Source organism: Protomyctophum parallelum, assembly GCF_964188405.1.
Source record: "Protomyctophum parallelum genome assembly, chromosome: 9".
NCBI lineage: Eukaryota > Metazoa > Chordata > Actinopteri > Myctophiformes > Myctophidae > Protomyctophum > Protomyctophum parallelum.
In genome coordinates this window covers 23661793-23733881 of record NC_139706.1, presented here as the reverse complement: position 1 = coordinate 23733881, position 72089 = coordinate 23661793, and the positions used below count along the sequence as shown (strand labels likewise).

Below are 72089 nucleotides of genomic sequence, written 5' to 3'. Positions count from 1 at the left end.
TTGGGTAAACCACAGGGAGGCGGGGTCAATTCTTAAGGACATCACCGCGAGTATGATGGCCTCAACTCTTATCACCGTTTTAGGTGATAAGCTATCACCTAAAACTGGAGTATGTATGGGCCTTTACAGTTTTGATTCTTCCTTCCTTCAACCATGGTATTTCTTAACATTCCTGGTATTCCCCTCTGCGATGTGGTGTTAAATAACTTATACGAATTTATTTGAGCCATTTTTAACTAACAATACAATATATTAAAAGCAGCCTTACCGTTTTATACAAAAACTCTTGGAGATTATTTTCTGTCACTAGTAAAAGCAGCTTCATCAAAATTCTTTGGGAAAACAAAATATATTAACCGTTATTTATATGGTAAAACCACTGATCAATACAAGGTTACAAAGTGTTACATGAATGGTTTTTATTCATGATTGGTTTATTTATGTATATTGTGAGTGTGTGTACAGGGTACACAAGTGAAATTGGAAGTGATAACGCAAAACGATGAGCAAACACACAATTGGGACTGGAACACTATAACATTTAAGCTTGAGGTATATGGTAATTAATTAGTTAAAAGGGCATTCCATAAATTAATTTGTAGATTTCTTAAAACATGTTTACATGTTTCAGAGGTAAAACAAGTCCTTAGGTGGAAAATAAATAAATAAATGATGATGATATATATATATATATATATATATATATATATATATATATATATATATATAGGGCTACCAAAAAAGGGGACTCCTGCACATCCAAAAAACCCAGTGGGAGGTGCAAGTCTAGTTAGGCATATACTAGCCTGAGCTAACGTGTTAGGTTTCTGGTCTAGAGGGGCGGGTCGCGGCTGAGATTTGCGCACGCCCTGATTGGATCTCATCGATCTGTCCGTCACCCCCGGCCCCTCCTCTCCCCCCTAGTGCAGCGCTACGTCACATCATTTGGAGCGACGCCCACCCGGAAGGGTTGACTCCCACTTTTAGACCAGAGTGGCCAATGCGTTCCTCCAGGCTTTCAATTTTTGCACCAACAAAAATGAAAGGCATATACTTGAGAGAAATAAACCTTCCAAGTAAGGGACTGCACACTCCAGGGAATAGAGACAGACAACTTACTGCATCGTCAACTTATATATTAGCACGACGCGTTTCGCCGTGAGCTTCGTCAGGTGCTATATAAATATATATATATATATAGCTAGGGCTGTTTGAAAAGTATTTTCCTTTTTTTTGCACTAAACCTTTATTATATATCATCGTCATTGAAAATAGAACACAGGTACCTAATAGATATAAATGAACTGGCCTCTCTTCACAGATGTCTAACCGTCTCCGGAAGACGTGGAAACCAAAGTTGTTTAGTAGAGAGCTCTACAGTGAGATCCTCAACCACAAGTTCACCATCAAAGTCACGGCACGAACCCTGGACCTAATCGATGCAGCCTATGGATTTGATTTCTACATCCTGAAAGTAAGAGACAGCTTTTTTGTACTGTGTAGGGCTGCAATTTAAGAATTATATAACAACGAATCAACCTGAAATTATTCTAAATTATTCAGTTTGATTTACTTTGGCGGACAACGGTGTCACGTTGTCAGCCTAACTACATGCTCACAAGTTCACAACGCATTACATTGTGAAGTGTTCTGAGCTTAGATTGGCTATTTTAGAGGTTTTTCAAACCGATATATATATAAACATCAATTATTTGTTATAATCGATTAAATGGATTAGTTTGTAACTGTTGAAATTCCTGATACCGTGTCTCAAAGAGCCATAAACCCCTGCAAGAATAGTTTATAATAGTACTTTCCAAAACACCCATGTTCCCTCTCTCATGTCCGTTCATTAGACACCAAAGGAAGACTTGAACTCAAAGCTGGCGATGGACCTGAGGCGGGCGATGCTGCTGCGCCTGGTTCGCAAAGACACAGAGCTGTACCCCGATGACGCTGTTAAGAGAGACAAGGTCTACATCAAGTATAAGGTACAGCAGGAAAGTTTCATTTGTCCGTAACCACTTAAAGCCTATATACTTTGTTAACTAGAGTACCACACAGGGAACTATTGTAGGCCTCCTCCTTTTCCCCCTCTATACATCAAATGAAATCTCTATACAAATAACAAAAAAGCCATAGCCCGCCTGCAACTAGTGCAAAGTTCTGCACCAAGACGTTTGACCAACACTAGGAGGTGTGAACACATTACTCCAGTACTGGCCTCCCTTCATTGGTTACCAGTACATTTTAGAATAGATTTGATTGATTACTTTTAAAGCCGTGCGAGGGCTGGCCCCAAGTTACATTTTAGCTATGTTACAGCCTTACGACCCCGCACGTACCCTCAGATCGGCAGGCAGGGGTCTACTGACTCCTTTTAAAACAAAACACGTTACCATGGGCAGCGACGTAGAGTCTGTGGGGGCCACGGGGCCATGGCCCCCATGAAGAATCCTAGGGCCCCTTTCGGCCCCCATGAAGATTTTCGTGGACATTTTACATTTACATTACATATTTTCTGGGAATTCCGAACATTTTGGACCTCTCCGCCGGCAATCTGAGAATCCCATCGTCAAATATTCGGGAAAACAGCGCCTCCCCTGTTGTTCCTCAGGCAACAGTCTGTCTTGAGAGACACCGGCCGTCCAAGAGGTGTTAAAAAGTGCTAATCGGGTTTCTTTTGTAGTTGTTCTTGAGGCGTGACATAAAGGGCGCGTTCGGAAATACCACACCGGAGCACACTCGCCTATTAGTTTGCATTGCACAGTGGGCTCAGTGCGCTATTTCCGAACGCGCCCACACTGATCAAGAATTCACCAAAGACTAGTGAGACTACACACTGACTCGAGAAAAGACCCATATCGTCCAAAATAGGCTGATCAGTCGCTGTCTGTGTATAGGCTAATTCATTGGTAAAAGTATGCTAAAGAACTCATTTTTAGACCATTTGGGAAATAAATAAATAAATAAATCCGCGGCGGCGGCCTCGCTTCGCTCGGCCGCGACAGTCCCCCCCAACGCAATTCTGTAGCCTACCAAAAGGTAAAACGCACCCGCCGCCAGCTATGATCTCTCTCTCTCTCTCTCCGTATCTCTCTATATCTCCCTCTCTCTCTCTCTCTCTCTCTCTCTCTCTCTCATAATAAAAATAATATAGTCCTGAAAGTCCTCACCTTGGCTTGGACATTGGCCTATAGAAGCTGCTTTAAAAGTACCAGTGAAAACAACTTATTTTTTTCCGCGCTGCGGCGGGGGGGGGGGGGGGGGGGGGGGTGGTGCGGGGAGGCGGGGCTGCGGGGGGGGGGGGGGGGACGGGCCCCCATGAGGATTGATCAAACTCTTCGGCTCTGACCATGGGTGATAGGACCTTCGCAGCCCGGGCACCGAAACTCTGGAACGCCCTACCCCAGAACCTGAGGGACGCACCCTCAGTGGCCGTCTTCAAAAGGCTTTAAAAAACTTTCCTTTTTACACAGGTTTTCCCATAGATAGCCTGTGTATTATGTGGTGTTATGTTATTTTATTTATTGTATGTTCAATGATTTAACGATGTTTTGTTGTTGTTGATTTATCACATCAATTACCTCTATTGTACTGTATTGTATATGCAATGTAAAGCACTTTGTGAATTTTGTTCTGAAAAGCGCTCTATAAATAAAGTTTATTATTATATTATTATACTGGAAAGTAGCCAGTTGCATACCGTTGTGAGCTTGTAGATCTGCTATTTTCACCAAATCTTCACCCCAGAATAAAGACGATAGGGTTCATGTGGTTAAGACTTTTATTTCAACATCGATAAATCTGTCAGTTCCTATAAGATTTAAGAATTAGCTATGACTTGACAGATTTATCGATGTTGAAATAAAAAATGTAGCTTTGCCTAAGCGTTTGCCTAAAGCTGTCATATAATTATTGCTCTGTAATATATGACAGCAAAATGTGTAAGATGAATCTCAGATCATGTTCTATCTCATTGGTTTGAACAGGAGTTTGAGATCCACGAGGAGGAGGCACAATGGGTCGGTCTGAGCCTGGAGGAGGCTGTGGAGAAACAGAGGCAGCTGGAACACAAGGTAAAGAAATCCTTTTACACACACTTGTATTGTATACATACATAACATACAGTACATGCCCAATACATGACGTGCGGTTCATTTATGTATTGCATAAATATTTTTCAGCTCTGAAATGCTTTATTTGTAAACCTGCCTCCTTTGTCTCTCAGGAGCCGGAGCCTTTGTTTAAGGGCTTAGTGGACAGCCTGGTGAAAGATCTAACCATCCAGAAGCTCTCTGAGCCCCAGCTGGTAGGGAAGAAATAACTGCAAGGACCATACAGACAAAACATTGGGCAACATTCAAAGGGAAATGAAAGTGGTTAAACCCTCTGTGACGTGGTTAGCCCCTCTCTGTTGAGCATCATCGATTTGAAGGCCTTGTGTTCCCTTCTGTTGTGAGAGAGATGAAATTAACATTGGACCGGACGTATTTATTTATTTTGGTTCAGTAGTTTCATAACTTGATTTTTGAAACACATTGCAATGTGGAACTATCTTCGTTATGTAAATATTGCCCGAATGACTGTGTTGTAATACCTGTGTTTAAATAAACATATTCTTATTTCTTAAACCCTTTCACAGTGATAAATAATGTAGATCTGTTGTTCAAAAGGACTTGGATGTTGACCTGTTGATGTTCTTTTTTTCCGCCTTTTTTTTGCAAACAAGGTAATGTTCTTTAAATAAAATAACCAGTACCATATTCCATAACAGTACAATTTCTTCGCCCAGCAGCAGGTGGAGGTGTTTACCACAAAATATTATCCCCCACATTATTTGTTTATTTTAGGACATAGTACTGTATAGTATAACTTGCATTAATTTTTTTAATTACATAGTATAGTGAGACTTTCTTCCAGTGACACTTGCGAACATCTTGCATATTTCTTTACACAATGAGCTGCAGCACTTTTAAATTTCTCCTATCCACTAATTAACATACTTTTAATATGCCTCCTTAAATCCAACAATACATTTTTTTTATTACATATTCTTCTTTTGAAATGTTTGAAAATGTATTTTGTAACAGACTACATGACTATAACTAGACTAAATTTCCATCTATAATGCCAAACCTCAATGAACAGAAACATTCGATTAATGATGAAATTACAAAAGGAGGTTACATATTCATATATGAAGAGAACATATAATGGAACAGATTATCACAGGTGAATATAATATTAGACTCAATCTTTGTTGGTTCATGTTTGATAGTATACTGTAGTTAACCTGTATCAGTCGTTGTGTGTGGCAGTGATGATGATGGGTTGGTGTGTTCCTTCCATCACCTCCAGAGAGTGGATTGTCACATACACTGAGGCCGAGGGGGATGTCATGTGACGCCGTGGCTGCTGCCTCCTGCTTACCGCAATCAGCAGGACCAGCACAGTGAGCACACACACTCATCCTTCCAGTTTATTATACTCATTGTCAAATCGGTACAGAGCGCCCCCTTGTGACGGTAGACAAATTATGTTCTATGATGCCAGGGGATCAAATTACAAATTAATGCATTTCTTATTTACCACTTGCTGTACAAGGGAGTGAGGGCAGATGTTTCCGTCGTTTTAGCCTGTATAGTTTGGTTGTTGTTAGGCATTTTATATAACATTTAACTTTAAACCTTGAACTTGAGTTCAAGTGTGAGAGATCCTTGGTTTGATTCCACTCTGTAACTAAGTGGTCCTCCGTTACTTATATTTGGCACATATATGCTTATTTTGCACACATATTGTACCAGTGTTTGATTGAAGTATTTATATTTGCACAGCATATGCACTTTAGTCAGTTGTATTTGCACACAAAGGAAAAGTCATGAGTTGAACTGGTTTATTATATGAACCTTTATTGAGAAAGGATAACCCCTTGAGATGCATCATCTCGTTTTCGAGGGGGTCCAGCAACATACAGCAGATACACAAGACAATACAAGTACATTCATTCATACATAATCGAGGACAAAACAAACAACAAAGCTCGCCCAAACTAGCCGCTCCCATCCCACCTATTCCCCGCAACATTGTATCAATAAGTCAATATAGTAATGATACAAGTAAACAAGATGAAGAACATACACCGGAAAAACAACAGGCCGAGCATCATGACAGACATTGCATTAACAACATTGTCAGTACATCATGACCAAGTACAAGCATGCACTTGAAAAAAGTAAATAAAATAGTAAGTAGTGAATGGTAAATAGTAAATAGTAGATAGTAAGTAGTAAATAGTAAATAGTAAGGAAAGAGAGAGCAATCAGAATCAGCATTTAGAAACAGGAGCATGGTGTTTGGAGATGAGTAATGATAGACACTTTAAAAATATTGAAGGAGTTAATGGATCTGAGGGAGCTGGGGAGATTGTTCCAGTCGACAGGAGCTTTAAATTTAAAAGCACGCCGACCAACTACTTTTCTGATGTTGGTGGGGACTGTGAGGTAAAGATGGTCTGTGTGCCTCAGGTTGTATGGTGAGCTGAAGGGACGTAGATATTGTTTTAGATATTCCGGGTAATTAAAGTATATGCATTTAAAGATAAATAATAGCCAGTTAGAATGTCTTCGAGCTTTTGGTGTTAGCCAGTTGAGGGACTCATACATGGTACAATGGTGGGTCATATAGGGACACCTCAATATAAATCTACAGAGATTGTTTTATGTTACGTTGAGGGGATAGAGGTGTGTATCGGAGGTATTTTGGTAAACAATGTCAGCATAGTCTAGGATAGGGAGAATTAGTTGCGAGATGATTCTTTTCCTGACCTGAAGGGTGAAACAGTTAATTGATCGATAGAGAACTTTCAGGCTGAAATTTACTTTCTGGATTACAGAGGTGATGTGAGGCTTGAATGTGAGTTGAGGGTCGAGCCAGAGGCCGAGGTATTTAAATTCATCAACCTTTTCGAGTTGTGAGCCGTCAGCAAATGTAATTTCTAGAGGCAAAGAAGTTGGTATTGTGGAAAAAAGCATGCTAAAAGATTTATTTTTATTTAATATCAGCTTGTTAAGATAGAACCATCTTTGAACTGCATCAAAGTCAGCCTGTAATGTATGCTGGATTTGGGCAATGTCAGAATTTGATGAGTAGATGACTGTGTCATCGGCATATAATTGAATTTGGCAATCGGAACAGATTGTGGGCAGGTCATTTATAAAAATGGAAAAAAGCAGAGGCCCCAGGGAAGAACCCTGGGGTACGCCTTTCTCCATAATTCTAAATTCAGATCGGTTCCCCTGATAAGAGACACACTGACGTCTAAGATGGAGATATGAGTTAAACCAGAGAACTGATTCTCGGGAGAGACCAATGGAGTGTAATTTGTCGAGGAGTAGGTAGTGGTCTACGAGATCGAATGCCTTGGTAAGGTCGATAAATATAGCACCTGTGAACATGCCGTTTTCAAATGATGAGAACGTATCATTTGTAAATTTTAGGAGTGTTGTAGGGGAGAGCGGGGTCAGTTGATGCGCATTTTACTAATCCCTCCCTACACAGAGATTAATTCATTTCAAGTAACCAAACTTTTTTGTGAACAAGATACACTTGTCCTCTCCCATTACCCCGAGTGTTTTTTAATTTTGGTGAAACGAGTCGGACGCAATCGGCAAGCAAAGTGATCTCGCGCTCAGGAGGACGAAAGGAGGACGCAAGGACGAAAGATGAGGAAGTGAGCGCGAGATCACTTTGCTTGCCGATTGCGTCCGACTCGTTTCACCAAAATTAAAAAACACTTGGGGTAATGTGAGAGGACAAGTGTATCTTGTTCACAAAAAAGTTTGGTTACTTGAAATGAATTAGTCTCTGTGCAGGGAGGGAATTAGTAAAATGCGCGCTGACCGCCCTGTCTCTCCCCCAGTCTCCGCTACTTAAAGCGTGCAAAAACACAAAAGGGTCTGTAGCTCGGTCAATCTTAGGCGGAAATGGATTTATTTTTGTCTGCGAGGCTTTCGGGCGCTGTGGAATCGAATGACGTCAACGGAAATATGCGACGAAAAGGTGTTGCATGGTATCCAGTGAAAGGTGAAACCGTCCTACCTACACAACTGACCCCGCTCTCCCCTAGTTGTGGAAAAATTGGGTCTGAAGCCAGATTGAAATGGAGATAAAATGTGAAAGTTATTGGCATACTTGGAGAGTTGATTAAAGCTTAACTTTTCAAATATCTTTACTGTGCTATTTATAATAGAAATTGGTCTATAGTTGTTGAGATCATGAGGATCCCCAGCTTTATGTAGGGTGATACTGACACATTTCCAGATTGACGGAATTTCGCATGTTGATAAAGAAAGAGATCAGAGAGTGGGAATGAGAAAATGTGAGGTGCAATTTTCAGGAATTTGATCTCTAAACAGGCATTGATCACGCCTCCAGGTCTTTAGTTTACTCAAGTTAGGTAATAAGACCTGGTACTTAAGACACGCAAAATACAGCCCTCAGTGTCTATGCTCATTTCCAGCTGCTTATTGGGCCAACCCTTTAATTTATATTTTTTGTCCCACGATTTTGTAACCCATTTTTCACCCCTGTGTCAATCATCCTGTGATGTGATCCTGGGCTCTACACACCCTCCGCCAACCTAGGGAGAGCAACGGACTTAACTCATGCTTCCTTCATGCTTGAGTGTCCAAGTTGCTCCTTTACACCTGACAGGGGGGAGTTTCCCTGGTTGGACGTAGCGCGTGGAAGGAGCATGTTATTCCAACCAGTTCCTTTCCCCTCCATCAGGCGTCCCGGCTGGCCAGGGGGAGGCAGTTTAGAGACCAGAATTACTGCATGTTTTTGTGAGGGTACCTACCCTAGGGGACACGGGGAGAACATGCAAACTCCACACAGAAAGGCCCTTTCGCCAACCCCGCCTTCGGGTATGGGCACTGATGACGCGGAGGAGGAAACACGCCGCCAGCACCCACAGCGCCCCGAGCGGGAATCGAACCCAGGACCTTCTAGCTGTGAGGTGACAGCACTACCAACTGTGCCACCGTGCCCCTCTAACCCTACACACTCAGTGGTGGAAAGATCAATACTGCAAAGTGCAAACACTGTTACAGGTGTAGGCTCGGCCGGGAGGCGAACCCCGGGCCATCGTGTCAACAACGCATCCGTGACTAGTAGCCTCGGAAACCCAGTTGTTTTAGTAGACTAGAGACCAGGCCTGGTCAGATTTCACAATAAAATGTTTAATATAAATGTTCTTTTTACATTTGACTTCTTTCATTTACCTATTGAACCAAGCAATCCTCATCAGCACAACCTGGGGACCATCATAGACCCACCTGACAGTGGTGTGGGTTCATGCACCATGCCATAGGGTTAAGATTAGGGTGACCATCCTGTCTATCAGTCCTGCATCCCGCACAGAACAATGTCCTGCAAATCAAATATATGGAGAAAAATATTCTCTGTATGGTTATTACTGTAGTTATTACTGGTTATTATGGTTATATGAAATGTGACATGTGAGCTTACCATAATCATTCACAGCAATCCTTAATCATATTCAATCAACATTAGGAGAGAAATGAGACAGGCTCCAGACTATAAGGCCCTTATTTATCAACACAGTGTACACCCAAGATAAATAAGGGCCTAAGAGGGCAGGTACTGCATGTGGTGTGTGTGTGTGTGTGTGTGTGTGTGTGTGTGTGTGTGTGTGTGTGTGTGTGTGTGTGTGTGTGTGTGTGTGTGTGTGTGTGTGTGTGTGTGTGTGTGTGTGTGTGTGAGTGTGAGTGTGAGTGTGAGTGTGTGTGAGAGAGAGTCACTAGAGTCCCTTGCTGTTGATCGCCACACCTTGAGCTCTACCTGTCACCAGGAAATCACTCATCTTCAGTAGTAGCTCACAGAGAGGAGAGTACAGCGGCGTGCACAGAGGTGCCAAAGGACCACCGACCACCACTGCTGCCTTCCCCTCCTGTGACAAAGTCTGAACAGCCACCTGGCAATGCACAGACGACAGACAGACACAACAATAATCATCTCATAAACTATATTTGGAGCAACGTCATCATCGACATCGATGGACTGCCATGAGCAAAGTAAGTGTGTGTGTGTGTGTGTGTGTGTACTTTGAAATGTTTTGTAGTTTCTGATTTATTTAACTTAAATGCCCAATGCATTCTCTATGGCAATAGCACAAACGTTGGCATGCTACTAGTCCTACATACTTACACCTAGAAACCCCATTCAAACCTATTTAGGTTCATCTTACGGTGGACATGTTTGCCTGAAAAGGAATCTTTGAAATGTTTCGGGGTGATTTTCGTCTTTTGTTATCCTAAAACATTATGAAAAACGGCATGCTATACATGCCGTACAACTGGACCAAGGACATGGGGTATGGGCTGAATTTGAACCCACGACTGTGGCTCACATACTGTAGACAGCAGCTTATCACAGAGTGCCACCAATATCCTCAGCTTTCCATCTCTTTCCTGTGTTCTTCTTGATGTTATTCTCCATAACATGCTGCAGAGTGAAAGTAGGAGGAACTCCGCAGGATTTGAACTCACAACCTTTGGCTCACGTCTTAACAAGGGTGCCACAGAACTCTCTGTGATTTTAAGTTCTAAATTGTTCCTCTTGGTGTCACCTTTCAAATGGGGCCATGGGATCATGTACAGAGCATTTGAATGGTGTTTGCTGTGCACCAAAGGTCTTTAGTGCATTTAAGGGTTATCATGGATGTTAATCAGATGATAGAGGAGAAATCATGACAGAACATGACAGAACACAGAGAGCCTGGTAGCTCAGTGTGTTAAGTGGCTGTCCACATGATCCAGATGTTGAAGGTTCAAATCCCACTCTGGTCTTTACTCTGAAATTTTACTTTGAAGAAAGAAGAAGCTAAAACTGCTGGGAAATCTCAGCCAGTCAGGCTAAGGTAGTGATTGATGATGCAGTTGGTAAAGAAAGGACCTCAAAGTTTATGCATCGTGATTCGTGGTGTGGCAAACCACTCGCAGGTTCAAGCCTAATGCCACTAATTAACATGTCCTGATCCCACTGGTTGACCATGATCCTTGCACAGTAGTAAGGATATGGGAGTGGGCGGTGGTGCCCCCTGGTCGCTTCGGACAATAAAATTAGGTGGATATGAAACTAAAATCCAGATCTGTCTGAAATATTAATATAAGGAGAGAGAGGAAGGGGTGTGGTGAGAGAGATGAGCGGGTGTCTCAACTCTATTCACACTTTTTATAATTCAGCTTACTGTGGAGACACGTGCTGGAACTTTTCACTTTGAAATGTTTTGCAGTTTCTGAGTTATTTAACTTAAACGCCCAATGCATTCTCAATGGCAATAGCACACATTTTGGCATGCTACATACTTACACCTAGAAACCCCATTCAAAGGTTCATCTTACGGTGGACAAAAGGAATCTTTGAAATGTTTCATAGTTTTAGAAATATAGTGCTTTCAAATTTGAGAAATGTATAATGGGGCTCAATGGTTCATATTGGCACATCAAAAAATCACTTTCACCTAGAAACTCCATTCACACTTTTTATAATTCAGCTTACTGTGAATACTTTTCCCCCCCACTACAGTCTCCGGGGAATATATACCAGAAGTCGTGCAGTGAACTGTGGACTGCACTGGTTAATACATAATGCTGCCTAGTACTCTAAATGTAGTGGAGTCAAAAGTACAATATTTATATTAAAAGGGAAGTAAAAAAACCCACTAATAATCAAGTATGGTACAGATAAATGGTGCATTTATATATCGCTTTTATCCAAAGTGCTTTACATATTGTGCATTACATTTACACACACATTCGCAGAGGAAACCATCCAAGGCACCAACCTGCACATCGAGAGCACACTTCGACACTAACTCTGGGGGAGCCCGGGATCTTTTCTTTCTTCAAATTATATATATATTTTTTCAACATATAATTAAAACAATCCCTTAGTACATGTCAAAGTAATAATATTAATAATGACAATAATAAACAACATACATAACAAAACAAAAACAGACAATCGAGCACTGCCATATTTAGCCCTAGAACGGCTCTTGTTGTTACATACAGTATGTACAGTATTTCACATACAAGAGCCATAGTACACCCTCCTTGATTTGTGGTAGAACTTTAACATGCGCGGCCTAAATGTGATAAATGCTCCGTTTGTACTCACCCATTAAATAATTCCAAAGACGTGGAGTGAAATATGGTCCTCTAGTTTTATATCCATGTGAAAGTTCTGGCACAAAACGTGTATTTAGTCAATTATCTCCACTTTTTCAAGAGATGCACACGGACATCTTTCTCTCCGGGCGAGGGGGGGCCGGAATGATCGATGAACTGATTTTACAAATACGTCCCGTTTACCGCAGACGTCATCACCAATTGACATGGGAAACACAAAAGTTTGCAGTCACACAATTGGCAGGTGGTGTGATTAATTACCCAGCACCTATCGCAAAGCACGTATATAAAATCAGTTCATCGATCATTCCGGCCCCCCCTCGCCCGGAGAGAAAGATGTCCGTGTGCATCTCTTGAAAAAGTGGAAATAATTGACTAAATACACGTTTTGTGCCAGAACTTTCACATGTATATAAAACTAGAGGACCATATTTCACTCCACGTCTTTGGAATTATTTAATGGGTGAGTACAAACCATAGACTGTAAAAAATATGGACAAAGCGTTCGCCGGGTCTAACATGGACGTAAAATGAAGCCTGTTATTCCTGCACTGTAAGTCGCCATCTTTCTAGATCCGTTTGGTACCAGCTGGCCATTGGCTGGCTCCGTTTTGGACCAGCTGGCCATTGGCTGCCCAGACAACGAGGCGGGACTTCCCCCCTTCTTCTCCGTTGGTTTTTATTTTGACTCGAGTGGGAGGGGAATCCCGATCATAGACTGTAACGGTAGCCACGCCCCTCAGAACATACGCGATGTTTTTTTTTTCTTTATGGTCATTTTTTTAATTAATGGGACCATAATTTTCCAAAAAGAATATTATGACATTAGAAATGAGACTTTAAACTAGTGACTGGAAGAAGAAAGTATTCATGACCATGTTTATTAAGGTAATACAGTCTAGGTGAAGTTGGGCCAAAATACATGGGCCTCTATGGAGCTATGGGGCTTTTTGGGTCCAGTCCAGCGCCACAACAGGCCATTATAATGAACTACCGATTTCAAATGAGGCTTCACGAAATATCTGGCTGACTGCCCCCCTGGTACAAACTGAGCATTTATCACATTTAGGCCGCCAATATGGAACCCGACCAGAAAGTAAGTGGGACCGTTCTATGCCTCTGATACATGAAAATGTAAGTATAATTAAATGATCACAGGCATTCTAGGTCTATGCCATATTGTGCATTTATTTCACCTTGTACATTCATGTGTTTGATCTTTGTTTTCACCTGTAACAGAGTGGTCCTCTGTTACTTATTCTGCACAGCATATTGGCACTTTATTAACTTGCACAGTTGTATTTTGCAGTCATGATTTTATTGTTGAATACTGTTTCCTGTTTAGCTGAGATGGCCACTCGGCCAACGAGTTCCACCTGGGGAAATGCTTGGTGATTAGCAAACATGAGGGGCAAGTGGGCTATAGCTGCAATATGTTTGGGAAGTGCAATAATGTGGAGTTCTATTGTTGAGGTTTGATTGAATGACTGTGATGTGTTTCAGTAAGGATTGGGCTGGACCATGTCAGGATAGCGGGGGGGTAAGATGTGCTGTTGTGATTGATTATTTATGTTGTAGTGTGAAGGACTTATTATATAACTTGTATAGTTCATGTAGTTCACAGAAACTTGTAACATTTGTATGGTTTAAGGTTATTTATTTATATGTATTTATTGTATGCTTATGTACCGTATGTATTTATGGTATGTTCTCATTTGAAGACACCCTGTAAATGGGATAGTCCATTCTCATTATCTCCAGCTGGGTATAAAAGGCTGCCATTTTGCCAGTGAACTGAAGTCTGTGCTGTGAGTAGAGAGCTTAATTCCTGTATTTATTTTGTATACACTTTAGAAAACCATTCAAAGATCTTTGACCAAAAACTGTGTAGCTGTGGACAGAGCCAAAATAGATGTGTTAGGCTGCCCCATGCTGTTTGAAATGATGCAAAGCGTTTCTCCAACATGTCCAACAGTGGAAAGCCCTGTAGTAGCCCAGTCAGTGAATACCCAGTGAATCTGATGGTGAAAATGATGGGTTTTTACAAATGGGGGTATAGATAGAGACAATGGGCTGTTTGAGGGTGGATTTTATCCTCAAAAAATCGATTTAATCTTCAATTAGTTTTTTACCATAAAATCCTCCCCAACCATTTTGCTTGGTGACTCTATTATTGGGAATATTTAGTTGATGCTGTTAGTTCTATATCAAGCCATTACATTTCTTCTGAGAGTCCCCATTGCCAGTAGGTCAGGGCCCTGGCATTACATGCCCAGTAATAGTGTCTGAACACTGGTAGGTTCAGTTCAGTCCACCCATTTCAGTGGGTTTTTGAAGATGAAGTTTTGATATGCGACTATAGCCTTGTATCCCCATACAAATGGTAAGATAATAGAGAACAATTTATTGAAGTATTTTGCAGTGAGAAAAATTAGCAGGTTTTGAAACAAATAAAGAAATCTCAGTAAAGCCACCATCTTAATAGCATTAATACGGCCCATCATGGAAGCTTGTTGGTTAAGCTTGATTCTGGTTGGGATTTGTTTCTCTCTCTCTCTATAGAGCACCGAAGTCCTGACGTCACTGTCGGTAGAGGGCGTCAGTCCCCAGGTTCATGTATTTTTTATTTGCATTATAATCCCCATAGGGGGATTTTAGATCTCTTCATATAAAAATGTGTTTGAAAAATAAACCGATCACTCATATGGATATGAAGCATCGACTGAAGGTGGAAATGTACAAATTTACCCAAAGAGTAACAAAATAAGCGTTAGAAACAAGTCAAATAACCCAGAGACTACATTTCCGGGTAGGCGGGTGGCTGCTTCTGCCTGTCGCACAACATAAACTGAATGTTAATTACGTTTATTTTTATTTTATTGATATTTAATGTTTCGTGGTTAGTACGAGTTGAGTCACCACCAGCTGAGCTTATGTCAACGAGGAATCTCAGGAACGCAATGTGTTGATAGCTGGGCATGACGTATATTAGCAGCGACATTGCCTTCATATGTAGTTTCAAGGCTTTTGCGGCCACATTAATTCCATTTTCTCCAGAAACTGGCTGTATCAAATATTAATGAACATCATTAACGACACACAGCCACTCCCCTGACAGAAAGGCCGGGGTGGTCGGTTTATTTTTCAAACATAGTTCTTATGTTAAGCGATCTAAAATCCCCCTATGGGGATTATAATGCAACTAAAACAATACATGAACCTGTGTACTGGCGCCCTCTACTGATAGTGACGTCAGACTTCGGTGCTCTATTGGCACTATGGATGAAATGTATGCGGAAGAGGTCTTTGTTTGCTGTTCACCGTGGGGAGAGCTGAAGTAGTGCTTGTGTCTGCCTGTGTCTGCCTGTTACCTTTTTAACAATAGATACAATATTCTCAATCTCAACTCTCAATTCCTATACCAATAGATCAACTCCAGATCAACTCCAAAGCAAAGCTAGCGAAAACATTCTGTGCGTGGGTTTTTTTGTGCAGCCAGATTCTGGTGTGTTGCCAGATTCTGTGAGTGAAAGACTCACAGAATTGTGAAAGCAAGCCCAAATAAGCTACTACACTTCAGAAAAAAAGCCCAAACTAATAAAGTAGAGGTAGTAGCAAATGCAGTCCAGGCGCTTTTCAAGCACCTGGCGAAAATCTTTTGAAAACAGGCAACAGCAGATCCACAGTCACATCGCGATGCATTGCGTGAGCTTGTAGATCGGCCGAAATGTATATTGGGCTGAAGGTTAATGTATGCTTTGTAAATTGTAATACTAATCAAACTCTACAAAGTAACTATAGTAACTAAAGTTTTCAAATATATGTAGTGGAGTTAAAAGTACAATGTTTGGATCTGAGATGTAGTGGAGTAGAATTAAAGTATTGAAAAAAATTGTACTTCAGCACAGTACTTAAGTAAATTTACTTAGTTACTTTCCACCGAGGAGCTCCGGCTGACAGCCTGGGTCAATGGAGGTGAAGAATAGGGGAGGTGGAGGAAGAGGATGCACTTTGGGGTGAGAACATTAGAGCTGGAACACCACGTTCCACCACTGACAGGTCCCACACAGAACACAGTGAAAACCCTCTCCTACACAACTTTGAGCAAGCATTATATGGTGCCATGATGCATCCTCTCAGTTGAGCAGAGCTTGAACTAGGATGCACATGAACTATAGTGGTAGAAGCTTAGAGCTAGAATTGCGATTAATAGTGTTTTGTTAGTAATCAAACTAATAAAATAAAATACAAATCAAATAAAATAAAAATACCCACATGACACTGTTTTATTTGCAGTCGTCTGCCTGACAGTCATTACTTTGCAATTGCAATGCTCATTACAGGTGTGATTCATTGTGACATCTCTTGACTGTAGACAACACCCTTTCCAAGTGGGAGAGTCTGAGAAATGTGTGACTCTCTTTCTCTCTCTCTCTCTCTCTCTCTCTCTCTAATAAACAAAACACTTGTCTTGTGACTTAACATTGTTTAGACATCACTGTGTACGTGACATATTTGTTGGTGCATATTATTAGATGGAGAATTCAGAGTGACTCAGGTTCCATTTGACCTCATTCATCAATACAAACGTGATTTCTTGAACAAAGTCAAAGGAAACTAACTGCAAAGCAACTAAGCTATGTCATAGAACTGTTATTCTAATCTAAAATGTAAAATATGAATGCTATTTGAAATCTTAATTTCTTTAAAATGTATTGGTTGAGTTATGATTGTGACATAGGCTGACACATTCCTTGTATGTGCACTCTCAAAACAATTTAGGATTGGAGCAGCTTTCTGGACGTGGTATTGTTGATCTTTAACCAGGCCCTATCATTAAAACAAAGCTGTGGCAGACTTACTGTTGTGCTGAAATAAAGAAAACGAACTTTAAACTCTCCAGTCAGATGACTGGAGATAAAACTCTCTCTCTCGCACACACACACAACACACACACACACACTCTCTCTCTCTCTCTCTCTCTCTCTCTCTCTCTCTCTCTCTCTCTCTCTCTCTCTCTCTCTCTCTCTTATCTTGGACACAGTTCCTTTTGTGGGGAGGACAAACTTCCCCACTCACATAGCCTGTGTTTTCCTGGCCAAATCGTCTTGATGTCACCACCACAAAGTGCACTGGAGAAGCAAGATCGACAAAACTGTAGAGAATTAGGGGATCTACAAAAATATATAATATTGAAATAAAAGTAAAAATGGACCTGACTTGGAGGATACATGAGAGCAGCCTGGAGCAGGTGAGCAGGTGGCTTTTCAGGTTCTACAGTGGAGTGGAGCGGAGCAGAGAGGCGGGCTGGCAGGTAAAGCCAGGCTGAGTTCAGGAATGTAGGCCTATGTTCTGCCTGGAACAGTACAGTGTGACGCGCCTGTGCGTGTGTGTGTGCACGCGCGCGTGTGTGTGTGTGTGTGTGTGTGTGTGTTGGGGGAGTTGGGGGAGTTGGAGTAAAGGAGGGAGCAAAGAGAGACAGCTAGAGGCTGGGCAGCAGAGTTAGAGAGAGAGGGGGGGGGGGGGGAGAGAGGGAAAGTCATACGGTAAATGCAATAATTACAGCAGAGAGAGAGAGAAAGAGAGAGAGAGAGGAGGGGACAGACACAGAGAGAAAGCGAGACAGAGAGAGACAGGGGGTTGACTGTTGCTGGCTCTGAAGGCTGTGTAACTAACAACACTCCTGCCCCTGCAGGGAAGCAGAGTGACAGAAATAAATAGAAACAGGAAAAGAAACTTTAGTTTAGTTTTGTTTTGTTAGGCACAGTTGAGTTGACTGTATCGCGAGTTGTGTGTGTGTTTGTGTGTGTGTTTTCTGAGGTTTACTTATTAACCTACACCTGGGAATGATTCTTACCAGGACCTCTTGTTGACAGGGATGGATTTTCTCTTGGATTCAGGATAATATTTGATGGACTCTTTCCTCCCCACATTCCCTCGGAGTTGTCAGCAGGGCAAGGAATTCTCTTCCTCTCATCTAAGAGGGGAGGGAGGGTGCATGGGAAGTAGAGCTGCCCGTTGTCATGGCAATGACGGCCCTGTTCAGGGGCAAGTGGGGGCAGAAGGCGCAGGAGCCCCCCGAGAAGCGGCCGGCAGCCGTGGTAGCCCCCAGTTACGACGAGGAGGACGAGGACGATCTAAAAAATGGCTTTAGCAGAGACTCCAACCGCAGGAACTCACGCTTCTACCGGTCCATGAGGAAGAAGAGGGTAGCTTCATCATGTGAACACACAGAAAGTAAGAAACTCAATTAAACTAGTTTGGCAGCACAAACATAATATTGTACAGTGGTTCTCAAAGGTTGTAATGTCACGGACCTGCAAAACTCCCAGAGCTATACAGACCTGTAAGGGTCCTTTTTGGAACCCCCTCAAGCAAACCTGAGGGTCCCTGGACGGTTGGACCCCACTTTGAGAACCACTCATATGGTACGAAAATCACACTTGTGTGATTTACCAGGGGGTACCTGGTAATGTTGAAATTAAGCATCATTTTGACTTTTAGAAGCCTGCACATATATGGCAGTGTCACTTTCATTTATTTCAGATTCACTGCCAGACATGAATGTGTATACAATTACAAATATACATTTTCTCGTTTCATTGTCAATATGGCCAATATTGAGACATGTGGGGACAAAAGCTGTATAAATAAATCAGTCACAAGGTGTATTTATATTGGCCACACGTCACGTTAGTGCCATTAACAAACATTAAAAGTCCATAGACTTGGCTGCCATATGACGGAATTTCAAAAGCCAGGCATAAGTAGTTAAGGATTGCTTTGATCATGTGATCTCTAAACCACATGGAGTGGATACATGTATGTTTTCTGTAGTTAACTTGCATTACTTTGAACATAAATATGCAATATACTGTAGTGTAAACATACCGTTTGTTTATATGTGTTATACATTACACTATATACCTACAGTACTTTGCAATAGTTTTGAGAGTAAGCAACTACAATTTCAAAAGCTATGCGTACATCACACAGAACTGCAAATAGCATATAGCCTACTACTACTCCTACAACTACTACTACTAATAATAATAATAATATTAATAATATTAATAATATTAATAATAGGCGTAATCATAATAATAATAATAATTTGACTGCCATTAAAATATTGAACAAATATTGCATTTGTCACAAAGTAACAACTTAACATAAATAAAGGCATGTTATTGCTTAGTGCTTACAGTGACTTTTCACTGGGGACTTCAAACTGCTCAACTGTGTTGTCTGTCCAACTATCCAAAGAATGTCAAATTATAAATGGCCACATGGCATTTCTGTTGGGGTTCAAAGAAGAATGCAGTGCACTTTTGTGGTACTCAAATTTGTGAGTTTCTTTTTCTTTTCCAACCCAAATTACCTTTTGGATTGGAAGTGGAAGCATGAGAATAACTGCAAAGAGTGTAGGCTACACTAAGGGATTTATGGTGTAGCTGTAGCTTTTATAACGGATACCATTTTTATCGGTACCTACTACCTACGCAAGTACTGATAAGGTTAGCACAGTCTCTACGGGGCATGTCCCACAAACATTCCGATGCTTCTACCTGTATAAGTAAGTGGCAAATTAACCCTTAATGATTCTCGATTCACACTATGTCTTGAGATGTGCTGTTCACAAATAGTCGGACAGACAACCCGGGGTGAAAACATAGCCTGCTGAATGGAGGGTAACCTAATCGTCAGAGGTAAAGATAAGTACGCAGGTGTCACTTTAGCTCATAATTACTGTCACCTGTTGTTTCAATTGTTTCTCTAGCCTCTACTCAACAACCCTGAAGCAGATTGTAGACTGGTTTCCTCTTGTTTGTGCTTAAACATTGTTGTATGGTAAACATCTTCACACCAGCATCTAATTGGTTTAGATATTTATCTACTGGGTTAAATAGTGTCTCTATGGCTCCTATTGATGGTGTGGGACACCAACAACCTCTGGCCTCGTTCCTTCCATCACCTTGTCTCGCGTAATTGTGACTGTTCTATAGTGTGCCCATTGACGGGCTAGCGCTGTTGTTCCAAAGGAACACACACACAGGCACGCTTGGCGGTCCTTCTGTGCTATAAAACAAGTGAATGAAACCTGAGAAACAGGTTCAATTGTTTGAGGTTTGTGAGGGAATTGTGTACGGAGGCGTCAACCTCTGACCTCGTGATTTCACCCAGTAGCCTGAAAGTTAGAGCAGATACTGGACATGAAAGTTCCTCCAACTGTGACTTTCTGGTTAGGCAGTTGGTTTGCATTATTGCCCTTCTCCTTTCACAATATATAGTATACACTACAGTACCCAGAGGCTACTTCTATGGTAGAGAATGATAGCAGTATTGTCTGGAGTGCTTATTCACCTGCCAGTTCCGGTTACAGAGCTTCTATCTTGCATCAATATGTATTCCACATATGGCTATATTAGTTGGGCCTTGGAAAGGAATGTGGCATATTTATATGGCCAAGAGAAGTATGCAATAAAGGTGTTAGATGTTAGACTTTGTTCAGCCTCTGCAAGGATAGGCCTTTATGGGTGTGATCAGAGTCATGCTTTTTATTTGACTAAGCAGACATACACTAGCCACCCTTGTTAAACAGGAAGATATTAAGAAATGCAATCATAAAACCCACAGAGCTATTATATCTGATCTGATATGATTACAAGCAAAATCAATCAATCAATCAAATATATTTTTATTAAGAACAATGTCGTCATATTGATGTGAACTGAAAAAGAGAGACAGCTATTCATGTGTGTTTTCTCAGGGAGAGATCCAGGCAGAGAATATGACACAAGAGTGTAAAGAAGGATTCAAGTAATAAATTATGACTTTTCACGATGATAACCCTTATCTCAATGTGGTTCCAAAGCTATATTGCTCAAACATTGATGTTTGACTTTCTCTTTTAGATCTGATCCCTTTTAGATCTGAGGGCGTATCTTGCCTATAGCTCTATGAAACTGACAGATCATCACCACACGCCACAGTGCAGCAGGTGATCTCATTATTCTCAGACATAAGAAGTCTGTTTTACAGACAGTAGAGGCATGACAGGGTGAGGCTGTCACAAGAGGCAGCCATATTAATGTAGTAGTGGGAAAAGTAAAGTAAGCGGTCAAATATGGGTGTAAAAAGTGCAATATGTCTATATAAAGAATTTAATTACTCAAGTAAAACCTACTTAAATTGTATTTAAGTCCATACTTACATAAATGTACTTTCCACCACTGTGTTTATGCATATCATCTATTGTTGGAACAGTTTAATCACGTTGTAAACCCTTTATTCCTAGTCAAACGGACCTTGGACCTCTACACCAAAATGTTGTGAGATTGTAAATCTGCCATTTTTGCAGAATGTTCCATCCAGAATATGGATGGATGCTGGTGTTCAAATGGTTAAAGCCCCACTAAACCATGGTAGAGGTTTGTGCTGTGTAGTTACCTTGCCATGATGCAACTCCAAACATGAGAGAGATGCTAGCAAACTGGATTCATGCCAATTATAACATTACAAAACCCAACAAGGCTTTGTGTCCCCTGTCTATTTATGATGGATAAATGTGCTATTGCAGTGTCTTATTTGTGCAATAACAAATGCCACGATTCTGTTGCTGGCCTACTTCTTTTCCCTAATTCCAATAGTAACATCAACATAAATTGTGTAGCCTATGTATTTTTTAAATTGTGCCAGATTGTGTATGACATTGGGGAGGTGCACTTTGTGTTCGTCTGAGCGCTAATTAGTGAGACTTTCCCACAGTGCAGTGTGGAGACTATTTTAGATTGTACATTTTTATTCAACAGAACAACTATTCAAGATATCTTGCCAATATTTGGAGTTACATCATAGCAAGATAATTCAAACCTGGTTCCTTGCCGTGTGTAATTAGTAAGGCTTTTGAATAGATGCTCCATTTTGCAAAATATAATCTTCTGGTAGAAGTGGGACAGCAATTAGGGCTGCAAGAATGTGCGGACATGTGGGGGCTGCAACATTAAATAGGCCTCTTTTGTCCAAGCAAGGGGTTGCATAACATCTTATTAACAGCTTCAACGCATTGAGTTGTTACACGCAACACTTTTAGGCAGTCTGCAGGTACAAAGTCTGTTTCCTGCTAGACAAACATGTACTTGCACACTTGTCTTGAAGACACATAGATCTTCTCCAAGGGTCACAGAACACCATGAGCTTTGGATCTACAGTCAGCAGAAAGTGACAATCTGTGCTGATGCTGCATGCGTGTCATTAGACAGCTGTCAATGCTCGGCCTCAGACAGAGAAAGTGTGCTTAGGGCCGTGAGAGTGTTTTCCTTAGCTAAGGGTGACATTATACACACTACACAGTGGTCGACAAAGTACTCAACGCCGATACACACGGTCAATTGTTACTCGATTCCAAGTGAAAGTTGCTCAGTCAAATTTGCACTTGAGTTTAATGATTAATAGCCTACTTAAGTATTCAAAAGTACAAATGAGACAGTACCTTTTTGGTCTTTTGCAATGTGCAAAACGCAATGTGAGTATATATTTCTGCTATTTTTACTATTTTGAAATAAAGTGGATAATTCATATTAATTCATGTAAATCTTTTCCCTTTCTAGAAATGTAGTGGAGTCAGAAGTACAATATTTGTATTTGAAATGTTGTAGAGTGAAAGTTACAAGTGTAACTTTACAAACAAATGATAGTCAGAAAATGTAGCCTACTTAAGTACAATACAGTAGTAAATATACTTATTGTCCACCAGTGCATTATATAAAGAAAGTCAAAATAAGAAGAAATATAAGCCTCTGCCTTAATCCTGTTCTTTATGCCCTACTTAAAGGCTTTGTTTTTCTGCTCTTAAAATGAATTGTACTGGTTTAACCATCCACCTCCAAACAGAAACTGCAGGAACAATGTACAATGTTATTTAGTCAGCCACTGTGGATGCGTCTGACGGGCAGGATCTGTCCTACATTTTATATAAGCATCTAGAAAGTTCTCACACAGTCGGTCGGGCTGTGGTTGAAGAATTCCTTTGTTCACGGTGGTGGCCGACCCACTGCAATTCAGCCACCAGGAACAGAAATGTAATTATAATCATATCTGTATTCTGTAAGGTCATGCATGCTTGCCCATCCTCTTATTAACCTTTCACCATGCTACAGTATGTATGTATGCTATCACAGGCCACAAAATGCTTACACTAACCATCACACTTAACCGCTTAAACCCAGTGGTGGAAAAAGTACTCAAATGTTGTAGTATCAATACTGCAATGTTAAAAGTAAAAGTCCGGAATTCAAAATGTACTTCATTAAAAGTATAAACGTGTTGGCATCGAAATGTACTTATTACATAAAGTACTGAAAGTAACTCATTGTACTCAAAGTACTCATTGTGCAGAATCTCTCATTTGTTTCAATTAAATCTTTTGAAAATAGCAGATCTACAAGCTCTGAAGCTCACAATGCGATGCGATGCATTGTGTATGCGTATATTTAATTTTGTATTTCTATTTAATTTTGTATTTGATCTTTTCAAGATTTTGTAACCCATTTTTCACCCGGTGACAATTGCCTAAACTGTAATCTTGGGCGCCGCTCTCCCTTTGCCAACCTGGAGAGAGCCCTGAACTGAGCTCATGCTTCCTCCAACACACGAGGAGTGAGCAGGCTGCTTCTTATCAGCAGGGGGGAGTTTTCCCAGCAGGATGTAACGCATGGAAGGAACGCGTTATTCCAACCAGTAATTGACCAGGGGGAGGCAGTATACAATCAAATTGATGGATCACTAAAATAAACATGCTCTGAATATGCATGCAGCTCAGCTATCTGACCACTTGACAGTTGAGTGGTCAGATGGGTGGCGGGTTGTGAGTGCTTTCACGATTTTCCAAGTGGACTCTGAACCAGAAAAGGTCGAGAGCCACCAATCTACAGACAGGGAACACAAGCTGCCGGCCCCATGATGATGGCTCACCACTCGCCGGCACTCGGTTGGCACATTCTTCTAAAAGTCATTACTACCTGCCAATCTACCCCCTGTGCTCAAAGAAGGCTCTGTCTGTAATGTGTGTGTGTGTGTGTGTGTGTGTGTGTGTGTGTGTGTGTGTGTGTGTGTCCGTGCGTGCGTCCGTGCGTGCGTGAATGCGTGTGTGCGTGTGTCCGTGTGTGAATGCGTGCGTGCGTGAATGCGTGCGTGCATGAATGCGTGCGTGTGTCCGTGCGTAAATGCCAGTGTTTCTGTACATAAACTGTACATTGTGTGTGGGTTACATTTAGTTCTACAGCAGTGGTTCCCACAAATGTTTTAGCTTGAGACCAAAAAGAGAAATTCTATGTTTCCCTGTGACCCCAAACTAGTGGAAACAGCCGATCTACAAGGTCAAAACGTGTTGCCGTATACAGTGCGTTGTGAAGTTGAAGATCGGCTATTTTCACTATACTTCTTAAAAGGTTTTCAAATTCGTATAGATTTTCTTTATGTCTTGAAAATGTCGTAATATTTCTTTTTAATTTTGGAAACACTGTTGTACAGACTACAGAGAGAGGAAATTGTATGTTTCCTCAGGGCCCAAACAGTGAAAATAGCTGATCAATAAAGCTTTGGACCATATTGTGAGCTTGTAGATCGGTTATTTTAATATTTTCACTACTTCTTAATTATTTAATTTAGTTTTTACTCGAGTCATGACCCAAATTGGTCCATGACCCACATATGGGTCCCGACCCACTGTTTGGAAGCCACTGTTTAGACCATTAGAGGACTATACTTAGTACCACACTTTTCATTTCCTTGTGCTTTGCGGCTTGCCTTGGCCCCTCATTCCTTGTACAGTGCACTAATCCCCCCCCCCCTCCCCTCCCTCTCTCTCAGACTCCCCCACTAGCAAAACAAGGGGGTCCATGCTGGGATCTCCTGAACCCCAGAAAACACCTCGGGCAACGAGACGGTAAGCCCAACCCTGCCATGCTGCCAGTGAACAAACACACACCCAATGCACACACACAGATACATGTCCGTAGGCTACGGGGAGAGCTTTTCAATTTTGTCCATGGACTCTCACGCTGGGAGGGAGGGTTATTCAACCTCAATATACAGCAGGTGAATGCCAGGAATGGGCCTCAAAAGCAGGGGGATCAAACTTTTTAAATGTATTTTGAAGATACTGCGACAAACAGGAGAAGGGTGCACACCTGTATTGATGAGGTGCTGCTGACCTTGGTAAATACGTCTAAAGGTAAAGAAAAGGCTGCACAATCATAGCCATGATGCAGGATACTATTTTTTCTCTCTAGAAAATGGATTTGCAATTTTGTTTTGTGGAGGCTCATTCCAAAGCATACATGGATTCGATTCCCGCAGGGTTGGCAAAAGGGCCTTTCTGTGTGGAGTTGTTGGAGTTACATGTTCTCCCCGTGTCCCCTATAGAAGCCGTGAACGGAGCTGACAGGCCCTTCTTGATGTCAATCAGGCAGATATTTTGTGATTTGTTTACAGATATATCTTTTAAATATATTACCGGTATTTAGTATTTATAGGGGCATGTCATGTGGTCTACTGGCTGCACAGCCTTTGCGATCTACTGGTAGATTGCAAACTATGTTTTGGGCACACTTGCTTTACAGTTACTATTTAATTTACATTTTGAAAACCTCAGCATCCATCCAGCATACTGTAGTAATGTACATACATGAAACATCTGTACACACACACACACACACACACACACACACACACACACACACACACACACACACACACACACACACACACACACACACACACACACACACACACACACACACACACACACACACAAATTTTAAATGTAATTTTTGCTTGTATCAAGTATCAAAGGCATTCTGTGCTGTAGACTAGAGCACATCACATCAAGGACACTTGCCCTTTCAGCCTCTGTTTGAAGGTTTAACCGGATCCTCAGCTCAGCTGACTCAACCAATAGCAGCTCTATTGTGGTAGTGATGAAAGCTGGAGATGTGACAGCTAATTTCTTATATATGTGTGTTCAAAATGAAAAGAAAAAGACAGATTTCGAGAGCACTTTCCCACAAATTCCCACAAGGAGAGACAGCTCCTGCAGCTGGTGATGACAACTGTTCTGAAGTCTGGCGTTTGATTTTTCGTTTGTTTTGCTTTCTCTCTCTGCATATTCAGCCCGCCAGCCTCGCCACGACTTCATTCTGGACCTGTGTTGCCAAGCAACGGGAAAATGGGGAGCCCACGTTCACCTCACGGAGGACGGATGGATGCGAACACATCTCCTGCCTCTACCGCTGGCTGCAGTGCTGAGGGGCTCGTCGTCTACAGGACACATTTGTTACCCAACCGAGACATGGAGAGCCTCTCGGAGCGCACGGCCACCGCCTGCAGCGTGCAGGAGGTCGCAGGGGACCGTCGGAGCACCGAGGTGGCTGACCCGGACGGCATCAAGCTCAGGTGAGGACAGAGTTATACAGGGGGTGGGTTGTATTACTGTGTATATATATTATATAACGACAATCTATCACCAGTGAGTGATTGGCTAAATGCATGAATATTGATTCATGAATGATCTTACTGTACTTGTATTGTAGCCTATACATTGACAATAAATCTCATCTCATCTCATCTCATCTCATCTCATCTCATTTCATCTCATCTCATCTCATATCATGTATCACAACAGTGAATATGACACTAGCTGGGCAATTACGGAAATTAAACCAATATTTAGAGAACCATGCAATAACCGATTTAATTTTGCTAATTGAATAATTGAGAAGCTGTAAAAAAAAAAGTAAAAAAAAGTAAATATCAACAAATTGACACAAATACATTACATACATACAGACTTTTTTATAATCAAATATATTGATTAGTTTGATTAATCCTCTTACTGTAAAATCTAGTGAATATACAATATTTTATCAACATAGAATGAGTGGATAAGACAGTTATACTGGTTCAACTGTAGGCTACATGCCACTAGTCCATGTGCATGTGTGCAGGCGTCGGTAATCCAATAAAGAACAGAACACAAAGTGGTCCTCTCAGGCTTGGTATAGTGGAGCCTGCTGGCTACTGGCACATGGCTCATATAGCGCACTCTGTTGTGGTGTCCCAGGGGAAAGCTGAGCTTGATAATTTGATGCAACGAGGATGAATAGAGGCACCAAATCTTGGAATTCTTGCTCATGGTTCATGCACCAACGTCAGGAGACATAATAAAGAACGTTAATTGTACGCTAATGAGTTGACATTTTCTTACAACAGGCCTCTACTAGAGACACGGGCCAGGGCCCACGGGTCACGGGCCAGGCCAGCCCGTGCCCTATAGACACAATGGTCGAAAGAGTTTAAAATGTTTATTTGTATTTATTGATACTGAAGTTGCATTGGTACTGTTTGTCACCTGCCTCTCCTAGTGCTGGCACTCCTCTCTAGATTGGAGGGTGCCAAGTACTGTAGAGGAGGTGGGGTGACTGTTCCTGTGTGTATTATGTTTGGTCTTTATGTTAGGCCCTGTGAATGAATTGGGCCTTTGAAATAAGTTTGAGTGTATATTCCTCTAAAGTATAGTAGTGTGGAAGATTACTCGTAGGCCTTAGTTGGCCGTGTGGTTGAGTCAATTGATTGCCACTTGCTGATTAGGGGATGGTTTGCCCCACCTGTATAAAAGCAGGATTGCCGCAGGTGGAGGCAGTTGAGTATTACCTGAGGCTAGGAGAGACATCAGGGAGAGCTGCAAGCCAGGACCTCATCGAAGGTTAAATAGCCTCTCAAGATCTGTTGTGTTTTCTTAAAGTTTAGCCAGCAGGTGTATTTTGTTTCCTATTTTTGGAATGTTATTTTGGCCAGTATTTATTACTTTTTGTATTGTCACTGCACTTTGGAGGTAAATAAAACGCCTTAAATATGCTTGTGGGCCCAGGCCGTAGCGTAACGGTCTGGGCACCGGATTGGTAATCCAGTCGCAGTGTGCCGCGGGTTCGACTCCCGGACCCGACACGGCCTTTACTGCATGTCATCCCCCCATCTCTCTCCCGTTTCCTGTCAGCCTACTGTCTGTCCCTTCAAAAATCAATAAAAGGCGTAAGCCGCAAAAAAAATATCTTAAAAAAAAAAAAAATGCTTGTGGACCTGTCTACTCCCTGGAACCTCCGGCCAACGGCCAGCATTATCACACAGTGAATGAGGATTGCAGCATTGCAGAAAGAAATATTTGACCACTTACAGCTGCTGAAAGTTGGGGTACCATTAACCCTCTAACACACAGCGTTGCTTTTTAGCAACAATTTTACTTTATTTAATTATGCAAGTTGAAATTTGCAAGTAGAAATTAATGCGGGTGTTAGAGGGTTAACAACCAATATAAGGCAAATAATTCAAAATGTCATTATACTTTAAGTAGCATGTGACATGTCAAATTAGGGGGTTTTCATGATGCTGAATCCATTCCAAGCATGAGTTTTGCACGAAAATACTCCTTGGGCTAAATTCGGCCATAGCCACTTGCCCAAATGTGCCCAAATGTGCTGACCTCATCACATTTGTGATGACGGCTATGGGCATTTTTAGGCAAAGGAGTGTTTTTTGTGAAACTAATGCTTGCAATAGATTCAGAATCTTGAAAACCCCCTAGTTTGACATGTCACATGCTACTTAAAGTATAATGAAATTTGGAAATGATCAGCATTACACGTGACACAATGCCAGAACATACATATTTCACTGCCAGTCATGGTGGTATAGCTGGTAGTATACCTGCAGCACGTACAGTTTAATTAGGCTACAGTTAGTTCTTGGAGTGTTCCCAAACAAGGACCCCCAAATAGCCATATCCTGCCACTGTGAAATGGCTTAAAAATAAATGAATAAATAGCCAATCTAAGCTCACAGCGCATCAGCATGGAGTGACGCATTGTGAGCTCGATAGATCTGCTTTTTCTGATTTTTTTAAATTAATATAAATATCAACATTCCCACAATAGGGCCTTTTCAACTGGCCTCACTGAGGACACTTAGGACTGTGGACAACCTCTGACTGAGTTAATGCAGTCAGTGGGAGCTAATAGCAGTGAGATGTCATTTCTAACATAAACTATCTATCCGTCTCTTTCAGGATGGTGAGCAACGGTGAGGAGAGGCCTCCTCCGATGCAAATAGAGACGATCTGCCACACTCTCAACATCGTGAAAAATATTGGTAAGCAAATAATAGTCAGCCAATAGGAACGCAGCGTTACGGTAACATATGAATTCCACCTACACCACCTCCAGAGCTGCTGCTGTAATATCGCCAGCTCTCAATAGAATGCTGGAAAACACTCTAATGCATGCACGCACGCACGCACGTCGCGCGCGCACACACACACACACACACACACACACACACACACACACACACACACACACACACACACACACACACACACACACACACACACACACACACACACACACACACACACACACACACAAATGTAGAACAAACATGGGAGCGTTCTCCGTCTACTGCTTTGCCACCAAAATGTGGAATGCCCTGATGCATTACTGTAAGTGATGTGTATCACTAGTTTCTTTCAAAATTGTCCAGGAATTTATTTTTATTAATAAATTAATAATAATAAGGGTAATAATAATAATAATAGATTTACATTTATCAGGACACCAAAAGAGCAGGTAAATTAATATAAATCAGGCACAAGTCCAACCTAACTTCACTCCCTGAAGAAGACCTCCTACAGGTCAAAACGTTGGATTCTTGTCAATAAATATACAGCATCGTGGCTACGTGTGTGCAGCCTTTTTCTCATTTTTACAAGTCCAACCTAAACCTTGCTAACGGTTTGGGCCTCCATTTCGAGAGGACGGCCATTTGAAGGCCTTTCAAAACTAACTTGTGCACGTGCCTAGGCTACCAAAGATAGTTTATGCATGCATGCACGCACGCACGCACGCACTCACACCCACACACACACACACACACACACACACACACACACACACACACACTTATAAAAACAACTTATCATCAAGGTTCGTGCAACACAATGAACTGCGTTGATAAGGCTTACAGCAGCTCCAGTGAGTCGTGTCGATCACTGACACTCACTGCCTCTGTTTGTCAAGGTCGACTGCTTCTATGTGCTGATAGTACATTTGGTTTGGCATGGTCCGGCATGGCATTCCTATGCTAACCATACAGTGTGTACATAATAAAAGTGGTTTATTATGTACAACAGGTTCCAATTCACAAGCTGCTGCAACACACCTGTTTAACGAGTGGAAATAAACGGATGTGTCTTGACAAATATACGCATTCACAGAATAACTCCTTGAAAAGTGCTCATCAAAAACACGCTTGCTCGGTTACAAATATCTTTCGCTCTAGCCGCTGTGTGTGTGTGTGTGTGTGTGTGTGTGTGTGTGTGTGTGTGTGTGTGTGTGTGTGTGTGTGTGTGTGTGTGTGAATCTGTCTCTCTTATGTAATTCTGAGTCCAGCTTTATACGCCCACCCATGAGGCAATCTGCAGAATATGACTGAGGGAGCTTATGCAATTGCAATTGTTCAAAGTCAATTTGCCTCTCCTTTGCAAAAGAACACACACACACACACACACACACACACACACACACACACACACACACACACACACACACACACACACACACACACACACACACACACACACACACACACACACACACACACACACACACACACACACACACACACACACACACACACACAGAGTTAGTGTCCGCCCTGCAAGCAGAGTCCTTATCAGTTTGCAAACACTCAGCCAACTTTCGACTGAAACTTGGCTAAGGAGAGGCTTGACTGTAAAAAAAATGTATGTGCTTCTAGCCCTATCATCTCCTCACAGTGTAGCACAACTTGGCTGTGTGTTGGTCGCGCGTGAATCTCGTTTGTGTCCGAGCATAGGCATGGTAACGCCCCGTCTGCCTGTGATTGGCCTACCGACACTGCCCGTATTGACTGTCCTCAAGACGGGTGGTGGATGCGAGGTTACTCCGTGGTGGGAAATAATACAAGTAGAGTAGTACGGCATGATACAAGAGAACTATAACTTGTAACTTTTATTTTTGTAGAAGAGGCAAACTAATAGTGCTTATGCCGTTTGCTTTGATTGAATAATTGATTGAACATGCACTCAGTAATTAGTAATATGATTTGATTTGGGGATGTTCTAGTAGTTATCTAATACTATTTGTCACGGGGCAGACCGTGCCCTATATATATATTGTAGAAATGACATTGTTATTATTCCACACAATGATTGCAAGAGGTTTAAATACGTATGTTTATATTTGTATTGTCTGATACTGAAGTTGCATTGGTACTGTATGTTTGTCACCTGCCTCTCCTCTGCAGTGCTGGCACTCCTCTCTAGATTGGAGGGTGCCAAGTACTGTAGAGTGGGTGATCGTTCCTGTCTGTATTATGTTTGGTCTTTAGGTCCTGTGAATGAATTGGGCCTGTGAAATATGTTTGAGTATATATTCCTCTATAGTATAGTAGTGTGGAAGATTACTCGTAGGCCTTAGTTGGCCGTGTGGTTGATTAATTGCCACTTGCTGATTAGGGGATGGTTTGCCCCAACTGTATAAAAGCAGGATTGCTGCAGGTGTAGGCAGTTCAGTCGTGAAAGAGCAACAGGTTAGAACTGTGAGCCAGGGCCTCATCGCAGGAGGCATTTAAGCCTGTAACAGTTACTGTTTGTTATTTTCTTAAGTGTTCATTTTGTTTCCTATGTGTGGAACGTTATTTTGACCAGTAGTTATTATTTATTTTTGTATTTGTACTGTCTAAAGACACTTTTGGAGGTAAATAAAATGCCTGAAATGTGTTTGTGGACCTGTCGACTCCTTGGAGGCTCCGACCATTGGCTGGCATTATCACACTAAAAAGGATAAATATGAAGGGAAAATAGACCTTTTTATAGTACAATAATGTTTCAAGTTTACACATACAAACAAATTACACAATAATCAACACAAACACTTTATTTTAGGGTTATAGGCCAATCACAGGCAGGGAGGGCGTTACCATGCCTCAGCCATGCCTATGCTCGGACGCAAGCGAGATTCACGAGTTGGTCGCGGAGTGGATGGCAGATAGTCAGATACTGGACACACTAAACAACCCTCTGTATCTAATAAATTTATTCCAAGGCAGCACGCGTTGCTCTTCCATAAAGCAAGATCCAGGGCATAATGGATTATGGATAATCTTAAAGGAAATGGCACCTGGCACACTGATTGGTTTAAATTGCGTAACGCCCAAACCACACCTACAGTATGCATACGTATGTAATGGGAAGCAGAGGTGTTAAGGATTTAGGTGGTGGCATAAGATAGCCAGTTTAAAGTGGGAACGCCTCTCACACAATACGTAATCCCCAAATTAAGGAAAAAGGGCCCCTGTCACAAGATAGAGCCAAAATCTCTTTGCAGAAGGTCTACAAGTTCACACATGTTCATAACATGCCCAGAGTAGGGATGCCAGGGCTCATGTGACTGGTTGTGAGAAAAGTTATCCTCCTAACTTCAGTCAGCACTAAATCCTTCTGCCCAAATGTCATTGGGTCAACCCTTAGCGGTAAATTTAGCCGAATGTGAAACAAAATCCCATTGTTCTGATGTGAGCAGATGATTAGATTATTATTAGAGTGGAGGCTGTGTATTTCTCTGACAGCGTCAATGACGTTGTCCCACGTCACGCTTGACGATTACATCATTTATGGTTCCGTGTCTAACAAAATATCCCTTAAGGCAAAGTGACCGCCCTGTGTGGAACAACGACCATGACTTACGCTCTCACCTTCATCCCCGTAGCGTTCTTCTACCAGGAGTACCGGGACACCTCCAAACAGCAGGAGATTGAACAGCGGCGACAGCGAGATGGCCTGACTCCAGGGGACTCCAACGAGGATGTGACAGACTCGGCGCTGACGGGCTCCGGGTCCATGTCTCCTCCGGCCCTGCAGCTACAGCTGAGGAACAGCGCGCAGTCGCTGAGCCTGTGGCAAAACCTGGAGGCCGTGCAGGACAGCGGCCTGCTCACCCAGCTGCCGCAGAGAGAGATCATCATGCAGGAGGTGAGGAGGCGGTGGTTTTACCTGTTGCAAAAGAGTGAATGTTCAGCTGTCGGACGGGCATTGGTAAAAGAAAGCACTGTCGATCCATTGGACGCTCTATAGAAAGCCAGAACAGTCCTCAGAGCGGCCCAGATCTTATATACCCTACACTCATTGCGACAAATCTACAAATCAAAGGGTGGCCGGCTACATTTCTTGCCGTTAAAGTAGGAATTGTTGGGAGAGATAGAGAAGGGGAGTGGAAATGGCGAAACAAAAACATGTGATTGATTGACGCTTCACTGCGTCTTTGGAGCGCTGACAAAAGGTTGAAGCCAGCACAATTGTTGTTTGTAGTGCGTCACGCCTGTCACACAGCAATACATTTCGGGCATGAATGTGTAGCTTCATGTTGTTGGCTTCCACTGAAAATGACTTGGCCAGAATAAACCATCGAACCTGGGTCCTTGTGCTCGCACTAACAGGGACCCCATCCAGGTGTTTCTAACCATATACTGTAATCTAACCATGCTGCAAGGAAGCTATAACCATAGAACGTGTTAAACTACAACGGCAGTGAATATCCAAAGTATGAATTATCCTTAAAAGTCAGAAATAGTTACAGTAGTTGTCTACTAGTGTCTCTTGGGGATACAGCATGATGTTTTGAGTATAAACACCTGACGTGACTCACCCATTTCATTTAAAAGTCTTGCTTGCGACACATGAATTCCACAAATGCTGTTTCATTCTATTTAGTTTCAAACGCTATGGCTCAGGTAGGCCTATGTGTGCGGCGTGCGCACACATACAGGCCATTGTTTTGTCTTAATGTAATGAAATAAAATGTTTGCAATCGATTGAGACTGGGAGCACCAACACTGTTGTGTGTCTTGTCAACTAAACGGACTTCTTAGACACAGGACTTCTTTCGGTTACCACAAAAATATGCAGAGAAAATTGGCATATTTCGGGCACAATTACGGATGGTGATTAATCATGATCAATTAAAGTTGGGGTGCCGTGATCCCCCTAAAGCATATCACCAGCTATTATTATTAAGGAGGAGGAATTTACTCATAAAAGTGTATAGCAATTGTTAAAATTATGTTTTTATGTAGACACGCACACCAGTTCATTAATTATACCTGGATTTCATCTTAGCACCACCAGCCACCTGATCCAGTCCCTCCACCTCCTCCTATGACGACCCACCTGTCCCTCCCTCTTCCTTGTGAAAGGACTGCCCATGGCTCTGCCCAGTTGTTTACTAAATATATGGTCTATGGACAGCAATCAAATCTTTACAGATTTGGCTACATTTGTATACTCTCATAGTTACAGATATGTAGGCTATGCACGGGTACATTTGGTTCAATAATTTTGTACTGCATTGTGCAATTAAATGCATTAATTAATTGATTTATTGAGAACGGAATGGATTAGTTTTGTTTTTTCTTTGCCAACTGTGAATAAGAGAAAGAAAGGAACTTACCAGTATGAACTTAAAAATAAAACTATATTGAGTAACCAATACCATAGTACACGGCTGTATAGTCTTCATGAAATCTGATAGTAGTTACTTGCTACTTCGGTGCTAGGGGAAACCAAAGCTATGCTGCTGAATGAATGGATTACATTTTAGGATCGCTCATATTTAACCTTTTAAGGAACGTGAACACTATACAATTTGGAAACTGTAAACTGGAACTGGAACTGGAACCTCACCCTCCGCTGTATCTCCGAGAAGAGAGCATAGGTTGAAATGGGTAGAACCGGTCCAAAAGCAGTGGCAAAATCCTTTTTGCAGTTTGGTTTCCAAAAAGTAAAGGTATTTCTGACGAGCTACAGATGATACACTTAAGGACAGGAAATTACTACAGGAAACTACTTGGCCTCACTCCCCGAACCCACCTCACCCCTGCCCACTTTGACAGGCTGGAATGGCTTAGGGTTGACGACAGAGTACAGCATCTTGCAATGGGTCTGGTCCACAAGATTCGCTACAGCACCTAGATACCCATGTACCTGTCTAAATACTTCCTTAATGTCACCGAAGTCCACACCCACAACACCAGAGGGAGTTCAACAAACCATGTGCAACCCAGATTCGACACAAAACAGGGACTAAATTCATTTTGCTCTTGTGTGGAACGCCCTACCAACAGTCATTAAGACATGCAATTCCCGTGACTCCTTCAAAACTGCTCTCAAAGGTCACCTACGGACGGCTGCAATTCGAAACTGGCCCCCGTAAAATCTGAATCCCCACCCACCCCTTTTCACCCTCACTGTATATGTTCTTTTCCCTTTTTACCTCCTCTATGATGATTTCCTGTTTTGACTATATAGTTGTGTATCCGTACGTCTAAATGTTTTGATGAATTGAAAATGGTGGGCCCTATTGTAAACAAGTGTATTAAATGCTTTATGGTGTTTGGGCAGCGGTGGCCGAACGGTTTGCGGAGTGGTCTTGATATCGGAAGGTCGCTAGTTCGTATCCCCGGACCGGCACGTTAACATTACCACCCTTGATGTGCCCTTGAGCAAGGCATTGAACCCCTACCATGAAATGTTCTATGAGCAGGACCTGGCTGTAAACAAGTTATTGAGCTTAGTCCAGTTACCCTTGGTAAACATGGTAACTTTGCTTTGCTTTGCTTCATCCACTCACAGTTAACTTTTTTTTATTGAGTTGTACTTGAAATGTACTGTAATTCTGCAAACTGTTAATCAATCAATAAATCAATCAATCAATCAATCAATCAATCAATCAAAAGTACATGTTTTAGACCAGGGTGAAACCATAGACATACAGTATATAAAGGCTAGATGGCTCAAGGCGGAGTCTCTGACGTAGTTCACCTGGCAGCCATCTTGCTGAGGGGCTACAGTACAGTATGTTCTATGGCAGCTCAAACAAAAATAATCTTGACGGATTTACAAATGGGTTGGTTTACAAACGTTTACAAACGTTGTCAATATGGCTATGATTCAGGATGCTTATCTGCTTAATGTTGTTTTTTTATATGAACGTTGTATAAAAGTATGACGTTTATAACAAACCAAACCGTTAGAAAATCGGTTGAAAATTGAGCAAGTTGTTGTTTTTGTATTTAAAAAGTACATGCCCCATAGGCCGCCACGTAGCAACGCCGCTCTCCATTGACCAGAGCCATCTAGCCTTTCTTATATCTATGGGTGAAACAACCGCTTACATAGCTTATGAAGTCAGCCAGTAGTTTCTTATATATCTATGGGTGAAACAACCGCTTACATACAGTACGTAGCTTATGAAGTCAGCCAGTAGTTTTTGTCAGAAGTTGCAGCCGGAGAGGCAGCATTAGCGCCTCCCCTGGTGAGAATGTCGAATGAAGTCAGTTGGAAAATCTAATTCATAAGAAATACCATAACTTTTTGGAAACCAAAAAACACACATTAACCACTTAAACTATATATATATATAGTTTAAGTGGTTAATGTTTGATATATATATATATATATATATATCACACTTTGCCTATTTGAAAACAGCCAATCTACAAGCTCACAGCGTGTCGCATAGCTACACACTACGAGCTTGTAGATCTGCTATTTTCTAATATAATACATTCAAAAACCTGTGAAATGGGACATTCTGCAATGAATACTTTACGTATAAAATAAGTTTGGTACTTCAACTAGATTTTGAATAGGCATACTTTTGTACTTTTACGCAAGTAGCCTACATGCCGGTATTTAAAATTAACAGTGTATTTCTACAGTGTGGTATTACTACTTTTACTTAAACGTATGAGTGCTTTTTCCACCACTGATGGCCCTCCCAACTCCGCCTACCAGGCACCTGTAACAGAAACCAAAGATAGAAGGCAAGCAGTGGGAGTGGGACAGAGTGGGAGGAGTGTCACTGTCACAGCCTCACTAAATAAGCATTTGTCTGTATTAATAATACCTTTTCTGACTGCCTTGTCTGAATACTGGCATTCCACAGGGGTGTATTTTATCTCCTCTTCTATTCTCTCTAATACACAAATTAGTTACAATACGACAACAAAGAGTTCTCTCTCATAAAGTATGCTGATAACATTGCCTTTGTGTTGCCTGTAGGATGTTTCCAGAGCCTCCTACTCCCAGCACATCAAACATATCACAAAGACCACAGAGTTGTGTTTGGGAGGTATAGAACAGGAGCAGAGGGCACGGCGTCCATCTTTAGGCCTGTTATAATGAGTGGGGAGGAAGTGGAGCAGGTCACTGATTACTGCTTTCCAGTAAACAAATGACGTTTCCTACCATTCTCTCTTTCAGGCCATGTTTGAGCTGGTGAGCTCCGAGGCGTCCTACTACAAGAGCCTGGAGGTTCTGGAGACCCACTTCCTGCGTAACCCTGTTTTGGTCAACACCCTCAACCAATCAGACATGCACTTCCTGTTCTCCAACATTGAGGATGTAATGAAGGCCAGTGAAAGGTAGGAACCTTGCGCTTTACCTTTCATCTGACTCTTATTCACCACTTGAACCACTTGTGAGCTTGTATATCAGCTATTTTATGCGAAGAGATTTAGTGTTGAGATAAATACTAGAGCATCGACTATAGAGCCCTGGGGGACCCCGGGAAGAATAAGACTGTGGCCAGGGGCCCATTGGTGGGAAGCACTGTTTGGGGTTAAAGTGGTTAAAATACTGTGCCAGTTCAATCTTGTTTCCAGTGCGGTGTAAAGTAACTAAGTACATTTACTAAAGTACTGTACTTACAGTACTTTAGTAAATGTACAGTGTATACAGTACTCCACTACATCTCAGAGGCAAATATTATATCATGTACACCCTATATACATTTTGGCCATTTGAAAATAGCCAAAGGACAAGCTCCCCCGAAATCCCAGATTAAATGATGCTGTCTGCTGTTGTATTAGGTTCCTGATGGATCTGGAGAACAGGATAGAGCAGTCCATCCAGATTTCGGACGTGTGTGACATCGTCCAATACCATGCCAACAATCACTTCAACGTCTTCATCGCTTATGTCATCAACCAGGGATACCAGGAGAAGACATACCGGCGAATATTGTGGGTATCCCTTTCACGGAGTACGCACACGCACACGCAGTCACACGCACACACGCACGCAGTCACACGCACACGCACACACACACACACACACACACACACACACACACACACACACACACACACGCCGTGCAACTATACATACTACTGTATATTACTGTACTGTACTGTACTGTACTGTACGGTTGTGTGTGTGTGTGTGTGTGTGTCAGTGTCCCAATCAGGAGTCAAGCACATTTGTTGACTTAAGCAGGAGGGTGTGGCGTGTGTGTGCATGCGTGCGTCCTGACCGACCCCAATCTCTGTTTGTGTGTGTGTGTGTGTGTATATGCGTGTCAATACAGTAGGTCATGCTACAAACAGACATTCCATGCTCCAAATGGATGAACGGACAGACATACAGACACGCCTCGTCTTTGGAGCGGCTGGTACCATTCAAAAATAGTTCATTGTAACATTTCCACAAACATATAGTGTGACATTCGTCATTTATTTTAGCATCAGAATCTAGTTTTTGTATGGTATGTGTGTTTGGAGACTGGTATATGTTTGCATTGATCTAATGCCAGATTGGGTTGTGTACTTGATATATATAATATACAATCATTTTGTTCATTTTGTTCATTACTGACACCCAAGTAGATTATATTTCTACACAAATCAGCTACCTGTCACCTTGTAGCGCTATTCCTAAATGCAAATGTGGAAAGTAATTTACTTAAGTACTGTACTTAGATAGATAGATGATAGAATACTTTATTGGCAGTTTAAGAAAATTACAGAAAATTTTAAAATCATTTTAAAAAACGCCAAATGGACTTAGACACAAAAAAGCCTTCGCTTGTTTCCATTGTGGTCCACTTTGTAACATGAAACTATACACATACATACTGTACAGACAAAACAACCATGGAACATATAATAAATAATCCTTATATATAAGGCTGGGAGCTATATACATAGGACAAGAGGTACCCTGAGAGAATAGTCCTGAGCATGGGAGATGGGCTATCCAGGGTCGGAAGCTAAATATGACCAGTTAATGTGTAGAAGGAGCCATGATTTCAGGTCTTTCCTAAATATTGCAACTTAAGTAACATTTTGATATATTTGTAGTTTATTTCCAAATTCCAATACTTTTGCTTCTACTCCACTGCATCTTGGATCCAAATATTGTACTACTACTCTACTATATTTATTTGAAAACCTTAGTTACTAGTTTAGGTAAAACATTCTTTGAATGTACAAATGCTATGTTCTTTATACATTGGACACACAAAGTACAACAAATAATAGTACAAAAATAGACTAATGCATTGCAACTTTGAAGGATATAACCTCATTATCAGCTCTGTAGCAGTGGCCAGCAAACTGTGTTCTTCTGGATCGGACTAGTGAAGAAACACAGGCAAGGTTTCCGTATATTAGATTAGTCGATGGGTGGCTCTTCCAAGAGATATTTTGCGCTCTCATTAGAAAGCGGGTGTAAGTGCCATCCAGCCGTTTCTCCATTTTCTTTGATAGTGTCCATGTCTCGGAGCCATAGAGTAGAATAGGCTCGACGGTTGCCCTAAATATATTTTACTTTGAACCTCTTACTAAGCTGGGACGACCAGATCTTATGCATGTCCTTGCAGGCTGACCAGGCCATACCCTTCCTAGTTTGAAAGTCCTTTTGGGAAGAAGATATATATATATGAACCCAAATACTTGTAGTCCTCAACCTGTTTCAAAGGAGTGTTGTTAAGTGTTTTGATAACGTGGTTATTGTTGGATTTGCATATATTTACGTATTCAGTTTTTGTCTCGTTGAGATAAAGACCAACACAGTTGGAGGCCTGCTCAAGAGACTGAAGGAGAGCCTGAGCGTAAACTCCAATGATTGACTGATGTATTTGCATATAGAACTTTTATGGCATCATTTTGTCGGGGATACCATATAATTTAAGAATTATCACAAAGTCTGCCTGTTAATTCATTGTCACAATCATGTGTCACAAACTCACAATTTACAAAACAGCTTGCAAATGTTTGCTTTTGCATTGCAACCAGCTAATGTAATTATGATTACAATTAGACGTGCTATACTATACCGCCTCATCAGGTGTTCCTGACATGAACAACTCACAGGATTGTGTGAGAGTCAGCTAGCGAGAGCATTTTGACATCAGTTTCCATCAACACTGCCTATTAAACTTTTACCAACTTTTGTCCATCAATGTTAGTCTGTACTTTCAGCACAGAACAGGTTTGCGGTTTATTTTGATTATATATTTTGGCTGTAAGGCTAAGGGAGTGGTTGGCTTGGCCCAGGCCGTAGCGTAACGGTCTGGGCACCGGACTGGTAATCCAGTCGCAGTGTGCCGCGGGTTCGACTCCCGGACCCGACACGGCCTTTACTGCATGTCATCCCCCCATCTCTCTCCCGTTTCCTGTCAGCCTACTGTCTGTCCCTTCAAAAATCAATAAAAGGCGTAAGCCGCAAAAAAATATCTTAAAAAAAAAGAAAGAAAGGGAGTGGTTGGCGATGTGGTTTCTGTTTTCTCCTTTCTATACTTTTGACATCATGCTTCTGTTGTCATGTGAACCTGTGCCTATGCCTATCCATGCACTGGTAGCGTCACACGAAGGGTCTTGTGCCTGGGGATTCCATCTTCTTTGTATGGTTAGGTCTTGGTTTAAGCGCACCGTATGACTCTAAATCCGGTATGGCTGCAGCTTTGGCTCATTAGTGCCTGGAGAGTTCAGTCGGTAGAGTCACCCAAGCTGTGATACACAGCTTGGGTGATACACAGCTTGGGTGGCCAAGCTGATGGTAGGTGTGACACAGCTCCACCTACCAAGTAAAGGGAGGTAGATATCCTCGTTTCTTGGCTGATGCTGACAATAAGCAAGTCTGACCTATACTAACTTGGCTCATTAGCACAGGGCCAGGGGGCTTCAGCAGAACCCAAAGTGGCTGTCCATCAACTGAGAGGGAAGCTTTTACTCGCTACACTGAATACACTGGGTGCAACAATGTCACAACTTTCCTTTGAATAACAATCCGGTGATCTTCAGCTGTCTAAATGCTTATGACAACTCTATGTTCTCCATAAACAGAGAGAGAGAGAGAGAGAGAGAGAGAGAGCAGAATAGGGAGAGACAGAAAATGTGACATAATAGTGATGATCTTTCATCCCCTCATTTGTCGCTCTGTGTGAGTGTTTATTCTTTTTAGCCCGCCAATGTTTTTGTAAATCTGTATTTTGAGCACAGAACAGGTTAGCTGTTGATTTGGATGGCTGTGATGTGCAAGGTGTGGTTGGTGATGAATGTAGCCTGAGTCCGTCGTCATCACTACCACATACCTGAGTGACACACAGTGACATTCCCACGGACTAATATAAGGGACAGACGCAAAGGAAAAATTTAATGGCAACCCCGCCCGTAAGCTCTGGAAAATATGACAAAAAGCAGCAATGGGTGTACGTATATGGTATTGGATATGCGTGTGTGAGCAATAACATTTTAAGGTGTGTGTGTGTGTGTGTGTGTGTGTGTACACTTACAGTATGTGCACAGGGTAATCCAGGGTAAAACCACTACTGTTCTCTGCACCGTTGATTTATTCTCCATCCTATGATGTGTTGCACGTTCGCATTGTGAGCTTGTAGATTATTTTTAGTATGCAACACTGTCATACGATAAATCCAAGCCCCCAGAAGGGCTGGCCAACGTTGAAGCTGCCACTACATGTAAGTGACGTCATGTGCGTAACATGCGTCAACCCTGACTTCAAATTTAAGACCGCTCTCAACTTCCGCTCGCTCGAGCCAATGAGTTATAATGGTACTTCCGGCAGTCTTCTGGGTGCTTCGCCACTGAGCAACTTCCATTGAAATGCATAGCAGACTGTCGCTCCGGTCCTCCCTCTATCCTTCATAACTCTATGGATAAATCAGGCTTGTAGTTAGCTAATTAATTACTGCTTTGGTGTAGCAGTGGCAAAGCCAGAAATCAGTGGTGGAAAGTATATCCACAACTCAGAGGCTGTACATTATGTACTATACTATTTACTATACTGTACATTCATTTGTAACTTTAGTTACAAGTTACTTTGCAGATTTAGATCATTACCAGTAAGACGCCTGAGGGCGATAAGCGTGTACACGCATCTGCCTGGGTGACAGCACTGGCGCTTTGGCATGTTTTGGCACTTTATTAACTTGCACAGTCATGATTTTATTGTTGAATACCGTTTCCTGTTTAGCTGAGATGGCCACTCAGCCAATGAGTTCCACCTGGGGAAATGCTTGGTGATTAACAAACATGAGGGGCAAGTGCAATGTGGGTTATAGATTCAATATGTTTGGAAAGTGCAATAATGTGGAGTTCTATTGTTGAGGTTTGATTGAATGCCTAACAATTGCCTGTGATGTGTTTCAGTAAGGATTGGGCTGGACGATATCAGGATAGCAGTGGGGGTTAAGATGTGCTGTTGGGATTGCTTATTGTCTCCACCAGGCCGAAGGCATGTGGGGAGAGTATGTTTTGCACTCCGTCCGTCCGTGTGTCCGTCCGTCCGTCCGTCCGTGTGTCCGTGAACAGCTAATCTCGGCCACCGTTAACCCGGTCGATGCCATATTTTGCACACACACTCCCTGGATGCCAACGATGAACCTCTGCCCCAAACTTTCCAGAACAGCCTGTTATAGCGCCACCAGGAGGCCGCTTTGTGCAAAACAAGATTTTGCACAGTACACCTACAGATTTTGTCCAAACATCACGCAAATTGGTACACAGTCTCTCTAGAGCCATTCAACGAAACGGGTCTTTCAGATTTATCAGACTCCATCCTGATTGGTTAAGATTGGCTTCCAAAGTTCACAGGAGTGCTCAGTTTCAAACAAAATGCTGTAAATCATGAACACATCGCGTGATTTCCGTGAAATTGTGCACCCACATTCCCACTAGGCCGAGGACGAAATGCCACATGAACAATTTCAACTCAGCCTCAAGGTGGCGCTATAACTGGCCGAAAAGTGTTTTTACCTCTAACTGCACGGATCTGTGGATAACCTGGTGGAGACCTGTGCCCAGAAGGGCACTTTTTCTAGTTTATGTTGTTATGCCAGTTGGTGCTCCTTTGGTGAAAAAACATACCATTGGTTAACCTTTACCAATGCCTCTTTACTGATTCTCCAGCCACTAACGGTCATTCCTACACCTTTAGAATTTTGCTATTCTAAATAGTTGTTCTACAAGCTCACAACACATCACAATGCGACATGTTGTGCATGAGCTTGTAGATCGACTGCTTTTGATGCCAATACATTTGTAATTTGACTCGAGTAAACTTTTGAATACAGGCCTTTGACTTAGGTACCTGCCTCGACAGTCGACACCTGCCAGAAACACAATCATAATGTCATAAAATCAACATCACTGCAGGTCCACGGTCCACTCTGATCATGTGAGATGCTGCAAGGTGTTACAGGGCTTTGTGTCCCCTACATCACAGGAGAGGAAACTCCATGACCTCCATGTGTATACCGTCATCAGATACTCCAAGTCTGAAACTGGCTGATATCACATTCTGACCTAGAACGTTGTGTCACACCCCTTCACATATAAAGTCATGTCAGGATTGTCAGCTCTGCATGGATATCAATGAGGCACGCGCGCGCACACACACACACACACACACACACACACACACACACACACACACACACACACACACACACACACACACACACACACACACACACACACACACACACACACACACACACACACACACACACACACACACACACACACACACACACACACCTAGTGACTTGACTACAGTAGTTGTAGCCTTGTGTTTGTCTCGGAAGCAGCTGCTTTCATTGGCTGCTGCTGCTGTATTGTTGTGGTATTTTCTCACCCATGAAGGCTTCTTAAGAGGTTTTCAGTGCTGCTCATTCCACTGCAGATTATTTACAGACTGCACGTCACAAAGCAAAAGGCGATTGCCCCCCCCCCCCCCCCCCCCCCTCTCTCCCAAGCAACATTGCAGACAGTAAAACCCAGAGGGAGTACTCTCATGATAAACTTTCATGGTGGGCTTGGTGGCTCTTGTAGCATTTGTGGAGGTGTCCCCCTTGTGGTCAGACAAATACATTGCAAAGCAGTGGTTGTGGGGATTTTGTGTGTTTTTGCTCTGTGCTAAACGATCCAACGTGTTTCTTTGTGTGCCCCCGGCCGTGACGTTTATGTCTTCCAAGTCAATGGCAAAATGTATTTATTCTGTATAAACTTTTTATTCCGTATAGAATAATACGATGACGTTCTCATCATCATACATCATCATCATGATAAAGGGCACCGCTCACTTCACACAAGGGTGATTTTTGAGGGGCCGTCACGTCTCATATTTGCCATTGATAATGAAAGAAATTAGGTCAATTAGGTCGGATCGCTTTTGGAACACGCATGCACACACACGCGCGTGCGCGCACACACACACACACACACACACACACACACACACACACACACACACACACACAGCACTCCTACTACTCCAGTCTCAGTCTCTACCCTATAACCTTCACAAAAGAGTAGAAATAGAGGGACACCTGAGAAGACACGTCTGCTTTCTGCTGTTAAACAACCGAGCATCTCCACTGATCATTCCTGTGTTTTGTCCAGACAGGGAAACCAGGCATTTCGTGAGGCCATGGCTGCGCTGGAGAACCAGCCTAGAGTCCGAGGTCTGTCCTTCACCTCCTTCCTCATCCTCCCCTTCCAGAGGATCACCAGGCTCAAGCTACTCGTACAGGTGAGTACAGTAGGCTACTGAAGCCTTTCAATGTGATGCGTGGGGAATTTGACAAACATCATATAATATGACAGGAGGCAGTAGCCGAGTGGCTAAGTGGCGACTCTGGCGAGTCGCTCCAGTGAACAGAAAATAATTTTTCAGGTTGGGATACTTCATCCAATTAGAAGCCCACAAAGAGGCAGTTCATATCATGTTCACATGTGTGGCGCACGTGCAACCTGTGAACATGATACTTCTTTGCAGGGACGGATTAACCGCAACGAGGGCCCCTGGGCCGCTAATTTATTTGGGGCCCCCATAGCGCTCATGCGCAAAGTCTTCGTGTTTGTATCAACTTTTTGACCTAAATTGACCCAATTTCCCCCGAAGGGCCCCTGAGAGCCAAGGGCCCCTGGGCCACAGCCCTAATGGTCCAATTTTGCCCTGCTTCTTCGTGGAGCGATTTAACACTTTTTTTTCTTTTATATAAAAAGTATAAAATATTTCCACTTTGAAAATGTTCATGTTATGTTATGTTTTTAAATGTGTGTTTTCTTTGTACAGAACATCCTAAAAAAGGTAGAGGTGAACTCTGAGAGGGAGCACAACGCAATCAAAGCACATCAGCTATTGGAGAAGGTAAATAGCCATCAAGCAGTGTTGGAAAGTAACTAAGTACTGTACATGTACTCAAGTGCTGTACTTACAGTAAGTGCAATTTTGAGTGTATGATTAATCTAAATCTTTCCTAATGGTGTGAATTTCTGTCCACAACAGATTGTGTATGAGTGTAATGAGGGGGTGAGGAAGATGAGTCGCACAGAGGAGCTCATCACAATCGACAAAACACTTGAATTTAAATCCAAGGTATTCATGTCAAAACACATTTCATACGGTCACAATCATAGGGACAAAGTGGATTTTGCTTGCAACTATAATTACATAAGTATAATGTCCTCAGCCAAGAGAGATCAAAGTCATCTTATCTGAATAAAACGTTCTAGATGTAACCTTTAAACATTGGGCTTGATCTGCAGTATATGGTTTAAGTATATGCACCTGCTCAAAAAAGACTGTAATACAATTTGCCAAATATCTATCTATCTATAATTATCTATATAATTATTTCTTTCCTATTAACTTCATGAAGACATTTTAGAAGACAAATGTTGAACAACTAGTGAAAATAGCTGATCTACAAGTGACGCGTTGTGAGCTCGTATCTGCTATTTTCAGTCTACTTCATTTTTTGGGGTCTTGAGCTAAAACGTTTTGGAACCACTGCTGTACTGTAATAGACTGATATTTTATTAATCTGGGTATGTATCTGTGAACATTATTAAATTATCCTATAGCAAACCTTTTCTTTTAACACTGAACTTATATGGTCTGTTATTCACCATTGCAGTCCGTGGCTATCATCTCTCACTCCCGCTGGCTCCTGAGGAAGGGTGAAGTGCAGCAGATGAATGGACCCAAGAGCACTCGAACCATGCGTAGCCGCAAGCTCTACCACCCAGTCTACCTGTTCCTGTTCAACAACCTGCTGCTCATCACCAAGCGCCTCTCCAGGTTGGCAGGGTAACCAAATGTGCCGCCAATTCATTTGCAAAGAGGAAACGTTAATCAAGCCTGTTAAAAAAAAAGTTGGATGCACCTGGGACGTATCCTCAGTGATGTATCTCAAGGTCATCAGGGTTTCGGGTCTCTCGATTATCATACCCCTCACTCAGGTGACCCAGCTGGGGTGATCAAGTCCCGACTTACGTCCCAGTAGCTACCCTCAATCAGTCCCATTAGGGAAAAACCAGGGCCACACAAACCAGACTCCCAGCACCTGCAGGCACTTCATTCAGGATTGGTGGATTATAATGGCCCTCCTCACCGAGGGTTTCTTGGGCTCCCTCCTCACGGAGGACACAGGCTGGGGCGCTAACCCATACTGCTCACCCGGGTGCCATCTACATTCCGGCTGTCACCCGTCTCTCCGGTGGTCACCAGACTATACCTGGTTGTCACATACCGGTAGTCTATTCCTATGAGTCACTATAAATAGAATAACTTAAACTATAACTAAAAAACATCGCATGGATGCACCTGGGACGTATCCTCAGTGATGTATCCCAATAAAACAATAAATATGTTTTTTTAATATTTAAAAAAAGGTGTTTGAACAGCTACATCTGCCCGCGCCAACATTCATTCAGTCGAGCGGTTCTGTGTAGAGGTGTGAAGGAGGTCCACCCCCAAACCCTCATAAACTCTGTATATAGAAATAGAAATCCAAGGATACTTATAATTAGACTAGAGGATCTCTAGGACTATGGTTTGCTTCCTGCCTAGGGTCCTCGTGTCGTACATCTCACCAGACTGTTTGTCTGTGCGGTGTGCATGCGTCCGTGCCTTGTCCACACTTGGCCTTATACTCTGGTGTATTTGAGTCAAGCTAGGTGGTTCACTGGTTTGTTTGAGCCTTCTCTGCATCTGTGTCACATGTCCTTGTCATTGCCCTCCTCTGGGGAGACTCTTGGGGTATTGCTTCAGTTTGTAAATACATCAAAGATGAGATTATAATCCTTTTCTAATGGATAAAGCCTCGGCCAATATTGTACTCCAAGTACTGGCCATACAGTGTACATCTTTCTAGAAGCTTCCTCCACTTGTGATTTCATCACTGTGTGCAATTCCACTCTGCTATATACCTGTATGGTCACATTTTCTAAACATCTCATTTTAAAGGTACCTTTTAAAGGGAGGGTATAAGTGATATTTTTGTTAACAATTTGTGTGTTAAATGGCTCCATATTCTGATAGTACTCATTGATATAGAATATTTGTTCGGTAACAGCAGTGTCCCTATCTCTCCAGTTCTTTAGTAAGCAGAAAATGCATTTTCAGGTCGGGATATTTATTCCATCCAATCAGAAGAAAGAACTTGCACAGGAAATACAAACAAAATAAATAATAAATAAATGGGTACTTTTTCCTGATTGGTTTATTAAAGAGGCGGAGAGATGGTGAGACTATTGAATAAACACTATCAATGAGTAGCCTACTATCAGACTATAAAAAAACAGTCATTTTGCTTTAATCCAAAACATCACTTATCCTCAGTCATTTCCATATAATGATATGAAAAAGGAAAGTGATATGTTTTGTTTAGACATTGAGTATTATTTAAATATCAGAGGTTGTTCCTTACCTGTTGCCCTACCTTTAATAGCGGGGAGAAGTTCCAGGTCATTGACTGGTGCACACGTGCCATGTTGAGGACTGAAGACTGCGAGGACCAAGGCCAGCAGCTGGCAAACGTCTTCAATCTGAAGCTCCTGGAGAACCAGGAAGAACGTCCCGTCAGTTACTTGCTGAAGACCACCAGCATGTGAGTATCTGGAGCAACACTACAGCAAACCTCAGTCTGCAAAACTAGGGTTGCCAACTACCTGAAAAAGGACTTCTTGTAAATTAAGTTTAGTGTTTGTATACCATTAGGACTACAAATGCTTTTAAATCAGTAGTTCTCAAACTAACGTGTTAAGGACCCCCAAAATGATGAATGATGAATTTGGCCACAGACTCCTTACCCCCCCATCTGAACGTTTTTGTAGATACTTTCAAGATTTTTCAAAACTGTACAAGCTTGTATATCTGAGCTTGTAGATCTGCTATTTTTGAGAACCACTGTTTTTTTTTTTTTTATTATTATTTATTTTGCTTCCACGGTCGTACATTCTGTTTGTTAATTGATTCCCCAAAAAATAACAAAGTGTGTCCCTTATCAGTGCAATAAGGGACACGTCTTTAAGTTTCCAAATAGGGGAGGATACATATTTCAAGGGACGTTTGGCAGAATGGCAACAAGTCAATAACTCAGTGGTTCTCAACCAGTGGCCCTTGAGCCTTGAGGGGGTTCCATGTGGTCCCCAGCTAAATGATGTAGAGTTGGTAACCAATTGGACCCTTGCTCTCAAGATTAAAATTATTGTTAAAGATCTGCATTACTTAATTTACAAGAAGTCTACACAATCAGATAATGTAGAATAATTGTTATTTTCTCTCCTAATGGTACCAACATACAGCATGCAATTGTGGACAAAATAGTCTTAAGTCTTTGGCATGAGAGGTTAAATCTCATCAAATGGTGGTCCGTGGCTCAAATTCTGTATAAATAATGATATGAAAATGGTTGCAATAACTGGCTAGTATTGATCAATCCCAAATGTCTGACATTGACAGGAGCGAAAAGCTGCGATGGATTTGTGCTCTCACTCCCAACCGACGCACACGCTTTATGTCGACCAGTGCCCATCAACCAGGTGAGAGACACTAGTGTTGTTATGTCGACCAGTGCCCATCAACCAGGTGAGAGACACTAGTGTTGTTATGTCGACCAGTGCCCATCAACCAGGTGAGAGACACTAGTGTTGTTATGTCGACCAGTGCCCATCAACCAGGTGAGAGACACTAGTGTTATGTCGACCAGTGCCCATCAACCAGGTGAGAGACACTAGTGTTATGTCGACCAGTGCCCATCAACCAGGTGAGAGACACTAGTGTTGTTATGTCGACCAGTGCCCATCAACCAGGTGAGAGACACTAGTGTTATGTCGACCAGTGCCCATCAACCAGGTGAGAGACACTAGTGTTATGTCGACCAGTGCCCATCAACCAGGTGAGAGACACTAGTGTTATGTCGACCAGTGCCCATCAACCAGGTGAGAGACACTAGTGTTGTTATGTCGACCAGTGCCCATCAACCAGGTGAGAGACACGAGTGTTGCTTTTTTTTTTTTTTTTTTTTTTTTTTGCGGCTTACGCCTTTATTGATTTTCTAAGGGACAGACAGTAGGCTGACAGGAAACGGGAGAGAGATGGGGGGATGACATGCGGTAAAGGCCGTGTCGGGTCCGGGAGTCGAACCCGCGGCACACCGCGACTGGATCACCAGTCCGGTGCCCAGACCGTTACGCTACGGCCTGGGCCACGAGTGTTGCTTTTGACAGAAAAGTTTGATTTAGTTTTAGTCATGACTTTTGAATACATTTTAATTTAGATTTAGTCACATTTTAGTCACCTGAAATGTTTTAGTGTTAGTCTGGTTTTAGTCAACTAAATATCACAATATTTTAGTATACTAAATCTACAGTTGACTTAGTTGACTAAAATGTATATATATTTTTTAAATCACATATTTAAGAACACAAGGGGCACAGTCATTTTATCTATAATATGCAGATATAAGTGCTTATTGCGCCCGCGGAAGGCACCGCAGTACCGCATGGCACCGCAGTATCAAGAGTAGCACCACCAGGCTAAGGAACAGTTTCCACCCGACAGCCGTCAGATTGCTGAAGCACGGCATGAGTCTGCCATCAGGACGCTGAGCAAGGCATGGGTGTTGCTCGGCGGCCTGATGACAGGCTGGCCTTAGACCTTCTTTTTGCTCTCCCTGAACCTACTGTGGATTATACCAGGGACTATAGTTGACCTGGACTTTAGCTCTTCTTGAGCCACCTGCACCTTGAACAATGTTGCACCTTGATTAATGTGGCACCTTGAAATATAGTGCATAGTATTTTCTCTTGTGGAAAAGAGACCCCTTGGTTGTACAGCTTGTAAATAACATAAGCGAGACCCTACGGTTGTGCCGTTTGTGAAACAAGCTTGGGAATATCTGGAAACCCCTTGTATTGTAAATTAGCTATGGGAGACCCTACGAGTGTGCTGTTTGTGTGGAACGAGCTTCTACATTTTCTTTCTTGCCTACTGCCTAGATCTCCTAACCCCTGCTAACCCCCCCCCCCCCTTCCACAACACCCCCCCCGCCCCCTCTCTCTCTCCTTCCCTTTCTTTGTTTTCTTGGGAAAATAACACAATGGGAACTATATGCATAAAATGAATTTCACCCACTTTTCACCTGGTTTAAACTGTGATGTGACAAAAAAGATTATTCTGATTCTCTTCTGAATGCTAATTGTGTGGTGTTTATCAGACTCTCCACAGGTGCAGTGCATTCAGTCATACTCATCTCAGGAACCAGATGAACTTTCCATTGAAATGGCTGACATCCTGAATATCCTGGAGAAAACAGATGACGGTGGGTACACGCTGTATACTCTTGGATCTCATTACTGACAACTTAAACCACTTAAACGCAGTGGTGGACATTTACTTAAGTACAATCTGAGGTATTTGTACTCCACTTGAGTATTTCCAATTTCCAACACTTTTACTTCTACTCCACTACATCTCAGAACCAAATGTTGTACTTTTACTCCACTACATTTACAGTATTTAAAAGCATACTTTGTAGACTTTGATTATCATTACAAAACAAACATTTCTCCCTCCAGGCTGGATGATGGGTGAGAGGCTCCACGACGGGGAGAGGGGCTGGTTCCCCACCCGAGTCGTGGAGACGATTCAGAGCAAGGAGGTTCGGGCTCAGAACCTGAGGGAGGTCCAGAGGATCCACCTGGCCCAGGGCGGGGGTGCTCCGACTGGGGCCAGGATGGGCTACAGGGGGGCCAGCCGCAACCCAAAGACCTCCAGTTACACTGGCACTTTCACAGATCAAGTGGAGAACGTGGAGTGAAGCATTGGAGGAATACGACATGAGAAATAAACAAGAGACGTATTCGTTGAGGGCAAAAATGAACTATTGCACGACTCCGCCCCCCCCCCCCCGGGATCACAGCGAACCAAGTGCAGTGACATCACTCTGTTCACATTTCTTCAGAGTGCCAGAGACTGGAATCTCGGGCATCTCGGAATAGACTAAAAAGAACTTGAGGATAGACGGAAAAGAACTTGAGGAATTTGGGCTCCTTGAAACCTGCATGCTTAATAATGTCAAATGAACTTCCATTAACATCTGTGCGGCCAGTGAGGCCAGTGTGGTCTGTGTCATGGAGAGTAGAACGGAGCTCGGTTAGGCAAGGAGCTACTCCTGATGGAACCCAAGAGAACCATGAAGGTTCTTGAGGAGATTAGCATGTGAATGTACTGTAACCACGCCTCAATTGCATGGGTGTATTGTATCTGAAAATAAATAATAATAATACTTGAGAATCAAATCCCTTTGAGAAATGACGTGTAAATCTCCTTGTAAGCCAGAGGTAAAAAATACAATAAAATACTGGCATTGAATGGAAATTAGACGGTGAATGTATCATAAATTGTTTAGTAACAAGTAATGCAACGGTCAAGGTTGTGTAACTGGAATGGGAAAGATGAACATGGCTTTTGGGGCCGGATCCCACGCCAACTTTGATATACGCACGCACGCACGCACGCACGCACACACACACACACACACACACACACACACACACACACACACACACACACACACACACACACACACACACACACACAGCTGGGACAAATCCTGTGCAACCAGGTCAACACAAGAAAACATGCCACACACCTGTTGCATGTGCACAAAATAGCACAGTGGAACTGGGACAGCAGAATGAAAAAGCATGGCAGTGAAACCTGTGTATGTGTAAATGTGTACATTGTAAGCCTTCGATGTTCAAAGTGATGAGCTAATAATTTCTGAATAATTGTCTCATTTCATTTTGTAAGGATTAATTTATTGTTAATAAAAATGAATCAGAAATGTGCATGGTGGAGGACTCTTAAGTACTTATAGGGTCAACATTTCAGAGCAATGGAGAGTGTGGAAAACTGAGACTGAGGTGGTTTGGAGTTGGACACAGAGGAGGGATAGTGAGTATATCGGTAGAAGGATGTTGAGGTTGGAACTGCCAGGCAGGAGGCCTCAAGGAAGACCAAAGAGAAGATTTAGGGATGTAGTGAAAGAGAGAAAAGGAGGCAGAGGACAGGGTGAGATGGAGGCAGATGAGTCGCTGTGACGACCCCGCCCTGAAGGGAAAAGCTGAAAGGAAAAGAAGACCTCAAATTGCCATGTATTGCTGTACTTAAATATATTTTAATAATGTATTATTATTAGTATTATTTTTGTAGTAGTAGTAGTATATTTAATGTTGATTAATTAATTGAAGAAAATCGTTAAATGATATAAAACAGTTTTACTCAATTTGTATTCATAGACCAAACTGTTTTTGAAACACTGCTGCCCCACAGTGGACATTTAAGGCAAGTGTATGTACTAGCCTACAGTAGTGGACAGCTGGTTTCACATGCTATGGTCCAGTCAGTCACACTGTAATTGTAATGTTATACCTGTATGTTGTCAAAAGGTGATCAATGATGCTTTAGATTAGAATGTTTAATTGATCTTTCTTACTTGAGGAGCAACCCAAAAAGCTACAGACTGGTAAAACCTAGCTGCAAGGAGACAGTGGGGGCTGGCTTTAGCATGCCACTTGGACACAGCTAGGCCGCTGAGTCCGGGGTCTGATCAGCCTTGTGGTCGAAGAGCATGTCTGTTGCAAGACCAAGAAACATCCAATGATTCCAGATTACAATTGGAAGTCTGATGATGTGTGTGTTTACCTGTGATAGGGAACAATAATATTTCGTATTTTTGTAACAGAGTGGTCCTCTGTTACTTAAATTGCACAGCATATTGGCACTTTATTAACTTGCACAGTTGTATTTTGCAGTCATGATTTTATTGTTTAATACTGTTTCCTGTTTAGCTGAGATGGCCACTCAGCCAACGAGTTCCACCTGGGGAAATGCTTGGTGATTAACAAACATGTGGGGCAAGTGCAATGTGGGTTATAGATTCAATATGTTTGGGAAGTGCAATAATGTGGAGTTCTATTGTTGAGGTTTGATTGAATGCCTAATAATTGCCTGTGATGTGTTTCAGTAAGGATTGGGCTGGACCATGTCAGGATAGCAGGGGGGGGGGGGGGGTTAAGATGTGCTGTTGTGATTGCTTATTTATGTTGTAATGTGATGGACTTATTATATAAGTTGTATAGTTCATGTAGTTCACAGAAACGTGTAACATTTGTATGGTTTGGTTATTTATGTATTTATTGTATGCTTATTTATGGTATATTCTCATTTGAAGACACCCCTGTAAATGGTATAGTCCATTCAAATTATCTCCAGCTGGGTATAAAAGGCTGCCATTTTGCAGGTGAACTAAAGTCTGTGCCGGGAGTAGAAAATTTGTATTTATGCTGGTTTGTAATGCTCATTTGGCGAATAAACCTATCATTGGTTAACCTTTACCAATGCCTCTGTACTGTTTCTCCAGCCACTAACACGGTCATACAATTGGTGGCAGTGGTGGGATCCCGTGCACAGTACAGAGGCTATGTAAAGAGTTGCAAGGAGGAAAGACGAGCAGAGTACTGTAGGTCATTAGCTGACCCAGGGGCCATGGCAGTGTTGAATCCAGAGGGAGGGCTGGAGGAGCGGGCTGAGAGGTGGAGGTCTGTTGTCCGGACACAAGCAGCCAGAGACCAGCCCATGGAGGAAGAGCCAGCCAGAGACCAGCCCAATCCCATGGAAGAAGATCTCTCATGATGGCAGCACCAGCTCCAGCAGCGCCACCTGCAAAGACTGACGGGGAGGCCAGGGTGAGCCACAAGCTGCTCCAACTGTCTGTAAACTGTAAATGTCCATTCTCATTATCTCCAGCTGGGTATAAAAGGCTGCCATTTTGCAGGCGAACTAAAGTCTGTCCTGGGAGTAGAGAGCTTCTTGTATTTATGTCGGTTTGAGTGGGAAAGTCATTTGCTAGCTCCCTGTTGTATAGTGGTCAGATAGACGTTTTGCCTTTTCATATAGCTAATCGTCGCCTGCATGCTGGAGGGTCATGGGTTGCAGATCGTCGGTGCCCCACTCACCATGTAAGCAGAGGTCCTCAATAGGTAAAACACTGCCAGTGCTCAGCGCAATGGCCCGTTGCAAAGAAGTTGATATTTTACTTGTGCGACATTCAGATAATCTTCAACCGATTGCTATAATTCAAAGTGGTATATATTCTGTGAAGTTTATATTTTCATTGGGTGTACAAGTCATGTTTTTAATATGCCATTATCAAATGATATCTAGAGAGATGGTAGGGTAGTGCCCTGTACTGATGTGTACAACCTTTATTCAAATAGTTTCATTTGTATTGGAGTGTGAAGCTTGAACAATATAGGTTAATTGCGGACCGCTACGGATAAACTGTGGATATTAACCTACCAATAAGGACCCGGGCCAAATGCCATTGCGCATAGCCTACACCAACAAGTCTATGCGTGGTGTGTGCATAGCCTCATGTGAAACTATATCGTGCTGTATTTTGCTTTCCATTTCATGGTCATGTGGAGAGAGAGAGAGAGAGAGAGAGAGAGAGAGAGAGAGAGAGAGAGAGAGAGAGATTCATGGTCATGGAGAGATTCATGGTCATGGAGAGAGAGAGAGAGAGAGAGAGAGAGAGAGAGAGAGAGAGAAGATTTTTAAAAGCTCTTTATTAAAACCACAGCTTTCCAAATCAGCTCAACTTGTTACAAAATTGTTCCACCCTCAATCAGCTACGCAGTACAGGAATAATATACTTCTTTTTTTTCTTTTCTTTTTTAGAAGCAAAGGACCAGCTCTCCTCTTCCTGTGGCCAACATAACACCCCCCCAACAGCCCAAATATGAACAAAGCCTTCCATATTGTTTGTTAGCTTGTAGTATGCATGCTCTGCCCTAAGTCTAGCAGCCACCATCCCCGTTAGGACTTGCACTGGATCTATAGACCCAGCCCCCTTTAGCTTGTTCCTTCTGGTGATCCAGATTGCAAGCTTTGCCATACCAGACATGAAATTTAGCATCGTATGCACCATCTTCCTTACTACAGCATACTTTGGACCAAAAATAAATTTCTCAAAAGAAAAAACTTCCCATAATCCGAGGAACCACCACTCTAACAAGTCAAGAACACTTTTTAACCTTATACACTTAGTAAACAAGTGTGCGAGCGTTTCTGGTAGTGAGCAGAAAGGACAGCCCTCCCCTGTGCTTGGATCCAGGTGTGTCAGGTGTCTATTAGTGGCGATGGCCCCATGCACAATCCTCCACTGGAGGTCGGCCGCACGCTTGTCGATTGGCCTCTTGTACAGTGACCTCCAACAACCCTTCGGGGAAGAGTCCGGGCCAAAAACCCCAGCCCACCTTGATGCTCTGTACCCCGTCAACGAGCGTGCATGTGAGACCTTAACACAGGTGTGATAGGCCTTCTTCTTTTCCATCTCACTGAATTGCCCCAGTTTTGGGGTTTTGAATGAGAGAAGTTGGTCCTCCCCCTCCTGCCACTCCCCAACAGCAGGAGTGACAGTTAGAGATGGAAAGCTGTACACACACTCATCATCCCATTGGTCAGAATTGTCATGGTTTTCAGCATACACTCTTAGGGGCTCCGATAAGGAACCACAGACCTCTCGAACTATCCTCAACAAAAGCCTTGAGGATCTGATGTTGGCCATCCACGGATGTCCGCGTGGCTTTCAGCAGGTGCCCCAACTTGACACAGCCTGACTCTCGTAGAGCAGCCCTCAGACTGGGTGATGACAGGGTTTCAGTCTTTAAAAAGTCATTGTAGAACAGTGGTTCCTCGAAAATCCACATCCCAGGTACGTCACCGGGGTCCCTGGAGGCCTGAAGAGCCTGCCACGCTTGAAGGACTGAGGCATAGAACGGTGTAAGTCCAGTAATGTCCGCCTCGTTCAGGTTCAATAAGAACAGCTGTTTGTCATAGCCCAAGCGACCGGCCTTCTTTAATATTAGGCTGGCTGTGCCCAGCCACCTTGCCCCACAGTCATACAGCAGTCTCTGGCCTGCTTCAAGCCTGAAAGCAGACACTCGCGAGGAAATGTCTATTAGGCCTTGTCCACCTTCCTCCACTGGAAGGTACAGAGCCGCAGCCCTTATCCAATGCTGCCCGGACCAGAAGAAGTCGACCAACAATCTTTGCACCTCCTCTATTAGGCCCCTGGGCGGAGGTAGAACAATCAGTCTGTGCCAGAGCATAGAGGCAACTAAGTTGTTCACGACCAAGACCCTCCCCCGAAAAGATAGCTGGGGTAGGAGCCATCTCCACTTTGACAGCCTGACACGCACTTTCTCCAGCACTCCCTCCCAACTATTTTCCTGATATTCTGCCGTACCTAAGTGGACTCCCAGAAACCTCATCCCCTGCCTTCCCCACTGTAGACCTCCAGGCAGGTTGGGAACCACCTCCCCCCTCCAGTGCCCCACCTGTAGGGCCTCACACTTCCCCCAATTCACCCTAGCTGATGAAGCTTTTTGATACACGTCAAGGCATTTTGTTATTCCCTCTATATCCTCCTGGTTCCTAATAATAAAAATGCTTACATCATCAGCATAAGCTGAGACGACATAAGGGGGGCTTTGGGTCATTCCGGGCAGAGATAGGCCATTAAGAGTGCTCCTGAACTTACATAAAAGAGGTTCAATGACAATACTGTAGAGCTGACCGGATATGGGACACCCCTGTCTGATCCCCCTACTCACTGGTATAGGTCGACTTAGCCCACCTCCCACCTTAACCATGCAGCTTGCATCATTGTACAACAAACCTATCCATTTTATGAATCCCTCCCCAATACCGAAGCCACTCAAGGTAGAGAAAAGGTAGCCATGGTCTACTTTATCGAAGGCCTTTTCTTGATCAATAGATAATATCCCGACATTTATTTCATGTGCCTTACAAACCTCCAAAACATCCCTAATTAAAAACAAATTGTCCATGATAGTTCTTTCTGGCACACAATAAGTTTGGTCCGGTTGTATTAGTACACCTAGATGGTCCTTCAGTCTGTTGGAAAGCGCCCTGGAGAGCACTTTATAGTCCGAGCACAGTAAGGCTACGGGTCTCCAGTTCTTCAGGAGGGCTAGGTCTCCCTTTTTGGGGAGGAGCGAGAGAACTGCTCTCCTGCATGAGGGTGGCAGCGAGCCGTTCTGGTAGCATTCCATCATTACTCCATGGAAGTCGTGTCCCATGCATTCCCAGAAAGCCTTGTAGAGCTCAATAGGCAGCCCATCTACCCCTGGTGCTCGACCCGCAGTTAGCTGCCCTACTGCTGTGGTCAGTTCTTCGTACGACAGGTTTCTATCCAAGTCAGCTCTCTCCCTGCGTGTGAGTTTGACCAGACCTTCCAAGAGTTCTGACTGGCATTGCTCTTCACATGGCTCCGCTCCGAATAGAGCTGTGTAGAAATCCACAGCGCATCTCCTCATCTCACCAGAGTCCGTAGAAATCCTGCCATCTGGCAGTGTTAGACAGGACATCTGCCTCCCCTTTGCCTTCTTCTTCTCCAAGTTAAAAAAGAACGCACTTGGAGCATCCATGTCCTTAATTGACATTGACAGCTCTAACGAGAGCTCCCTTCACTCTCTCCCTCATAAAGGAGTTAAGCTCCAATCTTTTTTCCTGGAGCAAAGTATCATCGCCGGAGCTTGTGTCGGAGTGTAGTCCACTTTCAATGTTCTTTATTTCGGTCTCCAGCCTTTCCATCACTTCCCTAGTGTTAGTTGTTGTGTAAGATGTATACTGCTGGCAAAAAACACGGATCTGTGCTTTCCCTATTTCCCACCACATGCTCAGTGACTCAAAATCACTTTTTCTCTGAGTCCAGATTGACCAAAATGTTTTAAAAGTCTGACAAAAAGTTGTGTCCTGCAGGAGTTTTGTGTTGAAATGCCAGTAACTGCTAACTCTCTCTCCAGAAGAAAGACTCAGACATACAGAGGTTAAATGGTGATCACTGAACCCCACTGGACTAATGCAACTGCTAGTCAGCTGACCTCTGAGCCCTTCTGATACATATATCCTGTCCAGTCTAGCCGCACTCACCCTGTTATCCACTACCTTAATCCATGTGTACTGCCTTGCTTTTTCATGCTTCAGTCTCCAAGCATCTATTAATTCTAGGTGACTAATTGTGTTTTTTAGACTGACAGATGACTGTAAGTGTGGCTCCTCGCTCATACGATCAAGAGTAAAGTCTGTTGTGCAATTCCAGTCACCTGAAACAATCTTGAGGTCCTGGTTCGTGGCCAGCTCGTCTTTTAATTTATTAAAAAGAGATATTCTCTCTGAGCCTTGGTTAGGGGCATAAACATTAACAAAGCAGAACACACACCCCTCAACTTCTGCTCTGACCACTGCCACCCTCCCCTTTACAAGCTCTTCTTTAGACAAAATATTCACATGTAGCTTGTCTGAGAAGATAACTGCAACACCTCCACTGACATTGCTGCCATGGCTTAGAAAAAAGGAGCCCTTCCAAAACAGGCCCCAGTCTACTTCATTATCCTCATCGCTGTGAGTCTCTTGCAAAAAAAGCACATCAATTCTCTTCTGCTCTACTACCTCTGCTATTAGAGCCCTCTTATGCCTGTCCCTCCCTCCATTCATATTCAAAGAACCTTAACCTTAACCTTAAAGAATCTTAAGCCCCCCCATCAGAAAATAAGAGTGCAGAAAAATAGAGATCAGTATAAACCAGCTTGAGAGTGAGCAAGACCCCTTGTGATGCATAATCATCATTATTTACTTTTTTTTTTTTTTGGGCAGCAGCCCTCCTTCCTGCCCTCTTACTGGGTGCTTCCTCTGCCTTTTTCAAAGAAGTTACAAACTTCCTCAATCGAAACCTCTTTCTTTCGTCCAATAGGTCAGTCCCAACTGTTTTCTGTAAAACATTGACACTCCTTATGAACTTCCCTATTTATTAGGAAAATAGTCCTTTACTTTGACAGATTTCCCAAAAGTCTCATCCAGAAAATCATTTATTTCATGCAAGGAGTAAGCCTCGTTTTGTTCAGCATACTCCTCTTCTTCCATCTCACTGTTCTGCTGACTGTTAGACAAGGAGGTACCTACGTCAACGCCAGCATCAGCCACGTCAGCTTCAGTTTGCGAGTGTGTCAACTGTGAAGTCTGACTCACAACTTCAGCCTCATCTGCTGATCCTTGTGTTTCATCAATCTGTTCTATCGCTGTCTGCTCGTCTGTCGCGCTAACAACACCATTCTGTTCTAACACTGGCTGCTCGTCTGCTGCGCTATCATCATCATCATCATCATCATCATTATCAAGGGGCGGGGCCGTCAGCCTAACCCTAACCCTCGGTGCCCTGGCTACAGCCTGCCCTTCTACTGCAGCCTCGGCTCTTTGTTTTTGCGGACACGCAATACGCTTATGTATGTCCAAACATCCCGCACTTAAAACATCTCATGTTGCCACCATTAGCATAGACCATATAGTGACTATTGTCATATTTCACTTTGAATGACACCTCCAACTCCTGTGTAGGAGAGTCGAGGAACATGTATGCCTGTCTGCGAAGTGAGTGAACATGCTTTAGCTTCGCGTCTTTACACCCGAGACTTACAGCCTTGAGTGGGCTGGAAAACTTGCCAAAGCGTTTGAGTTCTTGCTCTAACAGCTCGTTTGGGATAAACGGCGGTAGGCCTACACCTGAAACTATAACTCTCGTAGAGGGTGCATATAGGGGAAACCTGTACAAACAGGTCACGTATAAACACACCGCTCGCAACAAGTTGATGCACATATCTTTCCTCTTTAACAAACACGATAACACCTTTATTCATGCGCGATGCATATTCAAGGTTAACGTGCTCAATCAGTTCTCCGACAGCCAACAAAACCTCTTCCACCGTAACAAAAGGCTGCGGTACCAGCCGAACTCCATGCTTAATGGACAGAGACGGATGGACGCCATCTCTCCCCCAAGCCTCTTCCCAAGTCACGCCAAACAGCCGAGTAACTTCACAATCCAGCGAAAATAAAGAAAAGGATAACCTTACCTGATCATGCGAAAAACAACAGAAACAGTAGAATCCAAGAGTTTCAGGCCTCTCACTCATTCACTCACAACCTACCACCCGTGCTCCCAGCACACGCACGAGAGGGAGAGAGGGAGAGAGAGGGAGAGAGAGGGAGAGAGAGGGAGAGAGAGAGAGAGAGAGAGAGAGGGAGGTCACTGTGCCTAGGCCTACATGCTGACAATGTGCGCGCGTGAACTTGTATTAGCCTACATTATAACGTTATACAGCTCGAAAATATAGCCACTCTACAAGCTCACAACTGGTTAAGGGCACGGGCTGCCCAGTGACAGATCCCATCTCTCACACGTTACAATTCTGGAAATTCCTGGAATAGTGGAATACAACAGGAAAAAAGATTTCAGCACCATGGAGAGCGCTCTCCGCACTGACATGCAGCAAAGCGGACAGATAGACTGATGATCCACAAAAAACAAAAGAAATTGCAAGTTGGAACACTGAGGACTCCTTAGCAATCTCTTCTTTAAAACAGACCCTGATTGACAGGAGTTGAGTGGGAAAGTCATTTGTATAGCTCCCTGTTGTATAGTGGTCAGATAGACGTTTTGCCTTTTCATATAGCTCATCGTCGCCTGCATGCTGGAGGGTCATGGGGTGCAGAGCCTCAAACATGAGAGAGGTCTCGCGCATACTAATGAATCTTTGGGACAGCTGGTTGATTATGTCCAGATTGGCATTGAAAATATTAACTCTGAAATAGCTTTCTGCATTGGATAGTCGCTCATCTTCACACAGCTCGTCAAAATGTTTAAACGTTTAAAAGTACAGGAAAACTCTCAAAGTACAGGTGAAAATATAGTACAGGTAAAAATATCAGAGACGGCTCGCCCCACGGCTTGGGAAGCCGTGGATATACACGGCTTGGGATATCACGGCTTGGGATATACACGGCTTGGCAAGCCGTGGATGTACTAGGTTAATTGCGGACCGCTACAGATAAACTGTGGATATTAACCTACCAATAAGGACCCAGGCTAAATGCCATTGCGCAGTAGCCTACACCAACAAGTCTATGCGTGGTGTGTGCATAGCCGCATGCATGTGAAACTATATCGTGCTGTATTTTGCTTTCCATTTCATGGTCATGGTCATGTGAGGAGAGAGAGCGAGAGAGAGAAAGAACTAGGTACATTTGCTCTACATATGGCGTAAAATTTCCCTTCATTGTCGATGGCATTTAATGTTCGTGTTGCCACAAATGTAAGTCATATTTGACCTAATTTCTCCTTTCATTGGCTATGGGAAATATTGAGACGACAAAAGCTTTATATAGGAGGGGCTAGTGCCCCTGAAAAAAGGAAGGAAAAGTAGAAATTGGGCATAATGGGTAGATACTAGATTGGTGCCCGGCCTATTCAGGAACCCATTGTACCCGTCTGTCTGTGTCTCTTTTATGCTCTTATATGGAGTTCCGTGTCAGGCACTTCCAGATATGGATTCCAGGGCAGTCCAATCCTGGTGGGCCCGGTGGGCTCGCTCGGCAGTCGGCACCAGTCGAGTCTATCTATTTATAAATTATGGAAATCTCTTCAAGCGTGTGTATCTGTACTTAGTGTAGCCTATCTTGAAAACAATCTGACCAATCAACTTCAAACTATATGTGAGAATTGCAGTGGGAGTGGAATACAAAGTCTGTTGAATCCAGAACTGACGATCCGACCGTTATGCCCGGGCATATATCTAGAGATCTGGTTGACTAGAATCGCCGATCCCACATTGTGCACACTGACTCTGCTCCTGTGCTGCCTGCCTCTGCCCCTATACTGTGTACCCTTGCCTTGTGGTGGTGAGTGAGTGACTTTGTCCAGTGTGCATTCCTCCTGTTCAACCTCAGCCCCTCCCCTCTCCTCTCTCACTTCAGTGATGCTTGCGGAACTCGACTTCATCTCGTTCCTGACCACATTTAAAAAGGTACTGCAAGTAGAAGTACTCTGTCAACAGGTACAACGGGAATTGTATAACCTCAGAGGCATGTGTTCCCAAGTCCCTACATTTTTGCCCATAGTATACATCACTCTTGTGCCAATAATTGCGGTAAAGCACATATACCCTTGTGTAATATTGCTTAAGTAAAGTCGTGTTAAACTGTCCCCCTGGGTTTGTACTTTGAAATTAGTTCTACATTTGGGCCCAAAACACATCCTGAGTCCCGACACCCACATGTGGAGATCCTTGTATCTGTCTTTGTGTCTGTACATGTTTATTTTATGCTCATATATGGAGATCATACTATACTTATGTCATAAACCGTCGACCTCCTATAAGTAAGTACTCTGTCAACAGTATTGTATACCCTCAGAGGCATGTGTTCCCAAGTCCCTACATTTCCCCCCATACTATAATCTGGCAATTTGTTCTGACATCACTGTGAGGTCAGAATGTTATAACCATATATGGCTTTGGCTGAGAGGCTATGTCACACTTTGCTGGCAGCGTCACTGTTACTTAAACTGGTAAAGTGGTTAATTTGTTGTCATTCTTTTCAAGCTACCGATTGGTAAACAGCTATAGTAGTTCTATTTTGCAAAGGAATTATTACTTAGAAAATCCTACTATAAAGAATTTCTTTGAAATACCACATAGAGTGCTAACTTGCAATGGCGCCGCCCCTGGGAAAGACAGAAATGTATGACAACGCTTTGTTCGGCATCTTGCAGAATGTTGGAAATGTACAGGATTTTCTGCAGATCTATTTTGGGTTCCTGTACCGCAAGACCGACTACTTCCACCGTGCCAATGGTGCGGCAGAGAAAGTGGCCCTCAAGAAATTCAAGATATTTGAAAAGATTGCAGAGAAGGACAGAAATAATGGGCTGAAAAAAAAGGAAAGCAGGGCTGTTCCTCCCCCAGCAGCTGAAGAGCTTGAGTGTGCACAGCAGCAGAAGGAGATATTGGATGCCCAGCCAACCATGGAGTCCTCCACAGTGTCAGATCCAGCCTCTGGCATTCTCCCCAGTAGCGGTCCTAGCCAGTCATCGCAACACCGGACAACTGCAGCCGCCAGCAGCAACTCAGCAGAAGTGGATGAGCAGATGCTATTTCAGTCTAACCCAGAAAGTTATAATGGGGCTGTGAGGGACAAATACCGCTGGTCTCAAGGCTATGACGATGTGGACGTACGTGTAGATGTTCCTGAAACAGTTGTCAGGGGCAGACAGGTGGCGGTTAGCATCCAGACCAGCAGTGTACGTGTCTGTGTGAGTGTTGGAGCAGAAGAGACGGTCCTGATGGAGGGAGAGTTAACAGAAAAGATTAACGCCGAAGACTCAATGTGGAACCTCGAACCTGGACGCTGCGTTGTTCTATCACTCAGTAAGTGCGGTGAGATGTGGTGGAAAGCACTACTGAAAGGAGAACCGGAGATTGATATCACCAAAATTAATTGTGAGCTCCCCCCTGTGGCCACAGTTGATGATGAAGGGGAGCTTGCTACTATAGACAAACCCAAACCTGAGAAGAAGCTAACAAGCGAGGAAATGAAAGTGCATGAGATGCTGCAGATGGGCTGGAATGCTCAAGATTCACCATTTAAAGGGCAGCAGTTTGATCCCTCAATGTTTAACATCCAAAATACAAAGACGCTGGATTAGTTTACAGAAAGAAGATTGCAGATTACCTCAATTGCAACTGTACTTTGACCAGATTTTTTCTTCCATCTGCACCAAATCTCTCAAGATGTCCTGTTTGGATGTATGCATTAACCTTGTAGGAAAAGGAGCAATGAAGAGGAAGGAGGGGTTGAACTGAAAACAAAAAGAAACTGCTTTTTTATATTTAGAGGTTTTATTTGTATAGTGTTTTTAACGACCAACAACATGGAAAAAAGAAATACAAATATATAAAAAAAGGAGGATGAGTAAATGATAAGAGATGGCTATGTGCTGGTCTGCTCTGTGATATCCACAAATGCTGCTGCATCCTGTCTTCCAATTCTTTTGTTACCTTTTTTTTTTTTACAAAGATGAAGTTTTAGAGGATGGAAACAAAAATCACACCCATGTGAAGTGAGTGGTGCAACTCCGTGTGGGGGTCCCCGGAAGTTCCAGACCCGCAAGAACACACACGCCCAGGGTACCGGCCCGCTTCCGGCAAGCCGCCCTGTCGCCCTGTGTCCGAAGCGGTCCAGAGATGACAGATTTACCCCGTGGGGGTCCCCGGAACATCCAGACCACCAGGAACGCGCCAGCCCGGTCACACCCGAAATCATATACAGTTAATATGTGCGCAACAGTGACACTTGGTGGTGAAAACCAACCAAACGCTATTTTCGTGCCCGGACACATGCCAGCCAGCCAGCCAGGGACCCAGTGACACGCAGCTGTCTATAGGAGTGGTTGCACCACTCAACAACAACTCTTGGTGACTATGTTTCACCAACCAGATTGCTGGATCTGGGACCCCATTTACAGTTGGTTAGGCTTGCATCATGGATGTGATATGTAGAAACCTCAAGACTCAATTAAGCATCAACAACCATGAACAACGGGCAATGCAAGTGATAATAGGGAGAGGGAAGAAGGAGCATTGGTGTGGGTGGGTAAGGATGGAAATGGAGGGGAATTTCATGCCCCTGCTTTTTCAACTGTTTATTGTCATTTGTGTTGCAGTGTTACCATTTGCTCTAGGCTGATTCAGTATACTGTAAGTAAGGCTTAAATCTCCTATGCCCGGCTTTTCGCGTTTGTGTAAACACAAAAGTGAAGACAAAAAAGTGGGGACGCAAATGGTGATTGGCCAATTTACAGACGCTCTTAACCCAGAGCGATTTACATTAAGAACAAAAAAGCATGACAATACATAACATGATGTATAAGAGCGTCCCTCACTTCACACGCGTGTGTTTTTTGCAGTGTTGCACCTAATGGGGGAACCGACTCAGCCGAGCAGTCTGGGTCGGTTGGCAGCAAAAAGATGTGTGCATCATAGGCACACCTTATACCGGCCTCCATGGCAAAATACAAAATGACTGCTTAAGGCAGTTGATACGAAAGAACTGATGGTTATTGGTTAATCCTTTTGAAGCGCTTAGCCAGGAATCAAACAGTTTTGCAGTGCTTGAAATAGCACACCTGTTTTTGTATGAACTATCATTGAAAATGTCAATGATCTAAGGAAGGGCATGTTTGCTCAAAATGTGTCTCAATGGAAAACATTTCCCTCACACAGACTGCACTGCTACATCATTCAAATTGAGCAGTTTTACCAATCTGGTCCAGATGCCTGAAAGCTGTCACGATCTCCTGAAAAATATGAACGGATTAAAGTGGCTGATTTGTGGACACTTTTATGGACATTCTTCCCAGAGGCAGCCAAAGTTCTCAAGTGTGGCCCCAAGCTCTGCGCCGTCTACGGCCACACTGTTCGAGAAAGTGTAGATGCCGAGATACTGGGTTACCTTGAACAGCATTGTGTATGTGCTGGTATACAATTGTGAAATGGCGCATGAACACTAATCACAAAAAACAGTATTGATCAAGAAGGATATAAATAAGATGTAGAGTGCAATATAAATAAGATGCTGAGTAAAATAAATAGGCATATGAAGAGAATTTAGATGAATAAAGAAGACTCAAGGCGCACGGTGGCGACCTTATTGTCGAGCTTGGGCGGCCAATGGCGGTCATGGGTTCAGTGTACCCCGCACCATGCCGTCTGTCAAATACCCATCACAAACATGCCTTCTAGAGAGAACAGTGAGAAAACGCACCCAGGGCGCAGTACCCCCCGTAGCAAGTATTTTTCTTAATGAACGATAACGATAAAAAAAAATGTTTTTGTGTAATGTCTCCCTCTGAAAGATCGAAATAAACTATTCATAAACTATTCATTCATTCATAATGATATTTAACGATATTTATGGGTGGGCAATATCTCACAACGGGGTAAGGGCTAGTTTATATAAATATCGTCAATGTAAATGCAAATAATGGCAAACCCTATCTGCAAAATATACAGTCTCTCCACATGCCTTCGGCCTGGTGGAGACAATAATGGACACAGTGTTGAAAACCACTGCTCTAGTCCAGGGGTTCTCAACGTTTTTATGCCGCGGACCCCCGGAAATGTCTTGGGACCCCTGCCCCGCCCCCTATGTGTACCTACTATATGTAAACTCTTCATTTCCATTTTCCAGCCATTCAGTTGCAAAAAAATAAAAAATAAACGGGTTGAGAACCCCTGCTCTAGTCCAGGGGTTATCAACCCGTGGGTCGCGACCCCTAGGGGGGTCACCAAATTATTTTGGGGGGTCCCCAAATTATTAAATAAATAAATAAATACATTTGCAAGTGATTGGCTGGAAAATGGAAATGAAGAGTAATGTACTATGTAGTACACAGAGTACATGCATACATTTTCCTTAATGATTATATCTGGTTTCAGTATTTATGATATATTTTCTCTATTATTACTTGCGCAAGCAGAGCATGCAAGTACTAGTTTCGCCCAGGACGATATTCGATGCGTATGCACCGTCCCAGCAAATGACGTAATGACTACTTGTGCCTGATACGGCAGTGGTGCCAGATTACATACATGTATAGGAAGGAGCATTACCTTTAATCCTCCCGACAATAAAACATATCGTCATTACGCCACCATCGATAACCAATTACACTCTGGCATTGGGTCCTTTAATCCACATCTTTATTACGTCATGAGAGCTAGTTATACCAGTTATAGTATAACTTGCGTACTAGTACTTGCGTATGAACCATCCCAGCATATGACGTCAGGGTATAACTGTTATACCCTGACGTCATATGCTGGGATGGTTCATACGCATCAAAAGTGGCGCAAAGTAACCACAGTAAACCGCTAATCAACTTACAAATTACATATACATAATTACATATACATAGAGGCATTTCCTTTAATCCACCCGACACTGATCAACATATACGTCACCATCGAAGGCATTGGGTCCTTTAATCCACATGTTTATTACGTCATCATTGAGAGCTAGTTATACCCTGACGTCATATGCTGGGACGGTGCATACGTGGCGCAAAGTAACCACAATACCGTTAAACAAATTACATATACATATACACAGAGGCATTTAGTATTAATATCACTATAGTCCAAGATTAAGTAAAGTTAAAGCAATTGACAATTTAAAATAAATAATTATACTGCATACTGTACGTGATAACATATTTTATTTCAGTTTATATATATATCAGTTTAGAAACTAAAAGGGATCCAGAATAATTCTAAATCGATAAAACTGTATTTCTTTTATAGATAGAAACTTGTACCATACTTGTACTACTTTTTGCGAACGCAGTGAGCCACTTACTATGACAGCAGGGGCTGAGTGTCTGTGTGTGTGTCACGCTGTGTGGTGTCACGCTGTTACACCACCGGCCCGCCACCAGAGGGCGCAGCTGTGGCACGCACGCACGCACGCACACACACACACACACACACACACACACACAGGGCGCAGCTGTAGCACACACACACACAACCACACACACACGAGCTGCGTTCGCTTCACGCGTTTGCGCGTCTTACTTGTTTACATGCATAAAGTAGGTACAGTAGGTGTCACGTTCCGTGACATGTTTTGGATTTTCTTGTGTTCCTTGGTTTTTAGTTAGTTAGTGTTTTACTTCTTTGTGTTACTGTGATTTTGGAGTATGTATTTTCCTTTTTTCGTAGTTGCAGTTCTGCTTAACACTGTGAACCTTTATTTTGTAGTCTTGTTTTGTGCTTTCCTGTCTGCCCCTGTAGTTCTGTTCCCGTCTTGTCTCACTAGTCCTGTGATTGCCAGTGTTTCCACCTGTGTCCCCTTAGTTCCCCAGCCTATCCCAGTGTTGATTGTCAGTAGATTGTCACCTGTGTCTAGTTATCCCATGTCTATTTATATGCCCTTGTGTGTTCAGTTCTCTGTCCTCGTGCCAGTTCCCTGTTTCCCTGCATTGTTAAATAAACCTGGATCTTGCACCTGAATTCTGCCTCCGCTGCTACTGTCTGCACTTGGGTCCTACACCTTCTCTGCCCGGCACCGTGACAGGTAGGTAGCTAAACCTAATGATTCAACATTTCAAACATTCCTTCACAGAGAAACTGAGATTTGACAGTTTGTAGCGGTCGACAGTACTTGCGCACTCTGCTAGTTAAGATTATTTTTGCAGTCAGTTTGTATTGGTGGTGGGGGGCGGGGCGGGGTTCCCGAGACATGGCCAAAGCATTTCTGGGGGTCCCCAGCCAAAAACCCCTGAAGTAAAGGACACATATGGGACTGGGATGTGAGCGGACCATCACTTCACTCCGTCACTTCCAGCATGTTCAACACGAAAAACAAGACAAGCTACATGTTGCATGCCATGAATTCTATTTGAGGTTCACATTATATACTGTACGCCTCAGTTAACCAAATGATGAAGTAACATTGTCTGTTTAATTAAAGACAATGATGATATTCTGGCTGTTCCTCCGACTCCAAGTCATCCTCGAGGAGCTGTGGAAGAAGCACATGAACACATTATTACACAAACAAAATGCCAAACCTCAGACAGTAAAGAAGTACATTTACTATTTACTTGAGTAGCCTACTGTACTTAAGTAAAGTTTTTGAGTGTCTGTACTGTATTTGAGTTTATGTTTGGAATATGACTTTCACTCCAGTACATTTCTAAGACCAATGTTTGTACTTTGTTAGTCCACTACATTTCTAGGGAGTGAAAAAAGTGCATTATTAATTAGCCATATAGGGCTACAGGCCTTATTAAAGGGTACTGAATGACTGGATTTTGTATGTTGGATCAGACAATGTTGTGAGGGAGAGTATTATATTGGACAACGTGAACTGTGTTTCAAGCTTGGCCTGTTTCTGTCTGGGGGGGGGGGGGGGGGGGTGGGACTGGTGTGCTGGATGCAGATCGAATTGGTTGAGCTGAAATTCATTTTGGAGTTTGTCTTAATGTTGGCTTATAGTTATCTTTAGTAAACTATGTCTGGTACGTTGGTTACATTGGTTTGGTTAAGTTGGTTTGGCAGGTGTATGGTTTGCGCAGATTCCCATCCTTAAAAATAATAATGAATTGACTATAGCACTTTTGTGTTGCTGATTGTTAAAATGTGTGTGTCTCTGTTTGCCTTGTGGTAGACTTGTCACTGGTGTGTCAAAGCTGGCAGCTTTAGATGGTGAAACATAATGTCACAGTGTGGTAGTTTTATATGCTGGGGGGGGACGATAGTTGTTGTAAACTCTAAGTACTGGACCCTCGTCTGGTTTGACAGACAGGTAGTGTGTGCAGGCTGGGTGGTGTGTGATAATCCGGTTGAAGTATTCCTTTGGTACGGCGATTAAGTTTACTGTCAATAATTAAACCTAGAAATGTATTCTCAAACACTCCACATTTCCACATTATTTATCATAATTTTAGCCTCTCTGTCAATTGATCTATTACTGAAAATCATGAATTTAGTTTGACTTAGATTTAGTGACAATTTATTAATGTCGAACCATTTCTTTAATACTGTAAGCTCATTTTTCACTGTATCCAAGAGCTGATCCAGGTGTTTTCCTGAGCAGCACAAACTAGTGTCGTCAGCAAACAAGACGCAGCTCATTTGTTTTAATATATCGCAGACGTCATTTATTGTCATAATAAATAGCTTTGGACCCATGCAATACAGAGCCCTGTGGGACTCCATATGTAATTTTTTGCTCTTCAGAATCTACACCATTCATATGTACAAATTGTGTTCTGTCGCTAAGGTACCATGAGTTTGCAGTTCCTCTTACACCGTATCTTTCCAATTTTTTTAATTGGGTACTCTCAGCTGCCCCATCTGGCGGAGTCAGGTTAGCGCCGAGGCGCTCCAACACAAACACTCTTGACATTAAGCGTCACACTACCAACAATCAAAACCACGCTGTTTGTCCAAAACACACAATATGTCCTCTACCATCGACGTCATATGTTCATTTATCTTCAGCCGTACAGACTCCAATTGACTTGTTTTATTATGAGACATTTTCACCAGCTATCTAAATTATAATGTGTTATATACTTATAACGTATATAATGTGTAGGCCTACAGCTCTCTGTTCCCACTGTAATATAGGCCTACTTATACAATGTGTAAATGTCTCTTTTCTTACGATAAGCATCACAACAAAGAGGTTCTCGCCGATTCCGCCATTACGGCTGTAGTAAATAAACCAGTGTCGAGTGACCTAGGATAAGGTAGCTAGGATAAGACTTCCGGTGGCCGAGCTCTTCAGAATAAAAGTACCCGCTAAAGTAAATAAACGATTAATTTGCACAATTTGCACATTAAAACAGTAAATTAAGTATTTAAACGAAAATATACAACACAAATTATGTTTGTGTATTTTCATTACCATACAGTTATTAAAAACAAATTACTTATTCCGTTACAAATAGGACACTAGATAAAAAACGGCTCTTCGAGGCAGCTGTTGTGACATACGCACATGTTCAGGGAGATGTCCTCTACCACACCCCACTCTCCGCTAAGTGGGAGAGGTGTAAAATTCCGAGCGGCAGGCCTTCTACTGTTGTCAAAGGTAAAAAAAAGTGCAGTTTCCAGACCAGTGTGGATACTGGACAAAAAAACGGCTCTTCGAGGCAGCAGTTGTGACATACACACGCATACAAAAGTGCTGGGACAAATATATGCCATTTTGTCAACAACCATAGAGCGCAAGAGCTGATGGTACTCATCTATAGTCTTATCACACAGCCACCTGCCATTCTCTAGGTCAGGTGAAGGATTTTTGTCTATAGTTTTGGAATGGGTGTAACCTGTGTACATGGTTTGCATCTGTCTGTGCATTTATGCTTTTGTTTGACCTGCTGAAATTGGATTAGTTTGACACACTAGTTTTCTCGTATGACACAACAAAGAAACTAGCTGTCAGTCAGTATTTGTTGCATCAGCTCAAAGGTATATGAGCCTGTGTCATTGGATTCATGTGTCATGATATACCATTTCTGTTTTTTGTAGGTTTACAATGACACATATGGTGACCTGTCCAAAAAGGCACAAATACTGGACACAGTATAATTATTTTGTTGGTACAGACACAAGAGAGTGAACATTTTGGGGATTTCTGTG

At 42.8% G+C, this 72089-nt stretch overlaps 4 protein-coding genes across 5 annotated transcripts in view; 3 read left to right on the top strand and 1 right to left on the bottom strand.

Annotated features, from left to right (window-relative positions):
* mrpl28 (mitochondrial ribosomal protein L28) overlaps positions 1-4634 on the top strand; it is a 6736-nt gene extending 2102 nt beyond the window's left edge. The window contains exons 3-6 of the mRNA XM_083772944.1: positions 1322-1474; positions 1857-1991; positions 3993-4079; positions 4232-4634. Coding sequence (XP_083629070.1) covers positions 1322-1474; positions 1857-1991; positions 3993-4079; positions 4232-4327 — 471 coding nt within the window. The 3' untranslated portion in view covers positions 4328-4634. The remainder of the gene's footprint in view (positions 1-1321; positions 1475-1856; positions 1992-3992; positions 4080-4231) is intronic.
* Positions 4635-17827: 13193 nt separating this feature from the next.
* Positions 17828-52449, top strand: ngef (neuronal guanine nucleotide exchange factor). 2 transcript variants are annotated; one of them, XM_083772682.1, is made up of 15 exons: positions 17828-18452; positions 25086-25161; positions 26388-26669; positions 29335-29417; positions 33074-33336; positions 37624-37784; positions 38232-38384; positions 45066-45195; positions 45742-45816; positions 45955-46044; positions 46586-46749; positions 48401-48559; positions 49414-49493; positions 51170-51274; positions 51531-52449. In XM_083772682.1, the coding sequence occupies exons 1-15, from the start codon at positions 18239-18241 to the stop codon at positions 51770-51772; spliced, it is 2277 nt and encodes a 758-aa protein (XP_083628808.1). In that variant the 5' UTR covers positions 17828-18238; the 3' UTR covers positions 51773-52449. The 2 variants fall into 2 exon arrangements, with proteins under 2 accessions (XP_083628808.1, XP_083628807.1); XM_083772681.1 differs by having other exon boundaries at positions 46586-46758.
* Positions 52450-63589: 11140 nt separating this feature from the next.
* LOC310864488 (nudC domain-containing protein 3-like) lies at positions 63590-64582 on the top strand (the record flags this gene model as incomplete). Its single annotated transcript, XM_083773176.1, has 1 exon — positions 63590-64582. One exon carries the CDS (start codon positions 63590-63592, stop codon positions 64580-64582), a length of 993 nt encoding a protein of 330 aa, XP_083629302.1.
* Positions 64583-69402: 4820 nt separating this feature from the next.
* LOC310864487 (proteasome subunit alpha type-4-like) overlaps positions 69403-72089 on the bottom strand; it is a gene marked incomplete at both ends in the record, with an annotated part of 5201 nt that continues 2514 nt past the window's right edge. Inside the window, one exon of the mRNA XM_083773175.1 lies at positions 69403-69459. Coding sequence (XP_083629301.1) covers positions 69403-69459 — 57 coding nt within the window. The remainder of the gene's footprint in view (positions 69460-72089) is intronic.

Bases quoted from the DNA above. Each gene is read 5' to 3' on its own strand.
- ngef (XM_083772681.1), top strand. From the start codon at position 18,239: ATGGCAATGACGGCCCTGTTCAGGGGCAAGTGGGGGCAGAAGGCGCAG. The intron at 26,670-29,334 runs GTGAGGACAGAG...CGTCTCTTTCAG, and splicing joins CCGGACGGCATCAAGCTCAG to GATGGTGAGCAACGGTGAGG. The intron at 46,759-48,400 runs GTAACCAAATGT...TACCTTTAATAG, and splicing joins CGCCTCTCCAGGTTGGCAGG to CGGGGAGAAGTTCCAGGTCA.